Below are 72089 nucleotides of genomic sequence, written 5' to 3'. Positions count from 1 at the left end.
CACCGGAGCTCTTCTCCTCTCCTCCGCGCGGCGTCTTCTTTCCTCTTCTTCCGCCCGTCTCTCTCCTCTTCGCCGCTCTTCAGCGCGGCCTTTTCTTCAGGCTCCCGCCCGGCATCTGACGTCAGACGCCGGGGGCGGGGCCTATGACGCGGCGAGCGCCGATTGGCTCGCCGCGTCCCTCTCTGATTGGCCGCCGCTCCGGGAGCCGCGATTGGCTCCCGGAGGGCGCCAACATTCAAACCCCTCCGCAGCCTCTGGTCCGGTGCAGGGAAAAGGGTAATCCCTGCACCGGACACCCGCCGCCACGCACCCAGCGCTGGGGACAGACAAGCTGCCCCAGCTAGGGACAGCAACACAGATGTGCCCACAGGGCACATCTTTACATTTCCCCCCCCCCTTTTTCCTTTGTAGTCCCTACAAAGTTCTCCACGACGTCCATTGTCCGCGGGTCAGGGAATTCCGAGGTCCCTCCGGCGAGGTTGTGTTCAAGGGTCCAGCCCGGACAGGCTGTGACCCCACATCCTTCCACCTCCAGCTCCGGGTTCCTCTTCTTCGTCCCTCCTGACCTCCATCGGTGGATCCTCTGGTGAAGTGGCATCTCCCCACGGTCGCTCAACGTGGGCCACCAAGGGGAATCTTCCTCCACGGGGACAACAGTCACCCACTCTTGACCTCCGATATCGTCTGTGGCTTTGTCCCTGTCTTCCGGGTGTGGTATCGACCACCACCCAACAGCGGAATCCTCCGGGGCATCCGTTTCCTCCCGGGCAACAGCCACCATATGTTGCATTTCCTCGTGGGGCATCTCCAAAGGTCCTGTGTCTTCCTCTGGAACGGGTCCTCCCACGGCATCACAATCCTCTCCCCGTACGTCCGTCCATTTCGGCACTCCCGGCAGGTATTCTTGCTCCAGGACTATCTCCTCCTCTTCACGGAGGGCATTCAACTGGAAGCATGACTCCACCCGATCCTGCCAGTCACTCTCGTCGGCGCTTCCGATGCCAGAGTCGTCCTCCATCTGTTCTGGGAGGGATTCGTCGGCGGACAGCTCACCGTAGTCCGAGTCTTCCTCCGATATCTGGACTGGGGTATTATTTTCCTCCTCAGCGTACTTAGTCCTTTCCGCTGGCACCTCTGTTTCCTCAGCGTACTCCTTCGCTTCCGCTGGATCCTTTTCTTCCTCAGCGTACTCCTGCGCTTCCGCTGGCATCTCTTGGTACCCAGGACACTCCTGTTCCGCACGTCCTGGTCGTGGACGGTTCCATCGCGGGGAGATTCCGGACGTCTCAGCCACTGGGTCTTCACGCTTTTCTTCGCAGCGTGGTCTCTTCACCTCCCAGTCGTCCACCTCCGCCTCATGCGGGAAAGGATTCTGCCTTACTGGGGTCACTTTCTTGGGACAGAGCAGGTCCGCGGCATCTTCCCAGGGGCACTCACTGGCCGCATGTCCTGGTCGCCGACACTTCCAACAAGGGAGGGCCACTGCCACCTTCTCCAAGTCGGGTTCCTGGTCCACCTCCTTCACTGGGGAATCTTCACCCGTTGGTTCCGGCTCAGAGGAAATGGGCACCTGCGAACTAACTTCAAGCAAGGCCTTCCGCTCCATTTCCCTGGTTTCCTCCTCCCATCTCTGGGCGCGACCATCCGCAATCATCCGGTCTTCATCCCACGGACAATCGGGAAGCGCATGTCCTCTCGCCTCGCATAGCGCACACACAGGCTCTGCAGCCACCCGGTCCCAAAGCTGCTGACGAGACTCCGTCATCTGCTTCACCGTGGCCTCGTAGTCCGTCCTGTCTTCCGTCCATGGACATTCCAGGAGCCGATGTCGGGGATCTCCACAGTTTTCACACCAGGAATCAACCTCGTCTTGGCTCAACTCTTCGTCCCAGGGACAACTGTTGTGCTCATGCCCGTAGTTTCCGCAGAGCAAACACCAGGACTCGTTCTTCGCTTGGCCCTTCTGACGTCTTCGGCCCGCTTCCTGGACCACCTTCCTTGGGGACGTCTCTTGCCAAGTACACTCGCTGGCAAAGTGACCTGTTTGCCGACATTTCTTGCAGGGCGTCACAGCGGCTTTCTTGCGCCCCTTCTCCCGGCGCTCTTCTTTTCCACGCTGGACCGACCGCTGCACCAACTTCAGGATGTCTGCCCCAGACACCGTCACCCAGTCGCTCTGGTCCGCACACGTCCGGGGGTGAGTCTTCTCCGGAGCCGTCCGCAGGGAGGTCTTCTTGGTGGCGTTCCACATCGTGTCCGTGGTTCGGTCTCTTTGATCCTGCCGACTACGCCAAGTGTGAGAGGTGGGGGCCTGCGGTGCGTGTGGTGCCTGCTGCCATGCAGGTGTAGACTCGGTACTCACCAGGCGCCGCTCTCTCTCACCTTCAGGTACCGGAACCTTCAACGGACCTGGAAATCTTCAGTCGGATCCGGACACGGCGATTCCCCCTCGGAGCTGACCGACGACCGAGCTGAGGAGAGAATGGTTTACATTAAAGGGGGTATCGACCCTTCTTCCACTGGAACAGGGGATACCCCAGGGGTGGCCGCGACCTTCACCGGTTGGATGAATGGTCATCACCGGCACAAAGCCTCAGCCACCCAGATTTCACACACTCGCGCTTTCGCACATAGTGTGATGAAAAGGATTCTCACGTCCGTGAGCAATCCCGACTCCGGCGCTCGGGGACAGACAAGGGACAAACGTACACGGATGCTACTCACCGTCACAAGTCTTGCACTCCGATCTTCTCCACTTACAGGTCCCTGTAAGGAGGCAAAGAGAAACAGCCATGCAGGGCCTAACTCTACCCTAGTGTCACACCCTATACTAAATACAACAGCAGAGCCCTCAAACTAGCTCTGTGGGTGTGGTGCAACAAAACTATGCAAACACAGACACTTTGCCCTGCACGGTAACAACATACATCACAATATCGGAATGCAATATCACACGGTGTTGTCCCTTTAAATCCCTACCTGCCGCTGGAAGGGGGTGGGCACCGCACGGCCTACCCACCTCCTGTGCCTTCCCTTAGGTGGGCCTCAGATCTGCCTTCCTAAATACTTCGGGGTGGCCTGGGCCTAGCGCCCAGGGCCACCTGTATTCACCCCGGGGGCTCTAATTCACTGGGCCTAGCGCCCCCTAACTGCACACAGTCCGGAGGCCTGATTTCGCCCACGGGCCTAGCGCCCGCCTAACTCGCTGCCCGTTGGGTGACCTGGGCCTTGTGCCCAGGGTCACCTTATACAGGTTGAGTATCCCTTATCCAGAATGCTTGGGACCAGAGGTATTTTGGATATCGGATTTTTCCGTATTTTGGAATAATTGCATACTATAATGAGATATCATGGTTATGGGACCTAACTCTAAGCACAGAATGCATTTATATTACATATACACCTCATACACACAGCCTGAAGGTCATTTTCGCCAATATTTTTTATAACTTTGTGCATTAAAAAAAGTGTGTCTACATCCACACAATTCATTTATGTTCCATATACACCTTAGACACACAGCCTGAAGGTCATTTAATACAATATTTTTAATAACTTTGTGTATTAAACAAAGTTTGTGAACAATGAGCCATCAAAAAACAAAGGTTTCACTATCTCACTCTCGCTCAAAAAAGTCCGTATTTCGGAATATTCCGTATTTCGGAATATTTGGATATGGGATACTCAACCTGTATATACCTATTCGGCCAAAATACACTAGGGCCTAATGCCCTCTATCTGTCCCACAGGCCTAGTGCCTGGATTGTGCCCCGGGCCTAGAGCCCGCCTAACTGGTGCCCGTTGGGTGACCTGGGCCTAATGCCCAGGGTCACCTTAATGTGTCCCTACTTGGCCACGGGCCAGGAGGGCCCGACTATGTGCCCACGGGCCGAGAGGGCCCGACTGAATGCCCACAGGCCGAGAGGGCCTGACTCTGCCCACGGGCCTAATGCCCGAACACCCGGTGGTCTAGGGAGGGGCGGGTACAGGGGCACCTGAGAAGGGCCTACCTGACCCGCTGGGAGAGGCACCAGGGGGGAGCTTCGGCAGCCCTTTGCTTCCAAACCCCTGGTGACCCCTCCGGCGCTCTTCTTTAATCTTCGGCCGCTGGCCCGTCCTGGCCAGCGGCGCCGCCGCCGTCGCGCCGCGTCCAGCCGCCGCTGGACATCTTCTTTCCGAGGGCTGGAGTCTTCAGGCCTCTTCAGCGGCCACCGGAGCTCTTCTCCTCTCCTCCGCGCGGCGTCTTCTTTCCTCTTCTTCCGCCCGTCTCTCTCCTCTTCGCCGCTCTTCAGCGCGGCCTTTTCTTCAGGCTCCCGCCCGGCGTCTGACGTCAGACGCCGGGGGCGGGGCCTATGACGCGGCGAGCGCCGATTGGCTCGCCGCGTCCCTCTCTGATTGGCCGCCGCTCCGGGAGCCGCGATTGGCTCCCGGAGGGCGCCAACATTCAAACCCCTCCGCAGCCTCTGGTCCGGTGCAGGGAAAAGGGTAATCCCTGCACCGGACACCCGCCGCCACGCACCCAGCGCTGGGGACAGACAAGCTGCCCCAGCTAGGGACAGCAACACAGATGTGCCCACAGGGCACATCTTTACATTTCCCCCCCCCCTTTTTCCTTTGTAGTCCCTACAAAGTTCTCCACGACGTCCATTGTCCGCGGGTCAGGGAATTCCGAGGTCCCTCCGGCGAGGTTGTGTTCAAGGGTCCAGCCCGGACAGGCTGTGACCCCACATCCTTCCACCTCCAGCTCCGGGTTCCTCTTCTTCGTCCCTCCTGACCTCCATCGGTGGATCCTCTGGGGAAGTGGCATCTCCCCACGGTCGCTCAACGTGGGCCACCAAGGGGAATCTTCCTCCACGGGGACAACAGTCACCCACTCTTGACCTCCGATATCGTCTGTGGCTTTGTCCCTGTCTTCCGGGTGTGGTATCGACCACCACCCAACAGCGGAATCCTCCGGGGCATCCGTTTCCTCCCGGGCAACAGCCACCATATGTTGCATTTCCTCGTGGGGCATCTCCAAAGGTCCTGTGTCTTCCTCTGGAACGGGTCCTCCCACGGCATCACAATCCTCTCCCCGTACGTCCGTCCATTTCGGCACTCCCGGCAGGTATTCTTGCTCCAGGACTATCTCCTCCTCTTCACGGAGGGCATTCAACTGGAAGCATGACTCCACCCGATCCTGCCAGTCACTCTCGTCGGCGCTTCCGATGCCAGAGTCGTCCTCCATCTGTTCTGGGAGGGATTCGTCGGCGGACAGCTCACCGTAGTCCGAGTCTTCCTCCGATATCTGGACTGGGGTATTATTTTCCTCCTCAGCGTACTTAGTCCTTTCCGCTGGCACCTCTGTTTCCTCAGCGTACTCCTTCGCTTCCGCTGGATCCTTTTCTTCCTCAGCGTACTCCTGCGCTTCCGCTGGCATCTCTTGGTACCCAGGACACTCCTGTTCCGCACGTCCTGGTCGTGGACGGTTCCATCGCGGGGAGATTCCGGACGTCTCAGCCACTGGGTCTTCATGCTTTTCTTCGCAGCGTGGTCTCTTCACCTCCCAGTCGTCCACCTCCGCCTCATGCGGGAAAGGATTCTGCCTTACTGGGGTCACTTTCTTGGGACAGAGCAGGTCCGCGGCATCTTCCCAGGGGCACTCACTGGCCGCATGTCCTCGTCGCCGACACTTCCAACAAGGGAGGGCCACTGCCACCTTCTCCAAGTCGGGTTCCTGGTCCACCTCCTTCACTGGGGAATCTTCACCCGTTGGTTCCGGCTCAGAGGAAATGGGCACCTGCGAACTAACTTCAAGCAAGGCCTTCCGCTCCATTTCCCTGGTTTCCTCCTCCCATCTCTGGGCGCGACCATCCGCAATCATCCGGTCTTCATCCCACGGACAATCGGGAAGCGCATGTCCTCTCGCCTCGCATAGCGCACACACAGGCTCTGCAGCCACCCGGTCCCAAAGCTGCTGACGAGACTCCGTCATCTGCTTCACCGTGGCCTCGTAGTCCGTCCTGTCTTCCGTCCATGGACATTCCAGGAGCCGATGTCGGGGATCTCCACAGTTTTCACACCAGGAATCAACCTCGTCTTGGCTCAACTCTTCGTCCCAGGGACAACTGTTGTGCTCATGCCCGTAGTTTCCGCAGAGCAAACACCAGGACTCGTTCTTCGCTTGGCCCTTCTGACGTCTTTGGCCCGCTTCCTGGACCACCTTCCTTGGGGACGTCTCTTGCCAAGTACACTCGCTGGCAAAGTGACCTGTTTGCCGACATTTCTTGCAGGGCGTCACAGCGGCTTTCTTGCGCCCCTTCTCCCGGCGCTCTTCTTTTCCACGCTGGACCGACCGCTGCACCAACTTCAGGATGTCTGCCCCAGACACCGTCACCCAGTCGCTCTGGTCCGCACACGTCCGGGGGTGAGTCTTCTCCGGAGCCGTCCGCAGGGAGGTCTTCTTGGTGGCGTTCCACATCGTGTCCGTGGTTCGGTCTCTTTGATCCTGCCGACTACGCCAAGTGTGAGAGGTGGGGGCCTGCGGTGCGTGTGGTGCCTGCTGCCATGCAGGTGTAGACTCGGTACTCACCAGGCGCCGCTCTCTCTCACCTTCAGGTACCGGAACCTTCAACGGACCAGGAAATCTTCAGTCGGATCCGGACACGGCGATTCCCCCTCGGAGCTGACCGACGACCGAGCTGAGGAGAGAATGGTTTACATTAAAGGGGGTATCGACCCTTCTTCCACTGGAACAGGGGATACCCCAGGGGTGGCCGCGACCTTCACCGGTTGGGTGAATGGTCATCACCGGCACAAAGCCTCAGCCACCCAGATTTCACACACTCGCGCTTTCGCACGTAGTGTGATGAAAAGGATTCTCACGTCCGTGAGCAATCCCGACTCCGGCGCTCGGGGACAGACAAGGGACAAACGTACACGGATGCTACTCACCGTCACAAGTCTTGCACTCCGATCTTCTCCACTTACAGGTCCCTGTAAGGAGGCAAAGAGAAACAGCCGTGCAGGGCCTAACTCTACCCTAGTGTCACACCCTATACTAAATACAACAGCAGAGCCCTCAAACTAGCTCTGTGGGTGTGGTGCAACAAAACTATGCAAACACAGACACTTTGCCCTGCACGGTAACAACATACATCACAATATCGGAATGCAATATCACACGGTGTTGTCCCTTTAAATCCCTACCTGCCGCTGGAAGGGGGTGGGCACCGCACGGCCTACCCACCTCCTGTGCCTTCCCTTAGGTGGGCCTCAGATCTGCCTTCCTAAATACTTCGGGGTGGCCTGGGCCTAGCGCCCAGGGCCACCTGTATTCAGAATCACCAACTAACGTTCTAAATGTATACACAACCACCCCCACACCACCGTGTGTGGACTGGTGTGTATACCCCTGGGCGCTGGTTCCTACCAGGAAGATGGAGATCAAATATCAATGCGGACTGCTGCTCCTAATAAAGGATAATTGCAATCCTCACAAAAACCAAAAGAAGACACACTGACTACAGGGGTGTGACACCCTGTAGAAAATCAAGAGCGCTGTCCGCACTGATAAAGGAGACTATTTACTATACAATTAAAATATTGACAATATCAAATTGTTAACAATTTTTATTAAAAATGAATAAAATTTATTAAGTAGTACAACCTGACTGGCCTTCAATCAGCCTATATAATGCGTAATTAATATCATGATATAGACAATTCATATACAACCATTATTATGGCTATGTGTTACTGAAATTATGAGGCTTAGAATTTGATGCAACTATAATTCATAATGTCCACTTGTTGGAAGATGAAAAGGCTATAAATGGCGTTCCAAACACTGAGTGTGTTTGGAGGTCCTCAGTTCTTTAAATGTTCCAATTTGAACATGTGTGCACACATATAGCAATTTAATGAATAGTTACCATCCACGGATAGTATGGGTTCACCTCCAGGATAATGAATTAATGCTGTGACAGTCCCGAATTCAGAAACTCCCTCTGCTGGTGCTTGACCGTCAGTTGCAGAATATCTGGAGAAGATGTCAGTGGGGACTCATCCACAGTGCTCGGGCTCCCTCTGCTGGCAGTCAGCCCAAATTGCAGGTGCACTGATAGGTATCAAACCACACGACGGTGTTTCAGTCGGTGATTGGAGATGAATATCCTGGGTACCGGTCACTCAAAAACGCGTTTCTCCGCCTTCTAAGTCCTCTCAGCGGCTTCCTCAGTTTGAAATGACCGAGCTCGTCGGGCTGTGTTTATATAGCCACTCTGATTTGTAATTCCCGCGGCCGTCCGCGCATGCGCACTCCGGCGTGCGTTCCAAGCCTCATTTTCACTTGGCTTCTTAAATAGACTCCAGTGGCCATTTTGGAATTGCCTGTCAAGCCTCACTCTCATATGGAATAGGATGTTCCTACCATACAATCCAAGCCTCGTTTATGAGTCAGGAAGTTTACATCAAGCCTCTCTTTCATAAACTCTTAGATCTTAATCGTAATATATCTAAGCCTCATTTTTAGCCAAATTCGGTTGTCGTGCCTCACATGATTGCTGCAGTTAATTATTAATCTCAATTCTATCACATGTTTACATGTTTTCTTATATTTTAGCAAGAAATCATAATAAATCATGCTCATAAAAAACGCATTGTAATTTATTTCATATATATATACACATATCTCTCCCGACCACAGGTAGGAGTACTATTTTCAAAACACTTCATATTTATAGTACATCTGCCTAACCATATAAAATACATAAAATTCATAGTCTCCATCTCCATCTTTCGGTGCCACAAGGAACCGTGCACTAACTGTATATATATATAAATAATAGTATAATTTTATAGTCATATAATTCGAAACGAGAAAAAGGCTGGAGTTAAATTTTATTTAGCTCGACTGAATCGTTTAGACCCTGGGGAATCAGAGTCTTGAGGTTAAAAATCCAAAATGCCTCCTTTTTGCACAGCCTCCTAAACCTATCCCCCCCCCTATTGGTTACTGCTACCTGTTCAATAGCCATAATATTTAATTTCTCACTTAACCCCTCCCCACATTCCAATATGTGACGATAAAGGTGAGTATTCCCTACTCTTTTGTTTATCTGTCGTAGGTGCTCCATAAACCTAACGTGGAGCGCCCGGGTGGTACGCCCCACGTACTGTGCTCCACAACCGCACTGCAATACATAAATAACGTATGTGGACCTGCAGTTCAAAAATCCTTTTATATTGAATTTTTCACCTGAAACATTTGAGGAGAATTGTGTCATTTTTTTGGCTGTGTGTTTACATGTTACACAATTTATTCTACCACACTTATGAAATCCACTCGGTGGTTTAGGTAACCATGTATCAATTTGTCCCCCTTGTGTTCCTAATAATACGGGCTTCTCACATGGTCTATTGAAAAAACTAGGTGCTAGTGCAGATTTTAAACTATCCGACTTTCGGAAAATGACCTGTTCGCTGAGCTCTAGGTTGGCATTCAGTACTTCATCCAATTTTAAAAAGGAGGAGTTCTTTTTTATGATCTTTTTTATCTCATATGCACTCGTATTGTATTTTGTTACAAACCTTGTTGTCCTATCTATCTTCATTTTATTCAGATTTTTCCTGACATTGGATCCGGTAGTATCCAATAAGGTGTCCCTCTTTAGCCCTTCTACTTCCTTCAAGGCTTTGTCCAACACATATTTTGGATAGCCCTGAGTCAAAAATGCCCCATACATGGATTCCATCTGTTCTTTCGCCCCTTCATTAGAGGAGCAGTTCCTTTTTATACGAAGGAACTGGCCCTTGGGTATGTTATCTTTCCATCGCTGTAAATGACTACTTTTATAGTGTAAATACCGATTCTGGTCTACTTCCTTAATATACGTGCTGGTTACTATATTCTCATTTTCAATTTTTAGCGCTATATCCAAAAAAGTCATCTGTGTGGGGTGACAGTGTCCCGTGAATTTAATCCCAAATTTATTTTGATTAAGACTGACAATAAATGACTCCGCTGACTCTGTGCTCCCCTCCCAAACAAAAAACAAATCATCTATGAAACGGCCATAGAGGACCAGATTCGCCCCGAGACCGCCGCCCCATACATGTTGTTCCTCGAACCGCCCCATGAACAGGTTGGCGAAACTCGGAGCAAATCTGGTCCCCATGGCCGTCCCCCTCAACTGTAAATAATACCGTTTATCAAAAATAAAATAATTGTGTTGTAATATGAATCTGATACCTTCCAAAATCAACCCTCTCAATTCCTCCCCTATGTTGGGATCTCTTGCCAAATAAAATTCTACAGCTTCGATCCCTAATTGGTGTTCAATATTTGAATAAAGTGATTCTACATCACATGTGATAAAACAATAATTAGTCTGCCATTTAATAGTTTTAATTAAATTTAAGAAAAAAGTGGTGTCTTTAATGTGTGATTTAAGTTGACTAACATAACCCTGTAAAAAACTATCTATAAAAAATGATAAATTACTTGTCAGTGAGTCCACACCCGCGATGATAGGGCGTCCTGGCGGGTTCACTAACGTTTTATGCACCTTAGGCAAACAATAATATGTAGGAACCACCGGGTTCTCACAAAACAAAAAACGTTGTGTTTCCCTGGATATAGCACCTGCATCCAATGCCTTTTTTAACAAAATTTTCAGTTCTTCCTGGAACTGGGCGGTGGGGTTGTGGGTTAACCTAGAATACAGGCTGGCATCACCCAGTTGTCTATTTGCCTCTGCCAAATACATGACTGTATCCATTACCACAACCCCACCGCCCTTGTCAGCTTGTTTGATAGTCAAGGAAGAATCTCCCTTCAACGTTTTTAATGCTGATCGTTCCTGTCTATTTAGATTGTCCTTCAGCGATTGTTTGTCAGATTTATAACACATCACCCTAAACTGTTCTAAAGTAGATTTGTAAAAACTCTCAATGTATGGTCCTCTGTATGCCAACGGATAAAACTCAGACTTATTTTTGAACTTAGTAGTTTCACTCGCATCATATATTTTAATATAAGCCCCCTCATTCGAATTATTCATTGATTCCTCCGCCAGTGATTCAAGTATATTGACCATTAAATGGTCCTCTTGATCCAATATAATCGGGATCCCTTCATCACCTCTTTTCTTCATGTTTTTTATCGCGAAATATCGCTTCCTACTTAGGGTCCTAATGTATCTATTCAAATCAACGAACAATTCGAACAAGTTGGGCTTTTGGGCGGGGGCAAAATTTAGACCCTTTTCCAATAGTCTTAGCTGATCATCATTCAGTTTTTTTGAAGATAAATTAAACACCCCTTTTCCTTTTACTTCAGTTTCATGTTTTTTACTTGACCTGTTCTTTCCCCCTCTCTTTCCTCTAACTCTTGCTCTCTTTGTCTTTTCCCTGACCACCCTACTCCTTCGTACTTTTTGTATGGACGGTTTTGAAATCTGTGGCTGTCCTCCAAAAAATTATCCGTACTTACGTGAGCATTATAAGATGGTCTATTTCTAACTCCCACATCTATCCGCTCATCATTCCCTGGGTCTCTTCTATTCCATTTGGGATGTACGGCTGGGGATCTGATATTATTGGGTCGTGATAGAATACCATATCTATTCCTATTTGCCAGAAATTCACAATTCTCCTCACCCTGACTCCTATAACCCCTTGACTCTCTATGACCTGAATGGGTTCTTGCTTCCCTATACTGGTATGGCCTATAATCAAACTTTTGTGTATCCTTTTTAATGGCTCCCAGCTCTCTTTGAGAAGGCCTATATTCAAACATATTCTCCCTTTTTCTATTAAAGGTATGTATCTCACCCTTTTGGTAATCCAACTTATCCCGATTTAATTTATTATTTTTCCTGAGGACCAGGGTTTTTTCAAAATCCTCCACTTTACGATTGACTCTAAGGTCTCTATCGTTAAACCCCTTATCCTCAGAGAATGGTTTTAATAAGTCATGGGTTTTCTCAATCTCTTTTTGTATCCCATTGACTTTTTCTTCCCTATATTTGACCAACAGCTTCATCAGATTTATGGAACAGTTATCCAATATCGCAAGCCATTCATCTGAAAACTGTTTATCCTCTTTAAAAGTGGAGGTTTTTAAAATCCTCAGTCCTCTAGGAATCAAGCCTTGATCCAGGTATTTCTGCAATGATACCTGATCCCATCAATGCCTCGTTTCCTCAATACAGAGATTTTCCAATCTATTGAACAGACCGTGCATATCATCTGAATTCTCATCCCTTTCCATGGGTAATACTTCATCTGATCCCTTCAGATATACGCTACGTCTTTCTAACCGTTCAGCTATACATTTTAAAGCTGCCATATTGCACAGTTCCCAGCGTTCCTTGCTGCCCAAGATGCAATTAACTAAATAGAATCACCAACTAACGTTCTAAATGTATACACAACCACCCCCACACCACCGTGTGTGGACTGGTGTGTATACCCCTGGGCGCTGGTTCCTACCAGGAAGATGGAGATCAAATATCAATGCGGACTGCTGCTCCTAATAAAGGATAATTGCAATCCTCACAAAAACCAAAAGAAAACACACTGACTGCAGGGGTGTGACACCCTGTAGAAAATCAAGAGCGCTGTCCGCACTGATAAAGGAGACTATTTACTATACAATTAAAATATTGACAATATCAAATTGTTAACAATTTTTATTAAAAATGAATAAAATTTATTAAGTAGTACAACCTGACTGGCCTTCAATCAGCCTATATAATGCGTAATTAATATCATGATATAGACAATTCATATACAACCATTATTATGGCTATGTGTTACTGAAATTATGAGGCTTAGAATTTGATGCAACTATAATTCATAATGTCCACTTGTTGGAAGATGAAAAGGCTATAAATGGCGTTCCAAACACTGAGTGTGTTTGGAGGTCCTCAGTTCTTTAAATGTTCCAATTTGAACATGTGTGCACACATATAGCAATTTAATGAATAGTTACCATCCACGGATAGTATGGGTTCACCTCCAGGATAATGAATTAATGCTGTGACAGTCCCGAATTCAGAAACTCCCTCTGCTGGTGCTTGACCGTCAGTTGCAGAATATCTGGAGAAGATGTCAGTGGGGACTCATCCACAGTGCTCGGGCTCCCTCTGCTGGCAGTCAGCCCAAATTGCAGGTGCACTGATAGGTATCAAACCACACGACGGTGTTTCAGTCGGTGATTGGAGATGAATATCCTGGGTACCGGTCACTCAAAAACGCGTTTCTCCGCCTTCTAAGTCCTCTCAGCGGCTTCCTCAGTTTGAAATGACCGAGCTCGTCGGGCTGTGTTTATATAGCCACTCTGATTTGTAATTCCCGCGGCCGTCCGCGCATGCGCACTCCGGCGTGCGTTCCAAGCCTCATTTTCACTTGGCTTCTTAAATAGACTCCAGTGGCCATTTTGGAATTGCCTGTCAAGCCTCACTCTCATATGGAATAGGATGTTCCTACCATACAATCCAAGCCTCGTTTATGAGTCAGGAAGTTTACATCAAGCCTCTCTTTCATAAACTCTTAGATCTTAATCGTAATATATCTAAGCCTCATTTTTAGCCAAATTCGGTTGTCGTGCCTCACATGATTGCTGCAGTTAATTATTAATCTCAATTCTATCACATGTTTACATGTTTTCTTATATTTTAGCAAGAAATCATAATAAATCATGCTCATAAAAAACGCATTGTAATTTATTTCATATATATATACACATATCTCTCCCGACCACAGGTAGGAGTACTATTTTCAAAACACTTCATATTTATAGTACATCTGCCTAACCATATAAAATACATAAAATTCATAGTCTCCATCTCCATCTTTCGGTGCCACAAGGAACCGTGCACTAACTGTATATATATATAAATAATAGTATAATTTTATACTCATATAATTCGAAACGAGAAAAAGGCTGGAGTTAAATTTTATTTAGCTCGACTGAATCGTTTAGACCCTGGGGAATCAGAGTCTTGAGGTTAAAAATCCAAAATGCCTCCTTTTTGCACAGCCTCCTAAACCTATCCCCCCCCCTATTGGTTACTGCTACCTGTTCAATAGCCATAATATTTAATTTCTCACTTAACCCCTCCCCACATTCCAATATGTGACGATAAAGGTGAGTATTCCCTACTCTTTTGTTTATCTGTTGTAGGTGCTCCATAAACCTAACGTGGAGCGCCCGGGTGGTACGCCCCACGTACTGTGCTCCACAACCGCACTGCAATACATAAATAACGTATGTGGACCTGCAGTTCAAAAATCCTTTTATATTGAATTTTTCACCTGAAACATTTGAGGAGAATTGTGTCATTTTTTTGGCTGTGTGTTTACATGTTACACAATTTATTCTACCACACTTATGAAATCCACTCGGTGGTTTAGGTAACCATGTATCAATTTGTCCCCCTTGTGTTCCTAATAATACGGGCTTCTCACATGGTCTATTGAAAAAACTAGGTGCTAGTGCAGATTTTAAACTATCCGACTTTCGGAAAATGACCTGTTCGCTGAGCTCTAGGTTGGCATTCAGTACTTCATCCAATTTTAAAAAGGAGGAGTTCTTTTTTATGATCTTTTTTATCTCATATGCACTCGTATAGTATTTTGTTACAAACCTTGTTGTCCTATCTATCTTCATTTTATTCAGATTTTTCCTGACATTGGATCCGGTAGTATCCAATAAGGTGTCCCCTTTGAAAAAACCCTGGTCCTCAGGAAAAATAATAAATTAAATCGGGATAAGTTGGATTACCAAAAGGGTGAGATACATACCTTTAATAGAAAAAGGGAGAATATGTTTGAATATAGGCCTTCTCAAAGAGAGCTGGGAGCCATTAAAAAGGATACACAAAAGTTTGATTATAGGCCATACCAGTATAGGGAAGCAAGAACCCATTCAGGTCATAGAGAGTCAAGGGGTTATAGGAGTCAGGGTGAGGAGAATTGTGAATTTCTGGCAAATAGGAATAGATATGGTATTCTATCACGACCCAATAATATCAGATCCCCAGCCGTACATCCCAAATGGAATAGAAGAGACCCAGGGAATGATGAGCGGATAGATGTGGGAGTTAGAAATAGACCATCTTATAATGCTCACGTAAGTACGGATAATTTTTTGGAGGACAGCCACAGATTTCAAAACCGTCCATACAAAAAGTACGAAGGAGTAGGGTGGTCAGGGAAAAGACAAAGAGAGCAAGAGTTAGAGGAAAGAGAGGGGGAAAGAACAGGTCAAGTAAAAAACATGAAACTGAAGTAAAAGGAAAAGGGGTGTTTAATTTATCTTCAAAAAAACTGAATGATGATCAGCTAAGACTATTGGAAAAGGGTCTAAATTTTGCCCCCGCCCAAAAGCCCAACTTGTTCGAATTGTTCGTTGATTTGAATAGATACATTAGGACCCTAAGTAGGAAGCGATATTTCGCGATAAAAAACATGAAGAAAAGAGGTGATGAAGGGATCCCGATTATATTGGATCAAGAGGACCATTTAATGGTCAATATACTTGAATCACTGGCGGAGGAATCAATGAATAATTCGAATGAGGGGGCTTATATTAAAATATATGATGCGAGTGAAACTACTAAGTTCAAAAATAAGTCTGAGTTTTATCCGTTGGCATACAGAGGACCATACATTGAGAGTTTTTACAAATCTACTTTAGAACAGTTTAGGGTGATGTGTTATAAATCTGACAAACAATCGCTGAAGGACAATCTAAATAGACAGGAACGATCAGCATTAAAAACGTTGAAGGGAGATTCTTCCTTGACTATCAAACAAGCTGACAAGGGCGGTGGGGTTGTGGTAATGGATACAGTCATGTATTTGGCAGAGGCAAATAGACAACTGGGTGATGCCAGCCTGTATTCTAGGTTAACCCACAACCCCACCGCCCAGTTCCAGGAAGAACTGAAAATTTTGTTAAAAAAGGCATTGGATGCAGGTGCTATATCCAGGGAAACACAACGTTTTTTGTTTTGTGAGAACCCGGTGGTTCCTACATATTATTGTTTGCCTAAGGTGCATAAAACGTTAGTGAACCCGCCAGGACGCCCTATCATCGCGGGTGTGGACTCACTGACAAGTAATTTATCATTTTTTATAGATAGTTTTTTACAGGGTTATGTTAGTCAACTTAAATCACACATTAAAGACACCACTTTTTTCTTAAATTTAATTAAAACTATTAAATGGCAGACTAATTATTGTTTTATCACATGTGATGTAGAATCACTTTATTCAAATATTGAACACCAATTAGGGATCGAAGCTGTAGAATTTTATTTGGCAAGAGATCCCAACATAGGGGAGGAATTGAGAGGGTTGATTTTGGAAGGTATCAGATTCATATTACAACACAATTATTTTAATTTTGATAAACGGTATTATTTACAGTTGAGGGGGACGGCCATGGGGACCAGATTTGCTCCGAGTTTCGCCAACCTGTTCATGGGGCGGTTCGAGGAACAACATGTATGGGGCGGCGGTCTCGGGGCGAATCTGGTCCTCTATGGCCATTTCATAGATGATTTGTTTTTTGTTTGGGAGGGGAGCACAGAGTCAGCGGAGTCATTTATTGTCAGTCTTAATCAAAATAAATTTTGGATTAAATTCACGGGACACTGTCACCCCACACAGATGACTTTTTTGGATATAGCGCTAAAAATTGAAAATGAGAATATAGTAACCAGCACGTATATTAAGGAAGTAGACCAGAATCGGTATTTACACTATAAAAGTAGTCATTTACAGCGATGGAAAGATAACATACCCAAGGGCCAGTTCCTTCGTATAAAAAGGAACTGCTCCTCTAATGAAGGGGCGAAAGAACAGATGGAATCCATGTATGGGGCATTTTTGACTCAGGGCTATCCAAAATATGTGTTGGACAAAGCCTTGAAGGAAGTAGAAGGGCTAAAGAGGGACACCTTATTGGATACTACCGGATCCAATGTCAGGAAAAATCTGAATAAAATGAAGATAGATAGGACAACAAGGTTTGTAACAAAATACAATACGAGTGCATATGAGATAAAAAAGATCATAAAAAAGAACTCCTCCTTTTTAAAATTGGATGAAGTACTGAATGCCAACCTAGAGCTCAGCGAACAGGTCATTTTCCGAAAGTCGGATAGTTTAAAATCTGCACTAGCACCTAGTTTTTTCAATAGACCATGTGAGAAGCCCGTATTATTAGGAACACAAGGGGGACAAATTGATACATGGTTACCTAAACCACCGAGTGGATTTCATAAGTGTGGTAGAATAAATTGTGTAACATGTAAACACACAGCCAAAAAAATGACACAATTCTCCTCAAATGTTTCAGGTGAAAAATTCAATATAAAAGGATTTTTGAACTGCAGGTCCACATACGTTATTTATGTATTGCAGTGCGGTTGTGGAGCACAGTACGTGGGGCGTACCACCCGGGCGCTCCACGTTAGGTTTATGGAGCACCTACGACAGATAAACAAAAGAGTAGGGAATACTCACCTTTATCGTCACATATTGGAATGTGGGGAGGGGTTAAGTGAGAAATTAAATATTATGGCTATTGAACAGGTAGCAGTAACCAATAGGGGGGGGGATAGGTTTAGGAGGCTGTGCAAAAAGGAGGCATTTTGGATTTTTAACCTCAAGACTCTGATTCCCCAGGGTCTAAACGATTCAGTCGAGCTAAATAAAATTTAACTCCAGCCTTTTTCTCGTTTCGAATTATATGAGTATAAAATTATACTATTATTTATATATATATACAGTTAGTGCACGGTTCCTTGTGGCACCGAAAGATGGAGATGGAGACTATGAATTTTATGTATTTTATATGGTTAGGCAGATGTACTATAAATATGAAGTGTTTTGAAAATAGTACTCCTACCTGTGGTCGGGAGAGATATGTGTATATATATATGAAATAAATTACAATGCGTTTTTTATGAGCATGATTTATTATGATTTCTTGCTAAAATATAAGAAAACATGTAAACATGTGATAGAATTGAGATTAATAATTAACTGCAGCAATCATGTGAGGCACGACAACCGAATTTGGCTAAAAATGAGGCTTAGATATATTACGATTAAGATCTAAGAGTTTATGAAAGAGAGGCTTGATGTAAACTTCCTGACTCATAAACGAGGCTTGGATTGTATGGTAGGAACATCCTATTCCATATGAGAGTGAGGCTTGACAGGCAATTCCAAAATGGCCACTGGAGTCTATTTAAGAAGCCAAGTGAAAATGAGGCTTGGAACGCACGCCGGAGTGCGCATGCGCGGACGGCCGCGGGAATTACAAATCAGAGTGGCTATATAAACACAGCCCGACGAGCTCGGTCATTTCAAACTGAGGAAGCCGCTGAGAGGACTTAGAAGGCGGAGAAACGCGTTTTTGAGTGACCGGTACCCAGGATATTCATCTCCAATCACCGACTGAAACACCGTCGTGTGGTTTGATACCTATCAGTGCACCTGCAATTTGGGCTGACTGCCAGCAGAGGGAGCCCGAGCACTGTGGATGAGTCCCCACTGACATCTTCTCCAGATATTCTGCAACTGACGGTCAAGCACCAGCAGAGGGAGTTTCTGAATTCGGGACTGTCACAGCATTAATTCATTATCCTGGAGGTGAACCCATACTATCCGTGGATGGTAACTATTCATTAAATTGCTATATGTGTGCACACATGTTCAAATTGGAACATTTAAAGAACTGAGGACCTCCAAACACACTCAGTGTTTGGAACGCCATTTATAGCCTTTTCATCTTCCAACAAGTGGACATTATGAATTATAGTTGCATCAAATTCTAAGCCTCATAATTTCAGTAACACATAGCCATAATAATGGTTGTATATGAATTGTCTATATCATGATATTAATTACGCATTATATAGGCTGATTGAAGGCCAGTCAGGTTGTACTACTTAATAAATTTTATTCATTTTTAATAAAAATTGTTAACAATTTGATATTGTCAATATTTTAATTGTATAGTAAATAGTCTCCTTTATCAGTGCGGACAGCGCTCTTGATTTTCTACAGGGTGTCACACCCCTGTAGTCAGTGTGTTTTCCACCTGTATTCACCCCGGGGGCTCTAATTCACTGGGCCTAGCGCCCCCTAACTGCACACAGGCCGGAGGCCTGATTTCGCCCACGGGCCTAGCGCCCGCCTAACTCGCTGCCCGTTGGGTGACCTGGGCCTTGTGCCCAGGGTCACCTTATATATACCTATTCGGCCAAAATACACTAGGGCCTAATGCCCTCTATCTGTCCCACAGGTCTAGTGCCTGGATTGTGCCCCGGGCCTAGTGCCCGCCTAACTGGTGCCCGTTGGGTGACCTGGGCCTAATGCCCAGGGTCACCTTAATGTGTCCCTACTTGGCCACGGGCCAGGAGGGCCCGACTATGTGCCCACGGGCCGAGAGGGCCCGACTGAATGCCCACAGGCCGAGAGGGCCTGACTCTGCCCACGGGCCTAATGCCCGAACACCCGGTGGTCTAGGGAGGGGCGGGTACAGGGGCACCTGAGAAGGGCCTACCTGACCCGCTGGGAGAGGCACCAGGGGGGAGCTTTGGCAGCCCTTTGCTTCCCACCCCTGGTGACCCCTCCGGCGCTCTTCTTTAATCTTCGGCCGCTGGCCCGTCCTGGCCAGCGGCGCCGCCGTCGTCATGCCACGTCCAGCCGCCGCTGGACATCTTCTTTCCGAGGGCTGGAGTCTTCAGGCCTCTTCAGCGGCCACCGGAGCTCTTCTCCTCTCCTCCGCGCGGCGTCTTCTTTCCTCTTCTTCCGCCCGTCTCTCTCCTCTTCGCCGCTCTTCAGCGCGGCCTTTTCTTCAGGCTCCCGCCCGGCGTCTGACGTCAGACGCCGGGGGCGGGGCCTATGACGCGGCGAGCGCCGACTGGCTCGCCGCGTCCCTCTCTGATTGGCCGCCGCTCCGGGAGCCGCGATTGGCTCCCGGAGGGCGCCAACATTCAAACCCCTCCGCAGCCTCTGGTCCGGTGCAGGGAAAAGGGTAATCCCTGCACCGGACACCCGCCGCCACGCACCCAGCGCTGGGGACAGACAAGCTGCCCCAGCGCTGTCCCCAGCTAGGGACAGCAACACAGATGTGCCCACAGGGCACATCTTTACAGCACTCTGGCAGCAAAAGTGTGCACTGTACTTAAAATATGTACTCCTGCTATAACTGCTCCCCAGTCTCCCCCACAATTAAGCTGTGTGAGCAGTGAGCACTCAGCACAGTCAGATAATGATATACAGTATTACATATGATGCAGCACACTGGGCTGAGCACAGATATGGTATGTGACTGTGTCACACTGTGTATCGTTTTTTTTCAGGCAGAGAACGGATTAATTAAACTGGTGGTCACTGGTCACACTATCAGCAGCAAGTAGTACTCCTCCTAATAATATGCTCCCCAAAATTAGTAAATCAAGTGTCTCTCTCTAGTACTCTAGTCTAAACGGAGAGGACGCCAGCCACGTCCTCTCCCTATCAATCTCAATGCACGTGTGAAAATGGCGGCGACGCGCGGCTCCTTATATAGAATCCGAGTCTCGCGATAGAATCCGAGCCTCGCGAGAATCCGACAGCGGGATGATGACGTTCGGGCGCGCTCGGGTTAACCGAGCAAGGCGGGAAGATCCGAGTCGCTCGGCCCCGTGTAAAAAAACCTGAAGTTCGGGCGGGTTCGGATTCCGAGGAACTGAACCCGCTCATCACTACTTACCACTGCCCCGCTCCTGCTTCCTGACCGCTTCTTCTGCTGTTGCTGCTGCTCCGTCCATCCGTCCGTCTGGCCGCACACCCGCTCGCTCCTCTCTATGGGAGAGACGTCATGACGTCTTTCCCATAGCAGCGCCGCACAGGCACTAGTGTCTGTCCCTGGAGCCGGCTGCAGCGGACGCCCACACAGCCCACGGCGTCTGCTGCAGCCGCGAGCTGCTGACTCGAGTATAAGCCGAGGGGGGCTTTTTCAGCATAGAAAAATGTGCTGAAAAAGTCGGCTTATACTCGAGTATATACGGTACATGAAAGAGGGACTATATTGATGTAGGAGCAGGAAACGTATTAGGTTAATGGTCTTTGGCAGTTCTGCCAGATCTCTGATGTATGGCTCGTGGGTACTGCCGGGGAAATTGGCATTTAGGTACAGAATATGGAGGGAGGCACCACATATTACCATTACGCTCCAGGAATGAAAATGTTTTCTGTTATGATATATTTGCTCCGTCCGGTTGGGTGGAACTAGGGCAATATGGGTGCCATCCACAAACCCTATAACGTGTGGGAAGCGGGAAATCCCAGCCGCAACAGCCACGGTGGTTTGGAAGGATCCTGAAGTACATACGTGTAACACAGACAATACCTGCGTGGGAGGTGGGATTGCTGGGGGAGTGTTATCTTTGCTTTCCGGTCACTCCCCACAAGTTTTAGAGTTTCCAGGGTGACGCAAAGTGGTAGCTTAAAATTACGCAACACCTCATCATCGGGCATTCCATAGGAAGATTGGCTCCCATGCCAGCCTACGCTGGCATCATTGGTGTTCAGGATGAGAAAGGGGGGATTTTGAAATTCATACAAATAGAATGATGCCCATCAGAACCGGTGAGAGAAAAAAAAGCACACACCAATAAGTAAGTACCAATATAGGCACAAAATGGTGGCACCTATTGTCTGAATGTAGTACACTGACATTACCGGAGATAATTATACCATATTGTTGAAGCTGGCTAACAGAAAAGATGTGAAAGAAGTAAGAAAAGAAAAGTCTACCACATACGTTAGGTATGACAGCAAAAAAAAAAAACAACAAAAAAAAAACACAACAAAAAAACCCTAAAAAACCAAGAGGAAACACATTTAAGCACAAATCAAAAATATTTACAATATGTAAAAAAGTATCTTATGCTGCAACAATATTGCTAATTTTACACACACACACACACACACACACACACACACACACACACACACACACACAGAGCCGGCCCTGGGCATAGGCAAACTTGGAATGCCTAGGGGAACAAGCAGCGTCTGCTGATTAGAATGATATGCAGCATGCCTATATTCTGTGTGTGACTGCGGCTCTATCTGCATACAAAATGCATTACTAATGTGCAGCATTATGTGTAAGGGACATTATGTGTATAAGGGCATTAATAATGTGTGTCATATATGTAAGGGGAATTACTGTGTGGTATTATGTGTATAAAGGCATTACTAATGTGTGGCATTGGGTGTATAAGGTGTACTACTTTGTGGCGTAATGTATAGAAAGGGCACTACTGTGCGGTCTAATGTGAATAAAGAGCAATATGGTGTGGTATAATGTGAATAAGGAGCAATATGGTGTGGTGTAATGTGAATAAAGAGCAATATGGTGTGGTGTAATGTGAATAAGGAGTGGTGTGGTGTAGTGTGAATAAAGAGCAATATGGTGTGGTATAATGTGAATAAAGAGCAATATGGTGTGGTGTAATGTGAATAAGGAGCAATATGGTGTGGTGTAATGTGAATAAGGGGCAATATGGTAAGGTGTAATGTGAATAAAGAGCAATATGGTGTGGTGTAATGTGAATAAAGAGCAATATGGTGTGGTGTAATGTGAATAAGGGGCAATATGGTAATGTGTAATGTGAATAAAGAGCAATATGGTGTGGTGTAATGTGAATAAGGAGCAATATGGTAAGGTGTAATGTGAATAAAGAGCAATATGATGTGGTGTAATGAGAATAAGGAGCAATATGGTGTGGTGTAATGTGAATAATAAGCAATATGGTGTGGTGTAATGTGAATAATAAGCAATATGGTGTGGTGTAATGTGAATAAGGAGCAATATGGTGTGGTGTAATATGAATAAGGAGCATTATGGTGTGGTCTAATGTGATTAAAGAGCAATATTGTGTGGTGTAATGTGAATAAGGAGCAATATGGTGTGGTGTAATGTGAATAAGGAGCAATATGGTGTGGTGTAATGTGAATAAAGAGCAATATGGTGTGGTGTAATGTGAATAATAAGCAATATGGTGTGGTGTAATGTGAATAAAGAGCAATATGGTGTGGTGTAATGTGAATAAAGAGCAATATGGTGTGGTGTAATGTGAATAAAGAGCAATATGGTGTGGTGTAATGTGAATAAAGAGCAATATGGTGTGGTGTAATAAGAATAAAGAGCAATATGGTGTGGTGTAATGTGAATAAGGAGTGGTGTGGTGTAATGTGAATAAGGAGCAATATGGTGTGGTGTAATGAGAATAAAGAGCAATATGGTGTGGTGTAATGTGAATAAGGAGCAATATGGTATGGTGTAATGTGAATAAGGAGCAATATGGTGTGGTGTAATGTGAATAAAGAGCAATAGGGTGTGGTGTAATGAGAATAAGGAGTAATATGGTGTGGTGTAATGTGAATAAGGAGCAATATGGTGTGGTGTAATGTGAATAAAGAGCAATATGGTGTGGTGTAATGTGAATAATAAGCAATATGGTGTGGTGTAATGTGAATAAAGAGCAATATGGTGTGGTGTAGTGTGAATAAAGAGCAATATGGTGTGGTGTAATGTGAATAAGGAGCAATATGGTGTGGTGTAATGTGAATAAAGAGCAATATGGTGTGGTGTAGTGTGAATAAAGAGCAATATGGTATGGTGTAGTGTGAATAAGGGGCACTATTGCATGATATAATGTGAATAAAGTTGCAGTATTCAGTGGCGTAATTTCAACTGAGGGTACTATTGTGTGGCCATGCCCCTTCCCAGCAAGAACACGCCTCGGTTTGGGCTGTGTGTCGAATGTGCGCACTGTTCCTATTTAAAATATATGCGGTAGGAGCACCAAAATGAGGACTGCTATGGGTGACGGGTGATGGTGTTGGGAAAGGGGTGCAGGGTCAGAGGCGGGAGTGTCTGTGCTAGAGGGCACCAGCCAAAATCTTGCCTAGGGCATCATATTGGTTAAGGCCGGCTCTACATTCACACACACCTTAGAAAAAAAAGGGCAAGGGAATATATCACTAAGGGCGGGATGTACTAAAGCAGAAAATGCAACCAAAACTCAGAAATCTATTCTTTTCTGAGTGTTGGCCACATTTCCATAAGTACCAAGCTGCAGAATGAGATACATTCCAAGCTTGGTGAGTAATGCCATCTTTACGTGGCGCTACCCAAAAGAAACCTATAAGCTTCTTTGCACATTTCCCCGAGAAGGATCCAATCGGATCTCTCCCGCACCCTCCGTGGATCGCGGGTCACTCTGCACATGCGCAAATAGGACTCCTGGGCCATAAACCCGGACGTCCTTCTATCACAAAGGACAACTTTTATCTGGAGAGGTATCTACTGGGGGCATTACTACTGGGGGGGGTCATCTATTGGGGGCAAAGTCCTAGGGGGCATTACTACTGGGGGCAAGCTACTGGAGGACATTATTACTGGGGGACATCTACTGGGGGCAAGCTACTGGGGGACATTATTACTGGGGGCCAACTACAAAGGTGCTAACTACTGGGGGCATACTACAGGAGGGCATTACTACTGGCGGCTTAACTACAGGGGCATTACTACTTGGGGGCTAAACTACAGGGGCATTACTACTTGGGGGCTAAACTACAGGGGCATTACTACTTGGGGGCTAAACTACAGGGGGGCCAAACTACTGGGGGCATAACTACAGGGGCCAAACTACTGGGGGCATCACTACTGGAGGCTAAACTACAATGGGGCAAACTACAGGGGGGCATTACCACTGGTGGCTAAACTATAAGGAGGGCATAACTACAGGGGCTAAACTACAATGGGGCAAACTACAGGGGGGCATTACCACTGGTGGCTAAACTAGTGGGGGCATTACCACTGGGAGGCTAAACTAAAGGGGGGAGGTAAACTACTGGGGTCATAACTGCAGGGGCATTACCACTGGGGGCATAATGACTGGGGGCATTACTACAGGCAACATTACTACTGGGGGCAATACGGGCATTGCATAAGGGACACCACTACTATGGGGTCTATATAAGGGGCACTACCAGTACAATGCACATTGCATAATGAGCGCTACAACTGTGGGCATTGTATAAGAAGCGCCACCTCACATGCACCGAAGCCGCACGCAAATGTACTTGCCCCTTCCATGGTGCCCCCCCTATCATTTTCTTCTGGATCCGCCCCTGATTACCATCACCTGTGCTGTACCCTAATACTGACCCAGTGCTCATACCTATGTCATACCTCCCAACATGACCTCTCCAGGAGGACACAATGCTCTGCTCCTGCTCTTCCCTCTTACTGTATGATTACCATCACCTGTGCTGTACCCTAATACTGACCCAGTGCTCATACCTATGTCATACCTCCCAACATGACCTCTCCAGTAGGACACAATGCTCTGCTTCTAGACTTCCCTCTTACTGTGTGATTACCATCACCTGTGCTGTACCCCAATACTGACCCAGTGCTCATACCTATGTCATACCTCCCAACATGACCTCTCCAGAAGGACACAATGCTCTGCTCCTGCTCTTCCCTCTTACTGTATGAATACCATCACCTGTGCTGTACCCTAATACTGACCCAGTGCTCATACCTATGTCATACCACCCAACATGACCTCTCCAGTAGGACACAATGCTCTGCTCCTGCTCTTCCCTTTTACTGTATGATTACCATCACCTGTGCTGTACCCTAATACTGACCCAATGCTCATACCTATGTCATACCTCCCAACATGACCCTCTCCAGGAGGACACAATGCTCTGTTCCTGCTCTTCCCTCTTACTGTATGATTACCATCACCTGTGCTGTTCCCTAATACTCACCCAGTGCTCATACCTATGTCATACCTCTGTTATGCACACCAGTGCCTGCAGGAATGTACTGGTGTTTGAACTGTTATGCACACCAGTGCCTGCAGGAATGTACTGGTGTCTGAACTGTTATGCACACCAGTGCCTGCAGGAATGTACTGGTGTCTGAACAGAGAGGGATGCAAAACAAATGAACTCACAGACAGACTGGGAAATATGACATTACGTACACAGAAGGTGATAGGGTAACAAAACAAACACAAAGTGAACAGAGAAGCCCAGAGGCTAAGAAACTGGGTGTCCCCCTAGTATTAGAAATGCTCAGATGGAAAAAGCAAGATGTTGTGTTTTAATACGTAGAGAACCCGAAATGCTGTTGCTAAGGGCAACAGCAAAACCCTAAAGGGTTACCAACGGGTGTGGCAGTAAACTCCTTGGTCAGAGATGGAATAATAGACACAAGGAGAGTCTCCACAATCCTAATCCTCACTTGCAGGGCACAGGTTCAGCTTACTGCCACTAAACTGACACATGGATGCCCTGCACAGTGAGAGAGGATTAAGCAGGCAGGTCTGAAAGTACAGCCACAAACCTGCTGGGTTCACAGAATAGCAAAAGAACCTCAGCAGGCTAAACGACTGACTCCAGTCTTACTGCTAGGTCTGGATTGGCAGAGTGTAGTACCAAATCCCCAGGCCTATTTGCAGTAAGCAACAACAAATACAAAGCTACACAGTACTGGCTAACTTTCAGGAACTGACTAACCAACAAAGATTCAGCAGCATCTGCTTAACCTGAGAAGAGGGCTTATAAAGCAGGTGCTGTCCACGCCCCACTCAGACCTCACAGACTGTGAGCACAAAAACCAGCACCGGATCCCCTGCCGTGCACAGAGCCTGTAACCAGTGCACGGCAAAAGACCCGAACCGGAGTATCAGCTGCGCTCAGGTTACTCCGCTAGCACTTGTCTCCCGGTTGCCATGACGACGTGGCAGCACAGGGCAGGAGACCCTAACAGTACCCCCCCTCTAACGAGGGGTCAAAGAACCCCTACCACCGGGTTTATCGGGGAACTGCGAGAAGAAAGAGCGTATCAGTCTGGGGGCATGAAGATCACAACTGCGCACCCACGACCGCTCCTCCGGGCCATACCCCTTCCAGTGCACCAAAAATGACAGCCGACTCTGAACCATCTTGGAGTCAAGAATCCTTTCAACAACAAACTCCCTCTTGCCACGTATCAGAAGAGGGGAAGGTCTTCCACTGGAAGAAGGATTACTAATCGCCCGTTTTAAAAGGGAACAATGAAATGTTTTATTGATACCCAAAGAATGGGGCAGATCTAACTGAAATGCCACCGGATTGATAACCCTGGTGATCTTATAAGGGCCGATGAACCGGGGGCCTAACTTATGAGATGGCTGTCTCAACTTCAAATTCTTGGTAGACAACCAGACGAAGTCTCCTAATTTGAAGCTGCAGGGTCTTTTCCGCTTATCAAAAACCCTTTTGGTCACTAATGACACAGACACAAGGGCTTTCTTCACTTTCCTCCAAATACCTCTAAGGACCGAAACCACAGAGGAACCACCAGGCGTGGAGTCCAGGGGGTCAAAAGAATTGGCCTTAGGATGATGCCCATACACACAAAGGAAGGGAGAGATCCCTGTAGCAGAGTGAGCCGCGTTGTTATAGGCAAACTCCGCCATGGACAGATGAGCAACCCAGTCAGTCTGACACTTGGAGACATAACACCTGAGGAACTGCTCCAAGGACTGGTTCACCCTTTCAGTCTGCCCATTAGACTGTGGATGGTAGCCTGACGACAAGCTGACAGAAATCTGGAGATCAGGACAAAATGCCCTCCAGAATTTGGCCACAAACTGGGATCCGCGGTCAGAGACCACATCAAGTGGCAACCCGTGGAGACGCACAACATGCAGCATAAATAATTCAGACAGGCGTCTGGCCGATGGCAGCCCAACCAGTGGAACGAAGTGCGCCATCTTCGAAAACCTGTCAACGACAACCCAGATGGCTGTCATCCCTGAGGATTTGGGCAAGTCCACCACAAAATCCATTGAAATGTGGGTCCATGGCTTAGATGGAATAGAGAGTGGATGTAATGGGCCAACAGGAACCCCTCTAGGAGTCTTATTTCGGGCACAGATGTCACATGCCCGAACCCACTGATCCACATCTTTAGCCACCGAGGAGCCTGCTCCTGTGCTCTAAGGACTAATGACAAGAGGTCCTGGGTAATGCCCACTTTAATACATGATGGGGACACAATGGGCAACGGCTCCTCTGTGGTCTCCTGGATGGGAGCAAAACTCCGCGAGAGCGCATCAGCCTTGATGTTTTTTGACCCAGGGCGATATGTTATCAAAAAATTAAAGCGAGCAAAAAACAAAGCCCATCGTGCCTGCCTGGCATTGAGACGCTTCGCTGACTCTAAATATGCCAAATTCTTATGGTCGGTGAGAATTGAGACCACAAACTTAGCCCCCTCAAGCCAGTGTCTCCACTCCTCGAGTGCATCCTTAATAGCCAACAATTCCCGGTTACCCACGTCATAATTCATCTCGGCAGGCGAAAATTTACGGGAAAAGTAAGCACAGGGATGAAGGCGATTATCAGACACTCCCATCTGAGAGAGCACTGCCCCAATACCCATCTCAGAGGCATCCACCTCCACCACAAAAGGACGCTCTGGATCTGGGTGTCGCAGCACCTTGGCCGAGACAAATGCCCTTTTGAGACGGGCAAAAGCCGCTTTGGCCTCACGAGACCAGTGAGCAACATCCGCCCCTTTCTTAGTGAGTGCCACCAAGGGCGCCACTATAGACGAAAATCCAGCGATAAATCGTCTATAAAAATTTGCAAAGCCCAGGAAACGCTGAAGCGCCTTCAAACTAGTGGGCTGCACCCAATCAAGGACTGCCTGTACCTTGGAACCCTCCATTTGGAAACCTTCTGGGGAGATAATATATCCTAGAAATGCGATTTGCTGAACTTCAAATTCGCACTTCTCCAGCTTCGCCCCAAGCCGGTGGTCTCTGAGTTTCTGGAGGACTAAGCGTACATGCTTCCGATGTTCCTCCAGGGAATGGGAGAAGATTAGGATGTCATCTAAGTATACAACTAAGTATCTATCCAAATATTCCCTGAGCACATCGTTCATGAAATCCTGGAAGACTCCCGGGGCATTACAGAGCCCAAAAGGCATCACCAAATATTCATAATGCCCTGAGTGGGTATTAAAGGCAGTCTTCCATTCATCCCTCTCTCTTATTCGGATTAGATTGTACGCACTGCGTAGGTCAATCTTAGAAAAAATGGTGGCAGTACGAAGCTGGTCAAACAAGACCGAAATGAGAGGCAGTGGGTATGAGTTTTTAATCGTGATACGGTTCAATTCCCTGAAGTCGATGCAGGGTCGCAATGAACCGTCCTTTTTACCCACGAAGAAGAACCCCGACCCAACTGGAGACTGTGAAGGTCTGATAAATCCCTTAGCCAAGTTCTCCTGAATGTACTCTGTCATAGCCTGAGTCTCAGGACGTGACAGGGAGTACAACCTGCTCTTGGGAAGCTTAGCATTCGGCAACAAATCAATGGCACAGTCATAGGGGCGATGGGGAGGTAGTACCTCTGCAACTTTTTTGGAGAACACGTCCGCAAAATCTGCATAACACCGTGGCAATCCTGGCAAACTTATCTGCGAGAGCCTGACTGGAAGGCTCAAGCAACTCCTGAAACAATCAGTACCCCAACTAAGAATCTCCCCAGAGACCCAGTCAAATTGAGGATTGTGGGCCCTTAACCAGGGTAACCCCAACACCAATGGGGCAAAAGTACAGACAGTCACATAAAAGGACAATTTTTCAGAGTGTGTGGCTCCAATAAACAAAGAAATCTGGCTAGTGCAAGAGGTAATTTTACCCTGGGATAATGGTTCCCCGTTTAACCCACAAATCTCAATTTCCGACGCCAAGGGTACTAAGGGAACAGAGTGTTTCAGGGCGAATTGGCGGTCCATAAAAACCCCGTCGGCCCCACTGTCCACAAAGGCCTCAGTCTTGACAGTTTGACCGAGGATCTTCAAGGTCACCGGAATGATAAAAGTCTTCTTGGGAAATTCTGACTTCTGGCCTGACAGGATATTTCCCATCACCCTCAGGCCCTGAAGTTTTCCGGCTTTTCTGGGCATGATACTACTACATGACCCTTATTCCCACAGTACAAACACAACCCCTGCTGTCTCCTTCGCGTCTTCTCACGCGAGGAGAGGTGGGTAGCCCCAATCTGCATAGGCTCCTCGGAAAATTCCTCAGAGTCTGAGGTTCCCTTGGGAAAGAAGGAAACCTCGGTCTCCCTTTCAAGCCTACGCTCTCTCAGCCGTCTATCCACCCGGATGGATGACTGCATGAGCTGATCCAAGCTATCAGGCAAGGGATATTGTACCAGTTGGTCTTTTATCTGGTTAGAAAGACCTCTTCGGTACTGGTGTCTCAGGGCTGGGTCATTCTACTGGGTATCATGGGCCAACCTCCGAAACTCCGTACAGTAAACCTCAACTGGCCTTCGCCCTTGCTTAAGGATCGAAATCTGAGCCTTGGCTGAGGCCGTCTTGTCAGGGTCATCATACAACATGCCCAGTGCCGTAAAAAAAGCATCAACACTTTTAAGCGACGGACAGTCAGGCTGCAACTCATATGCCCAGACCTGTGGGTCTCCTTGTAGCAAGGAAATCACTATGCCCACCCGCTGAATCTCCGACCCAGAAGACTGAGGCCTAAGCTGGAAATATAGCTTGCAGCTCTCCTTGAAACAAAAGAACTGCGAGCGATCTCCAGAAAAACGATCCGGAAGATTTACTTTCGGCTCCTTAACCCCTGAAGGTGCTGCTGCTGCGGGAGCTCCGCCAGCGGCCTGGGAGGTGTGCATTTTAATGGACAAATCATTAAATTGTCGAGTCAGGACCTGCACCTGATCGACCACCTGTTGCAACGTATTTTGAGGGGTATGCTCCATATTCCCACAAAATTTCAACAGGAGTATTGGGCTGCTGAATATGTTATGCACACCAGTGCCTGCAGGAATGTACTGGTGTTTGAACTGTTATGCACACCAGTGCCTGCAGGAATGTACTGGTGTCTGAACTGTTATGCACACCAGTGCCTGCAGGAATGTACTGGTGTCTGAACAGAGAGGGATGCAAAACAAATGAACTCACAGACAGACTGGGAAATATGACATTACGTACACAGAAGGTGATAGGGTAACAAAACAAACACAAAGTGAACAGAGAAGCCCAGAGGCTAAGAAACTGGGTGTCTCCCTAGTATTAGAAATGCTCAGATGGAAAAAGCAAGATGTTGTGTTTTAATACGTAGAGAACCCGAAATGCTGTTGCTAAGGGCAACAGCAAAACCCTAAAGGGTTACCAACGGGTGTGGCAGTAAACTCCTTGGTCAGAGATGGAATAATAGACACAAGGAGAGTCTCCACAATCCTAATCCTCACTTGCAGGGCACAGGTTCAGCTTACTGCCACTAAACGGACACATGGATGCCCTGCACAGTGAGAGAGGATTAAGCAGGCAGGTCTGAAAGTACAGCCACAAACCTGCTGGGTTCACAGAATAGCAAAAGAACCTCAGCAGGCTAAACGACTGACTCCAGTCTTACTGCTAGGTCTGAATTGGCAGAGTGTAGTACCAAATCCCCAGGCCTATTTGCAGTAAGCAACAACAAATACAAAGCTACACAGTACTGGCTAACTTTCAGGAACTGACTAACCAACAAAGATTCAGCAGCATCTGCTTAACCTGAGAAGAGGGCTTATAAAGCAGGTGCTGTCCACGCCCCACTCAGACCTCACAGACTGTGAGCACAAAAACCAGCACCGGATCCCCTGCCGTGCACAGAGCCTGTAACCACTGCGCAGCAAAAGACCCGAACCGGAGTATCAGCTGCGCTCAGGTTACTCCGCTAGCACTTGTCTCCCGGTTGCCATGACGACGTGGCAGCACAGGGCAGGAGACCCTAACAACCTCCCAACATGACCCCTTCCAGGAGGACACAATGCTCTGCTCCTACACTTCCCTCTTACTGTATGATTACCATCAACTGTGCTGTACCCTAATACTGACCCAGTGCTCATACCTATGTCATACCTCCCAACATGACCCTCTCCAGGAGGACACAATGCTCTGCTCCTACACTTCCCTCTTACTGTATGATTACCATCACCTGTGCTGTACCCTAATACTGACCCAGTGCTCATACCTATGTCATACCTCCCAACATGACCTCTCCAGGAGGACACAATGCTCTGCTCCTGCTCTTCCGTCTTACTGTATGATTACCATCGCCTGTGCTGTACCCTAATATTGACCCAGTGCTCATACCTATGTCATACCTCCCAACATGACCCTCTCCATGAGGGAGAAAATGCTCTGTTCCTGGACTTTCCTGGTAATGTATGATTGCCATCACCTGTGGTGAAACACCTTTCTTATCAATTACCCAGCTCATCACAGGTGATGGCAATCATACATTACCAGGAAAGTCCAGGAACAGAGCATTTTCTCCCTCATGGAGAGGGTCAGGTAGGCAAGTATGACCTATGTCATACCTCCCAACATGACCTCTCCAGGAGGACACAATGCTCTCCTCCTGGACTTCGCTCTTAATGTATGATTGCCGGCACCTGTGCTAAAACACCTTTCTTATCCATTAACCTGTTCAACACAGGTGCCGGCAATCATACAATAAGAGAAAAGTCCAGAAGCAGAGCATTGTGTCCTCTTGGAGAGGGTCATGTTGGGAGGTATACCCCAGGAATATTAGGGTTGCAGCCAAAGTACATCTATGGCCAGGGATCATGGATGCAGTTATCTTTTTCTGGGATGTTTCCGTAGACAACAGTAGAAATCTGTAGTTTGCTAATATACACGTGAATGGTATTTTAGCTGACGTGTGAAAGGGATTTAATAAGAAATACCTACAATCAAAATCCCGACGATCAAAATACCGACAACAATTGACCGATGGTCAAAATTCCGACAAGGTCAAAATACCGACGAGGTCAAAATACCGACATTTAAAATGTTGACAGGTCAAAAAGCGACACAAGTTTTTTTTATTGTTTTTTGGTGTGTATGTTGACATAGGTCGACATGGACACCGTACAAGTGTACCGCGTCCCCTCGCAAAGCTCGCTGCGCTTGCCATGCTGCGTGCAAGGTGCCTCGCTGCGCTCTCACACTGTTATGTTCCCCCTCCAGGTCCACTGGGATAGTAAAAAATGAACAAGTCGGTTTCAATGAAAAAATCATGAAAAAACTCATGTCGACTTTTTGACCTGTCGGCAATTTAAATATTGGTATTTTGACTTTGTATTGTAAATGTCGGTATTTTGACCATGTCGGGATTTTAATTGTAGGTAAATTGTCTGCATCCGTGTGAAAGGCCTGTGCCCAGTGTGCTATAGGGGTCACCGTGTGTGTGTATTTCTATTCTCGTTTCTGCTACATCAAACGCACATACCCAGAAAATACACAAAGGCATTCAGGTAACAAATGTTCTAGTCCTTGTAGCAATAGTGTGTATAAATATGGTTTACGTTACACATTAGGTAATCTTAGTACAATGCTTACCTACAGCACAAGTTATCGTTCACATAACACCTGGCTGCAGAAAGGGGCGTGTGGGCACCTGAGAAACAGAACCCCTGCAACGTGCAGCGGTCTAAGAAGCCACGTGACCTATCACCTGCATGCAGAATTATCAACGCTGCATGTGCGTTTGCAATCACTAGTTCATTGTTCCCAGTGCTGCTGTTGTCATTAGCAACCAGCTCTGCGCAGCTCAGCTGCTGCTCCAGTACAGTCTCTAAGCGGCTAAAAATTTGTTGCGTTTTTTTTGCTGCTTAAGGTGGCAGTGTCTGCGATGGAAACGCCCTTATCACACCCCTGTCACGCCCTCTGACGCAACTTTTGCACGCACTAAAAGTTTTCACACCCCTGACACACCCTTCTTGTGTAATGCACTTTTTCAGATCGTGCGATTGCTCTAGTGTTTGCAGTGTACTCCTTGAGACGTATATTATGTCTGGCGCATGCGCAAAGTGATTCTGCTTCCCGTGCGCACATTGCAGATCATCACTACTGGCATGCGTAATCACAATAACGACCAAATCAGAATCAGGCGCTGGGCTGGGCGGCCTGTTAGAGAATTGAGCAGCTGCAGACAACGTGTCTGCTTTAGGACTGAATCTAAATCATTGATGGTCTATGACCGATGTTGAATACTTTTACCATCGATGGGGGAGAACCAGGTGGTTTCCAGCCATCGATAGTTCAGTGCTACCGAATTATTATTATTTTTCCCTCAAAGTGTCGGGGCATGGAGCTTAGCCCCACCCCCTGACACATGCAAAGCAACGCCCCTGGGCTATGATTGGCCTGTTGCAGAGGTGACCATCAATGGTTTTACCCATACAGATGGTTTTACACCATCGAGGTTATCCATCAATGCTACCATTGATGGATAACCCACGATGGCCATACCTAGGCGGCTGTATTTACGGAAGGGGATTCAGATTGCCTATGTCGCGGAGTGTGCTGCCTTGCCTGTCCCCCACGTCCTCCTCTGCAATTCATCCCGGCCAATCAGAGTTAGACTTCACTGCCAGGGTACTGCATAGGCCAACCATAGAGTACAGCATACTTACCTACTGTACTATGTAGGACTCCTCTACGGGAGAAGCATACTGCAGGCAACTTTTGGGGGCAGGGCCAGGCTAATATGTCATTAGGTCCCGCCCCCGTAGCGGCAAACTGCCACAATTCACGGGTTGTCGAGGAAGGGTCGGGGCTTAATTATACAATTTCATCAATGTAGGTAAGTGTGCCTTTTGGCCTCTAACAGCCTTCTCTACGGCCCTGCTGTCTCAGTTGCCACTTACAGTATTTGGGGTCCAGGATGGTTCTCCACTTTTCCATGCACTTCTCCCAGGTCACATGTTATACTAAAGTTATGCACCCTCGCCCACGAGTGCCGCAAATCGGCATTTCTAATTGGACCTTGCATTTCTCGGGTGCACACATTCGTGTGACGTGTGCGAATTTCATGAAACAAACTTTTGAAAACTCGCTCCCAATTGGGTAAACCCCATAAACTTTCTTACGCTGGAAATCAGATTATTATTTTTTAACATGTAATTTGTTTTGTTTTTAATCTGGGTTGGCGACGAGTCGCACAAAACTCAGGAATTGCACTCGCACTGTGTACACAAATGTAAATGAGGAAATTCGGCCGTATACTGCTGCATCTATGAGAACGCACCGCATCCATCCATCCACGGCTTGGGGAAGTAGCCGCCATCAGATACTATCACTATCACCGCACATTTGCACCAGCCGTACACCTGTTGCAAGAAATCCGTCCAAAATCAGCCGGATCTCACAACTCACTATACACCACAATTCTGCCTACACGCCCGGAGAATCCCCGTACCACTCAGCCAGTGTACGAAGGCCTCGCTACCCGTGCTGTGGAGACATATTGCAGGCCCCAATGAGGGGGTATGACCACAACCATTCAGCAAAATATTCACTACATACACAGTCCTACAAATGTGTTGGCTTTAAGAAGTAAATTTACGCCCCCATATAATCCCTGCAAGTATTTCAGTTGATGATGCAGATTGTTGCATCTAGATGCATTTTATACACCAGATTTACTAATCCTAAAGTGCCTGCAATGGAGAGGACAGTTTCTAGGCGCTCCTTTGCTTATATGGAAACATTCCCTGGCCTTTCCCTTCCTACTACTGAAGAGATCCGGTCTCTAGGTCGACACTGTCTAGGTCGACCACTATCGGTCAACAGTAAGTAGGCCGACATGGTTTCTAGGTCGATAGGGACTCTAGGCCGACATGACAAAAGGCCGACATGAGTTTTTCATATTTTTTTTTCAATTTTTTTTTACTTTTTCATACTTTACGACCCACGTGGACTACAATTGGGAACGGTATCCATAGCCTGAATCATGGTGAGCGAACACGGTGCACTACTTGGGTTTCCCGGTCACTCTGCGTAGAAAGCGACAACAAAAAAAATGTAAAAAAAATTAATGTCGACCTTTTTTCATGTCGACCTAGTACATATCAACCTAGAGTCCCTGTCAACCTAGAAACTGTGTCGACCTACTTACTGTCGACCAACAGTGGTCGACCTAAGTCTATTCTATCTAACATACCACACCCCTACTGAATAAGATCTCTTGTGCCCGCTGCACTATGGGGGTAATTCTGAGTTGATCGCAGCAGTAAGTTTGTTAGCAGTTGGGCAAAACCATGTGCACTGCAGGTGGGGCATATGTAACATGTGCAGAGAGAGTTAGATTTGGGTGGGTTATATTGTTTCTGTGCAATTTAGATTTCAGTTTGAACACACCCCACCCAAATCTATCTCTCTCTGCACATATTACATCTGCCTCCCCTGCAGTGCACATGGGTGGTCATTCCGAGTTGTTCGTTCGCTAGCAGATTTTAACAGCATTGCACACGCTAGGCCGCCGCCCTCAGGGAGTGTATTTTACCTTAGCAGAATTGCGAACGAAAGATTAGCAGAATTGCGAATAGAAATTTCTTAGCAGTTTCTGAGTAGCTCGAGACTTACTCCTACACTGCGATCAGCTCAGGCCGTTTCGTTCCTGGTTTGACGTCACAAACACGCCCTGCGTTCGGCCAGCCACTTCCCCCGTTTCTCCAGACACTCCTGCGTTTTATCCTGGCACGCCTGCGTTTTTCCGCACACTCCCAGAAAAGGCCAGTTTCCGCCCAGAAACACCCACTTCCTGTCAATCACACTCTGATCACTTCAACAATGGAAATTCTTTGGTTGGACGTGAGTAAATCTACTAAGTTTTGTGCTAAAATACTTAGCGCATGCGCATTTTCGCCTTAATCGGTCCGTTGCGAAAATCAGCAACTAGCGAACAACTTGGAATGACCCCCATGGTTTTGACCAACTGCTAATAAATTTGCTGCTGCGATCAACTCAGAATTAGGCCCAATAATTCTTCAACCTTTTCTTTGGATAATCTGACACCTTGTGGCCATTTGTGAGCATTACAGCAAGAGTTCTCTGCCTAATGGGGGTCATTCCGAGTTGTTCGCTCGCTAGCTGATTTTAGCAGCATTGCACATGCTAGGCCGCCGCCCTCTGGGAGTGTATCTTAGCTTAGCAGAATTGCAAACGAAAGATTAGCAGAATTGCGAATAGAAATTTCTTAGCAGTTTCTGAGTAGCTCCAGACTTACTCCTACACTGCGATGAGCTCAGCCCGTTTCGTTCCTGGTTTGACGTCACAAACACGCACTGCGTTCGCCCAGCCACTCCCCCGTTTCTCCAGACACTCCTGCGTTTTATCCTGGCACGCTTGCGTTTTTCCGCACACTCCCAGAAAACGGTAATTTTCCGCCCAGAAACACCCACTTCCTGTCAATCACACTACGATCACTTCAACGATGAAAATTCTTCGTTCGGATGTAAGTAAATCTACTAAGTTTTGTGCTAAAATACGTACCATGGCCCTCATTCCGAGTTGATCGGTCGCAATGCGAATGTAGCAGAGTTACACACGCTAAGCCGCCGCCTACTGGGAGTGAATCTTAGCTTCTTAAAAGTGCGACCGAAGTAATCGCAATATTGCGATCACAAACCTCGTAGCAGTTTTGGAGTAGCTTCAGACTTACTCTGCCTGTGCGATCAGTTCAGTGCTTGTCGTTCCTGGTTGACGTCACAAACACACCCAGCGTTCGCCCAGGCACTCCCACCGTTTCTCCGGCCACTCCTGCGTTTTTTCCGGAAACGGTAGCGTTTTCAGCCACACGCCCCTAAAACGCCGTGTTTCCGCCCAGTAACACCCATTTCCTGTCAATCACATTACGATCGCCGGAGCGATGAAAAAGCCGTGAGTAAAATTACTTTCTACATAGCAAAGTTACTTGGCGCAGTCGCAGTGCGAACATTGCGCATGCGTACTAAGCGGATTTTCATTGCGATGCGATGAAAAATACCGAGCGAACAACTCGGAATGAGGGCCCATGTGCATGCGCATTTTTGCCTTAATCGCTCTGTTGCGAAAATCGGCAACGAGCGAACAACTCGGAATGACCCCCAATGTTTTAACAGCAGCTGAGGTTAGTACCTGCATTCAGGGCTGCCATCAGAAACTGTGGGGCCCAGGACAGACAAAATAGGCAGCCCCCCCCCCCACACACACTGCCTAATGTCCACTATCTAAAGCCCCAAACACATTACCCGATCCCCGCCGGCACCGATATTGCTGGCAAGTTCATACACAGTTGCCGATGTGGCCGGGACATGCAGCGACGGCGGGAGGGGGGAAGCGCGGGGAATGACGGCCATGCTGCGCTGTCATTAACGAGGACCTCCCTCGTCGGTACATGTTCGGACGAGGGAGGGGGTCGTTAATGATGCGCGGGAGCACGCATCGTTACCAATACTGAGTGTACACACTAGACGAGATTGTGAATGATCTCACTCAGATCGGCCCTTCTGAGCGAGATCTTTCACTTTCTCGTCTAGTGTGTAATGTAATGGCCTTTATTGTGATCTGCTTAACATTTCCTTATACTTACCTTCTTCTTTTACTGTTATTTCTGTCCTCTCCTCAGCAATGCAATCTGCACTCACTTGGATCTCTAGGGGGCGATATTCCCTTGTGACGTCACATATATGCAGGAATGATTCACAGAGGGCTAGTAGGGTAGGGTAGGCTTGTTTTTAAGTCATCCCTGTGTGTTTGCCTGCTGCTGTTGTTGTGCAGCCTGGTGCATAGGCAAACACAGGGGGGGGGGTTCCAGTTCAGTTGACCAGAAACCCCCTCCTCTTGGGAAGTGGCTCAAATTATGACATCAATATGACATCAATAGCAATGGTATATAATATGATTACTAGAGCTGCCGCCACATCATGCAGTTTAAGGGACAGAGCATAGTTCCTACAGATGCCCAGCGGTAGCAGCTTCTTCTACCAAATTGCGGTGTGTGTGGAATTGGATGTGAGTCCTCAATCAGTGACCTGGACCAGGGAGTAGCTACCAGGAAGAAGGGACAGGATCCTTACCATGAGGTGGGAGAATGTGTGCTTAGAAAGTGCAGTACTGGTTCTATTATATTTGTATATTTACTTATTATATTTAACCGTTTCCTGGCTACTTATTTATTATTTAAATATGTTTGATACAGTCGATACCTTAGACCACAGGGTCTCAAACTCGGTTCTCAGGACCCCACACAGTGCATGTTTTGCAGGTAACCCAGCAGGTGCACAGGTGTATTAATTACTCACTGACACATTTTAAAAGGTCCACAGGTGGAGCTAATTATTTCACTTGCGATTCTGTGAGGAGACCTGCAAAACATGCACTGTGTGGGGTCCTGAGGACCGAGTTTGAGAACCTGTGCCTTAGACCATTTATAGCAGAGGTTCTCAAACTTGGTCCTCAGGACCCCACACAGTGCATGTTTTGCAGGTAACCCAGCAGGTGCACAGGTGTATTAATTACTCACTGACACATTTTAAAAGGTCCACAGGTGGAGCTAATTATTTCACTTGCGATTCTGTGAGGAGACCTGCAAAACATGCACTGTGTGGGCCCCCGAGGACCGAGTTTGAGAACCTCTGATTTATAGTGTTAAATATTAATGCTGTATTCCATGTTCTGCAGAGTTGGAGATTGTGGATTGCATTTGGAAACCCCCCTTTAGAAATCCTGCATTTGCCACTGTGGTGCAGCTCTTCAGGGATTGGCTGTAGGAGCCAGGAGAGGGCTACCCTTTCTGTCCAAGTCCGGACCTCTGGCTAAAACCATACTTGAGCAAAACAAGTAACAAAAAAAGATGGTTAAATACTAAGCGCAATGTCATACAGAGTGTAAACATATTCTCGTTGGGAATGTCTCTGAAGTGTCTCTTGTTCATTGCTCCTTCAAAACTTTACCAGAGTATGACCATTTTTCAAGTCTTCTCTTACGTCTTACCCATTATATCCCACCTCCTCCTACTCACCCATTCGTCACAATTCCAATTCATCCAAAATGGCGTCCTGAGGCTCATCTTCCTTCCTCACACATCTGCTGCGCCACTCTGAAATCCCTTCACCAGCTCCCAACGGCCTCTACTGTACAATTTCAGTCTTATTTCGTTTATCGCCCATCTGGTGTTTTGAGGTTTCATGTGGATAACCGATGATTCAAGAAACCAAAGTGAAGATTGCGTTTGGATTTCTACCAGGGCATCCACCATCAGGGCCGGTTCTTGCCCTTGTGGCACCCCGGGCAAAAGCTAAGGGCGTGGCTTAATGCAGGGGCGTGGTCAGTCACGCCCCCATTTGTAGCGCAGCTGAAAGGAAAAAAAAAAAAAAAAAAGTATACTTACTATATACTTACTCCTGATTCCAGACCTGAAGACCTCCGCCGGCGCCGCTCTTCTCCTCGGATCTATGGGAGAGACGTCAGTCATGACGTCTCTCCCATAGCACAGCATAGGCACTAGAGGTCACTTATGACCCCTAGCGTCTGTGCGACAATGCTGGGCGGTGCGCGATGACGTCATCGTGCACCGCACAGCCAAGGTTCTCTCCATGAAGGGAAACTAGACGTTTAGTGTCGGATTCCCTTCACAGCGTGGGGGACCAGCGCCACGAAGGGAAACTAGACGCGTAGCATCTGGTTCCCTTCTCACAGCGGGGGGGGGGGGGGGGGGGCACACTGCACAGTGGCGGATCTTGCCATGGTGCAGCGCCCTCCAGAAGGTGGCGCCCCAGGCAAATGTCCTGCTTGCCCGTCGCAAGATCCGCTACTGTCCACCATCACCCACATAATCTGCAAGATCTCCTTTTCTGTGTCTTACATTTTTGGTATCCTATACCGGGGCGTAGAGAGCCACGCTGTGTTCAAGTAATGGATGGGGGTGTGGCCTAAAAATAGGGTGTGTACACGCCTCCTAAAAATGGTAGACATTTTTTTAATAATTGTGGGGCCCTTCTGTGCTCAACAGGCAGTAGCGGCTCTTGCCACGGGCAAGCAGGCTTTTTGCCCGGGGCACCGCTACCTGAGGGCGCCACCGTGGCAAGAGCCGCTGCTAATCCTCCCTCCGCCCTCCCGGGCTGCACCGAGCGCCATGTGCACCCGCTGCAGCCAGCGTCGCTGACTGACGTCTCTCCCATAGAGAGGAGCCGGTGCCCGGAGACAGCAGCAGCAGCGGTCCGGAAGCAGGAGCGAGACTGGTAAGTATTTTGTTTTTTCTTTTAGGGTTTTAAAGTGTCGCTACTACAGGGGCACTACTACAGGGGGCACTACTACAAGGGGCACAGTTACTGGGGGCAGATATACTGGGGGTATTGCTACAGGGGGAACAGCTACTGGGGGCAAATCAACTGGGGACACAGCTACAAGGTGCACTGCTACAGGGGGCACAGCTACAGGGGGACCAGCTACTGGTGGCAAATTAACTGGGGGCACAACTACTGGGGGCAAATCTACAGGAGACCCCAAGTACAAGGGGCACAAATCAACTTGGGGCAAATCTGGGGGCACAGATACTGGGGGCATAACTGTGGCCACGACCCTCCCTTATGAAGCCACGCCCCTATTTTTCACAAACTGTTTTGCCATGGGAGGGCGCCAGTGGAAACTTTTGCACTGGGCGCCGCAAGGTGTAGAACCGGCCCTGTCAACAGGGGGCGCCATTCTAATGCAGGGAAGCAGGCAGGGGTGCGGGGGAGGGCACCCGCTTCCTACCTTTCTTGTGGGAAGTTTGTTACTGCAAAGCCTCTGCCGGTATTTACTGAATCTCTGCTACGTCCTCCGATGAATATGTATTCACCCAGGTCTCTGGGAAAATGGCGGAGCGGGCATTTTCCAAGTGATTACCTTTCTGCGCATGCACGAAACGATGGGGAAATGTCTGCCGCGCCATTTACTTAGTGATTTCTCAGCGGTGCTGCTGCCGACACGGGACTCTGTTGGGTAAGTATTGAAAAAAATGGGTGCAGGTGTGCGGTGTGGGCCCCTGGGGGATGCACCCATTATAATTATGCCAGTGGCTGGTGCGTATGTTAACTCTGCCAAACCACCAACCGTTCACACGTTTCCAACATTGGTGGTCATTCCGAGTTGATCGCTAGCTGCATTTGTTCACAGCGCAGCGATCAGGCTAAAAAAGGCAGCTATGCGTATGCGGCGCAGTGCGCAAGCGCGAAGTACGGGCACAACGACCGATGCAGTTTTGCACATGGCCTAGCGATGCATTTCAGTCGCACTGGTGGCCGCAGTGTGATTGACATGAAGTGGGCGTTTCTGGGTGGCAACTGACCGTTTTCAGGGAATGTTCGGAAAAACGCAGGCGTGCCAGGGAAAACACAGGCGTGGCTGGGTGAACGCTGGGCGGGGGTTTGACGTCAAATCCGGAACTGAATAGTTTGAAGTGATCGCAAGCGCTGAGTAAGTTTTGAGCTACTCTGAAACTACACAAAATTTTTTAGCAGGCGCTCTGCGATACAACCGGTCGCACTTCTGCTAAGCTAAAATACACTCCCAGTGGGCGGCGGCATAGCGTTTGCACGGCTGCTAAAAACTGCTAGCGAGCGATCAACTCGGAATGACCCCCATTAACCACAAGGAAACACGTTAGGTTAGGCAGATACTTTTACCCAGGATGCTAGGTGGAAACCATTGGGACTTGTGTGTCTACAAGCTACCTGTATTTTTGGGACTTTGTTATCCAATGTCATCTGTCCAGGAAAACTTCAGGAGCCGCACTGCAGAAAGAAGGATATCTCTGCATATGGAACGCCACCTGGCTACTCTCCGGTAAACATCAACCTTTGCTACGGTGATGGGTGGCTATAAGGTGGAAGTCTGCTGCAGTTCTGGTGTAGTCGGGGCACTTACCTCTCTGCCCCTCGCTCTCCCTTTCAGGCTGACGATAAACACCACCCGGCGGTCTTGAAACACAGTTCGGATGCGGATGGTAACCCTGCAGGAAAATACACGCTAAACCTGGATGCCCTCCATTGGGATCAGTGGATGGTCATCATTGGAACTTTAGGCCTCAGATTTGGTTAGACCTCAGGAGGGTTGCCCGGGCTCAGGTATTGCAGGGGGCATGGCCTAATCACGCAGGAGCTTTTCCTCACTCCCACTGCGTCATCGAACTGACCGCCGCTCTCTCATGTTGTCTGATATAAGCCAGGGCCCGAGGGCGGGGTGATGATGCTGCAAGCCGTGATTGGCTCGCCACACCAATCTTGGATTAATGCTGAGACGATTCCTGATTGGCCTTTTCCAAACTGCCATCCCGTGATTGGCAGGCCCTGAATCCTTGCAGATCCAGGCATTCTCCACATGGGGCAATGCCGGCGGGAAGCTGCTGCCACTGCACCCGCGGCCGCTGGTGGGTACTGCCACACTGGCTGGCGGGTACTGGATCCTCCAGGACCCAATCCCAGAGCCATGCTTGCTGTGCTGCTGTAGAGTATATAATCTTAATCTTTTGTTTTTATTAAGTATTACTACTATTAAAAATGATTGAAAGAAGGAAATGAATCTGAACAGAGTATATGTCTGTAAATCCCACATTTAGAACATATCCTATGGTGGGTATGTGAATAATAAATAGTTACATGCATTTAGAGAAGAAAAGGAATTATCTTTTTTGGGAAAACTGGAAACCACATTTGAGATTAGTTATTAAATGGTCATATCTGTATATACTTTGCTATTAGTTTCTCAGGGCTTTACTCTGACAAATGCCTTCACCAGCCATATACTAATATCCTATGGTCATTGTCACCAGCCATATACTAATATCCTATGGTCATTGTCACCAGCCATATACTAATATCCTATGGCCATTGTCACCAGCCATATACTAATATCCTATGGCCATTGTCACCAGCCATATACTAATATCCTATGGTCATTGTCACCAGCCATATACTAATATCCTATGGTCATTGTCACCAGCCATATACTAATATCCCATGGTCATTGTCACCAGCCATATACTAATATCCTATGGTCATTGTCACCAGCCATACACTAATATCCTATGGTCATTGTCACCAGCCATACACTAATATCCTATGGTCATTGTCACCAGCCATATACTAATATCCTATGGTCATTGTCACCAGCCATATACTAATATCCTATGGTCATTGTCACCAGCCATATACTAATATCCTATGGCCATTGTCACCAGCCATATACTAATATCCTATGGCCATTGTCACCAGCCATATACTAATATCCTATGGCCATTGTCACCAGCCATATACTAATATCCTATGGCCATTGTCACCAGCCATATACTAATATCCTATGGCCATTGTCACCAGCCATATACTAATATCATATGGTCATTGTCACCAGCCATATACTAATATCCTATGGTCATTGTCACCAGCTATATACTAATATCCTATGGCCATTGTCACCAGCCGTATACTAATATCCTATGGTCATTGTCACCAGCCATATATCCTATGGTCATTGTCACCAGCTGTATACTAATATCCTATGGTCATTGTCACCAGCTGTATACTAATATCCTATGGCCATTGTCACCAGCCATATACTAATATCATATGGTCATTGTCACCATCCATATACTAATATCCTATGGTCATTGTCACCAGCTGTATACTAATATCCTATGGCCATTGTCACCAGCCATATACTAATATCCTATGGTCATTGTCACCAGCCATACACTAATATCCTATGGTCATTGTCACCAGCCATACACTAATATCCTATGGCCATTGTCACTAGCCACATACTAATATCCTATGGTCATTGTCAGCAGCCATATACTAATATCCTATGACCATTGTCACCAGCCATATACTAATATCCTATGGTCATTGTCACCAGCCATATACTAATATCCTATTGTCATTGTCACCAGCTGTATACTAATATCCTATGGCCATTGTCACCAGCCATATACTAATATCCTATGGTCATTGTCACCAGCCATATACTAATAACCTATGGTCATTGTCACCAGCCATATACTAATATACTATGGCCATTGTCACCAGCCATATACTAATATCCTATGGTCATTGTCACCAGCCATATACTAATATCCTATGGTCATTGTCACCAGCCGTATACTAATATCCTATGGTCATTGTCACCAGCCGTATACTAAGATCCTATGGTCATTGTCACCAGCTGTATACTAATATCCTATGGCCATTGTCACCAGCCATATACTAATATCCTATGGCCATTGTCACCAGCCATATACTAATATCCTATGGCCATTGTCACCAGCCATATACTAATATCCTATGGCCATTGTCACCAGCCATACACTAATATCCTATGGCCATTGTCACCAGCCATATACTAATATCCTATGGCCATTGTCACCAGCCATATACTAATATCCTATGGCCATTGTCACCAGCCATATACTAATATCCTATGGCCATTGTCACCAGCCATATACTAATATCCTATAGCCATTGTCACCAGTCGTATTCTAATATCCTATGGCCATTGGGGGTCATTCCGAGTTGATCGCTCGCTAGCAACTTTTTGCAGCGCTGCAATCAGGTTAAATCTCGGCAAAACTGCTCATGTGTATGCACCGCAATGCGCAGGCACATCGTACGTGTACAAAGAGGATCGGTGCTGAGCGATGGATTTAACAAAGAATTCTTTCGCACAGCCTATTGCAAGGTGATTGACAGAAAGAGGGCGTTTGTGGGTGTCAACTGACCGTTTTCTGGGAGTGTTTGGAAAAACGCAGGCATGTCCAAGCGTTTGCAGGGCGGGTGTCTGACGTCAATTCCGGGACCAAAAAGACTGAAGTGATCAAAGCAGCAGAGTAAGTCCAGAGCTACTCAGAAACTACAAAAAACTTTTTTGTGCCGTCGGCTGCACACGCGTTCGCACACTTGCAAAGCAAAAATACACTCCCCCATAGGCGGCGACTATCTGATCGCAGCACAGCAAAAAGTTGCTTCGGAATGACCCCCATTGTCACCAGCCATATACTAATATCCTATGGCCACTGTCACCAGCCATATACTAATATCCTATGGCCATTGTCACCAGCCATATACTAATATCCTATGGTCATTGTCACCAGCTGTATACTAATATCCTATGGTCATTGTCACCATCCGTATACTAATATCCTATGGCAATTGTCACCAGCCGTATACTAATATCCTATAGTCATTGTCACCAGCTGTATACTAATATCCTATGGTCATTGTCACCATCCGTATACTAATATCCTATGGCCATTGTCACCAGCCATATACTGATATCCTATGGCCATTGTCACCAGCCATATACTATTATCCTATGGCCATTGTCACCAGCCATATACTAATATCCTATGTTCATTGTCACCAGCCATATACTAATATCCTATGGCCATTGTCACCATCCATATACTAATATCCTATGGCCATTGTCACCACCCGTATACTAATATCCTATGGTCATTGTCACCAGCCATATACTAATATCCTATGGCCAATGTCACCAGCCATACAATACACACACACACTCAGTATATACATAGAAAATCTGTCATAACATATTGTCACACTTGGATTTTTGTTTTTTATAAAATGTGCTTTATTTAAACATTGTGAAATTTCCACATAAGGGACAATACAAAGTCTATGTACAATACATTATAACATAATTTGGTGGGCAAATGATTAAGGGCCTTCCCTAATTACCTATACAATAACCACTTTATGGGTATTTCATCTGGCACTTCTATAGAGGTCCCGTGGAGAAGTTACCTACTGCAACCAATCAGGTTCTTGCTATCATTTTATAGAATGTGCTAGATGAATAATAGCCACAAGTTGATTGGTTGCTATGGGCAACTCCTCCACTTGTGCTCTTCATGAGACATCTTCCTCCTAGTATTAATTCTATAGTCTCTTCATTTTATGAAACAAACACCTGACATTCTTGTGGAAAATATGCATTAATAATTCAGGGGTAAAAATAACATTACTTGGGATTCGGGAACTTATATTAAACATCCATTAGTGCAAAAACAAATATTTTGATACAAACAACGAGGATGTGCTGTACAAGGGGTAACATTTCCGCTGAGTGCAGCTGTTAACGAGTAATGATGGTGCGCCTCGTTAGCTGCCTTATTACCTGTCATTTATATGATGATGTGGTAATCTACAGAAGGGGGGTAAATAATGAATTTCCCATGCAACAATTCAGACACTTAAGTTTCATTTTGCACAATATCTTGTAGGATGATGGTTGTAAAAAAAAAAAAGTTATATATCGCAATCAATCGGAAGTATTGTGTTAAAGCAGTGCGCCATGGTACATACAGTAGGGCAAAAAGTTACTGTAATCCATAGCCACCAATCACAATGTAACCTTTAGAAATATTACATAACTTTTTATTGTCACCAAAGTCTTCATACATGATGTTGTCCACTCAGCCAGTCCACCATAATCCAACCATCAAGCTGTAGTCTTCTCAAGAGGACCAGTGGAAGAAGGTGGAATGGTTAAAGGTAAAACTCTTGGTCCAGGCTGTACGGTATGTTGCTACAGTAGCTATCAAACCTCAGGAAGCTTAGAGTCACCATGTTTCTACAATAACCAGATGAGGTTTCCAGAAACCAGGAGCTGCCCTGGAAATACAAGACTTCCAGATCTACCACTACACAGAGAAGTCCTAGCTGAAAGCTGGGCACCATACAGTATAGAGTACATACATGACTTTAGCATACTTAATGTATTTAAAAACAAATACAAATATGTTACAATGATGTTGGATTGTGAGTTCTCTCTAACGGCCGGGAGGATTGAGATATGTGATTTATTAAGTTCTTAAGGAAGAGTCCTCTCAGTTGCTCTGAGGCTACTTTGTAGAAGTCCATAATTTGCCTTTGTATCCCAAAGAATCTTTTCTCTTGTCACTCCGCATTTGGGGTGGTGTCAGGCATCAATGCCGGAGATATTTACAACGTGGCTGGAGGTCACTTTCCTACAAAAAGATAATGAAATGGTATAAGGCTGGAGAAGAGGGTGGATGACTTGGGTTGGGTTTGACTTGTAGCATGAGCCTAGTGCTCGGTAGCAGAAGTCAGTTATCAATTAGGACACTTACTTAATGTCAGTCTCCTCCAGCTTGGCCCTTGGGGACGACCTGCCCAGCACCTTGGTGATGAAGTACATGAGAAACCCACGACGCCTGGTTCTGTAACAGTTCAAGTCCACGGCCAACAGGGTGACCAAGAATATCAGTAGAACTATCCCAGCGATCAGTCCGGCTCCTACGCCCTGCGGGGGATCTGGAGTGACACATGGGAATCAGATGTGAATCCTTATTGGGGCAAAGTCCCCAAAACAATGGGAGATTTGTCTTTACATTGCTTCTTGGGAATTGCTGTTGTAGAGCCAAATTCACCAACATTGGAAACAATTTGGTGCTATCATGGATTGTTTGAAGTTAACACATTGGGGGTAATTCCAAGTTGATCGCAGCAGGAAAATATTTAGCAGTTGGGCAAAAACCATGTGCACTGCAGGGGAGGCAGATATAACATGTGCAGAGAGAGTTAGATTTGGGTGTGGTGTGTTCAATCTGCAATCTAATTTGCAGTGTAAAAATAAAGCAGCCAGTTACCCTGCACAGAAATAAAATAATCCACCCAAATCTAACTCTTTCTGCACATGATATATCTGCCTCCCCTGCAGTGCACATGGTTTTGCCCAACTGCTAAAAAATTTCCTGCTGCGATCAACTTGGAATTACCCCCATTGACGGTAACACTTTGCCTATAATTGCCTCTAATCGTGCATTGATGGGTGTTTTACCCTTAGGACCTTATTAGAAAATATTGGGGCAGATGCACTTAGCCTTGGAGAGAGATAAAACATCAACCAATCAGCTCTCAACTGTCAATTTCCAAACACAGCCTGTAATATGGCAGTAAGGAGCTGATTGTCTGGTACTTTATCTCTCTACTTTTTATCAATCTCCAAGGCTTAGTACATTTCTATATTTTATATGAGAGAAGTAATTAGGGACTTCTATTGGAAACTCTTACATACAAGAAGGAACTCCGTGAATTTCAGGTCAATTAAATATTTCATATAAGGAAAGCAACCGGCTTATAGCTCTTGTTTATCTAGCACAGTCTTTGAAATGACAGCTAGAAGCTTACTTTGGGCAAGTCTTAGTAAATAGTTCATACATTCACAGTTAACATAGGAGATTTGCTAATTTCACAGGGTCGTGCTATGCTTTCTGGCTAGTAAATCCCTAGGCCACTTACTGATGACTTGCAGTACCAATGTCGTGTTGTGTTCCCCCAATCTGTTACTGGCGTGGCAGGTGTATTCTCCCTCGTCCGACGTCTCCAGATCAGTGATTGAGAGTTCCAGGCTGTTGGAACTTAGGACGTATTTCTGTCCATCTAGAGTTACCGGCTCCTCACCTCTGTGGAACAATCGCAAAGGAGATTGTTAAAGACAGTGGGAAGTGATTGAGAATATATATTTTTTTCTCCTGCATGTTATTATATATCAGAAAATGAACCTGTGAGAATACAGCAAGGTAACAGTGATGGAGGACGGAGTATATCAGGACTTCAATAAAACATAAAATAATTTTGTACTGTAGCCAGGGCAGCCACAGGGGGTGGGGGGGGGAGGGGACTGTGGGGACTGGTGTCCCGGGCCCTTACAGAGAGGAGGTCCCACGCCTAGCTCCTACTACCAATACCTGTAGAACTGCACCAGGCTGTGAAACAACAGCAGGTTGATGCAGAGTGAAGACTTCTTAAAACAAGCCTTCAACTGTGCATCAGCTCTCTGAACTGATACTGTAAGTCCTCAATACTCCACCTATATGTAATATCACAATATATGACATCACATAGGTGTGGAGTGATGCTGTAGAATCTTATTTTGGAGGGGGAGGGGCCCTGTCTCTTTTGTTAGTCCCGTCATTTCTGATGACTGTAGCTAACTCTGAACTATTTCCATTTGCATACATTTATAGTAACAAATGTATAGTTTATTTTTTAAATTCTGTTTAATGAGGCGCCAATGACTACTATGTACATATGACACTTAGCGAGTGGGCATACCACTGGCCCCAAGTTAGTAACCGGAACTTTGATGACCTCATACTTTCTAGGACAGCCTCCCTCTCCCTATTACAAAAAAACTTAGATTTATTTATTGACCCATCTACACACACTTGGGTTCATTCTTGTTGTGAGCCAGTATACTTATGAATTGCGGGAGGAATTCCACACAAGCATGGAGAGAATATACAAACTCCACACAGTCACGACTATGACAAATGGAATATTACTTTTTCCAGGTGATTTGCGGTTCTGGATGTCCGGTCACGAAGCAGATGAAGGAGGCATTGGATTTTGAGGTCAGATTAACCAAAGGATTCTGGAAACGCACAACTGGAGCGGCTGAAATGGCAAAAAAAAAGAAAGAAAAGAAAATTATAATTAGAGCTCTCTGCTGAAATACCGCTTGGCGAGTCTTTAGACTCAGCCGATAATCTTGTCACGGAGTCCCTTATACACTGGGGCCAAAAGCTAAAGCCAGTAATACCAGATAAAATGCAACACCCGATTACAATAAATCTGGCTCCAGATAGTAGCACATACTGTAAGAGAATATAGGACCTCACCATTGACGGTGACTGAGACGTTCTTGTAAGCAATCTCATTCCTATCTCTGATATATGCCTGACAGAAGTACATGCCAGCATCCGACAACTGAATCTTAGATATGGTTAGTGTCCCGTCTTTTGTGGCAGAGAGGTGACCTATAGGAGAGATAACAGAGAAAGGAGACAGAGTAATCATTAACCATTCATTTACAGTAAAAAAAAATTTGGCACAGTTTATGCAAAGGTCATTTTTATAACAATTAGTTTTTTATACATTAAACTATGTAAGTCATATTGCACTAAGATCCTTTTTTGTGTATATATGTAGTTATTTATGAGTCTTGAGGATGTTCAGCTTTGGAAAATAAAATCCAGTTTGCAAAGGAACAGCGCCCCCAGATGCAGATCCTTGCATTTAATTTCCAACAAAGCCCCTCAGAATAACAAGAGGGGTGGCCTAAGCAGTTACCAGGGGCAAAGCCTGTGCTTGAACAAGAGCATTCTGCTGATATAAGTCCTGTGTTGGAGAGATTAGTTGCTGAGCCTATATTTGAGACTGACCTGGTAGGTTTGTGATAGCGATCTCATGGCGGAACCAGGTGACCTGGGGAGGTGGGATCCCTTCCACTGCGCAGGGCAGTTGAGCGACTGAATCTGCTGTAAATTCTTTCCGAGTCTCTTTATCTTTCACAAATTGAGGCTTCTCTGTAGGAAAAAAAGAAGACGTTGCATTGATATGGTGTGCAATTTGGCCGGGGATAGAATATGTGACACATTTAAAAATCTACATATAGGTGCCAATGCTGAACTGGGAGCAAGTTGCGTGTAATTATAACTGAATGCATCCTGTTCGTTACGCCAAGTATACATGCCAGAGGAGCAGATGCGTCGGACTACAGCAGGAGGTGTGGCTTCAAAATCAGTACACAATGCATGTATCACATCACAGTACGTGGCTGGACAGTGCATTCACATGTGATAAAGTACAGGAAGCGCCATGAACATTATAAGTGGCGCACACACAGCAATAATAAACATATAGAAAGCCTCCACCTTAACAAGCTGACTAGGAAACATATTTTATTACTGCAAAACCAAACGCTCATTGCACAGCAATCCTGTACATATAAATATGTTTTGTGATAAGGTACTCCCTTATTAGAATTCTGGGTAGTTATTTATTACCACCTGTAGGTGGCACTGTTGCTATTTCTGCCTATGAAGATGTTTTACTAGTGATACAAAGCTTTGGGACACGCAGAGGCAGAACTCTGGGAGGCAACGGAGTCATCTGCCGCCGGGCTCCTGCTCTGAAGGGGAGCTCTTCTCCCCCCATTCTGTGACACCATTGAAATAAGTTAATTGATGGCTGACGCTATCTTTTCACTATATGAAGTTACTTTGCTGACAATTACACATAACTTCATTTAGTTACAATTCTCATGCTTCCTGTACTGGAGCAAATAGTTCCATCAGTAAAGTGTCTGCTGTCAGTGGGTTCTAATCCTGGGTATGACTGCTAAGAAATGTGTGATTTAAAATAAAAGACAATGAAATGTATAAATACAGTATATAAAAGAATTCAGAACACCACACACACACACACACACACACACACACACACACACACACACACACACACACACACACACACACACACGCACACACACGCACACACACACACACACACACACACACACACACACACACACCTAAATATAAGGATGGGGGAGGGGGCAACTGGTATGAACTTGCCTCCGGGCAACTGTGACGAACTTACGCCACTGGGGACACATGCACATGTTCTAATGAAATGCATTACTGTGTTTAGTGTAACAAATATGGGACTTGGACTCAGGGTCATAACTAGGGCTGTCCGACAGGTGCAGATGGGATTCAGGGCCATAACTAGGGGTGTCCGACAGGTGCAGATGCCAAAGGGGCAAATTCTCATAGCTGACAGCTTTCTGGCTGCCCCCTGCAGGAGGAGGCATTCAAGTCAGGAGATGCGTGGGGGCCTGGTCTGGCCAAGTGTGGGCACGGCCCCCAGGCAGGATGGTGTGATTGTGTCCTCATGACCCCACCTCTGCTATAAAACTCTATTACTGGCATTGTGCAGCAAGGGTCAGGGCTATGATGATGCGATTTGGCCTGAATTGTGTCATCGGCCACCCAGACCACCCAGTTCACTTGGAAGTGGGCGGCTGTGGGTGGGCAGTCTCAAAGAGACTTGCCCAATGTTCTAGTCAACTGGGCGCGCCACCTGAGATATGGGAGTCTCCCAGACGTTCCTGCAGACTAAGAAAAGTATGGCGATACTGTAGCTGCCTCTGTGGAACCTGTATTTGACCATAGATGAAACAGCATAGACTGTAGAGCCACCCGATACTCAGGTTCCTTGTACCAGAACCCTCTTCTGTAATATCCTGATGTCAAATGTACTGGGGCAGGTGGCAAGTCCCTGGAGACCCGCCATCTCAAGAGGTCCTCTGTCCAGTTCTGCTTGGATCCCAGCAGTACCACGTTCCATCATGGACTCAACCACTTTAACTTCTCACAATATGGGACATTGGGCTTAATTTATGTTTGTATGCAGCCGGCGATTATCATGCAATGGAGAGTTTATCGGCAAACTGCGCATATGTTGCAATCGCATGTTCATGCACGAAGGGGCGCTGCAATCTCGCTCGCAAGGAGGATTTCATGGAGAAGTGATTGACAGTAAGTGACCATTTGGAGGTGTTAATGCAGTGTTCAATGTAATAAATTGAGGGAAGTTATGAGGTATACCAAACGCATCCTACCTTTGCAGGTATACGGTATGTGTACAGAGTAATCTCAGCCGTATATATCAGGAGAACTTACTGATGACTCTCAGCTTGAGCTCTGCGGTTGAGGTCTCTCCGGACGAAGTCTCCGCCTGACATTTAATGATGGGCTCAAGCTCGACCTTGGATGCCGTTACTGTGAGACCGTTCGTTACCTCATCGATTTCTTTTATCTCATAAAGACTTTCCTCGTTACTGATTACCTCATCGTCAGAAGTGAGCCACTTCAATGTGGTTTCAACGTTGGCTATAGGAATAACATTAGAAAGGAAGAACCACATCAAAGACGTGTATATTACATTGTCCACAAGGAAATCTCCTGCTCAGACCTGAGCTACAGTCTACAGAGAAAGGGGCCAGTCGCAGACTGCGCCGACCGTCGTACCCTTACCTTTACATAAAAAGTACTTGCTTTCCCCTAAGTATATCGCTCCATCGGCAGGGATGATCTGCAGGCTTGGTTTTGAACAATACGCTAGAAGGAGAAAGACATTTTAAAAAAGGGCGTTAGACAATGTTATGCTTCTGAGGACACTGATAATGGGAAATAATGTTCTTCATGACACTTCATCATACAACGCAATGCACTAAGCTGAGGAAAGGCAGAAAATCTGAATGCGCTGAAACATAGCCTGATAGCAAGAAGAGAGAATCTAAAACATTTTTCTGCTGAGAGATTCGCAAAGCAGCCAAGATTTCCTGTAATCTGTAATATCACTGCCCATCCTGCGGTCACTATTACACGTGTGCTGGTCCTGTGATCTGTGTGTAATATCACTGCCCATCCTGCCATCACTATTACACGTGTGCTGGTCCTGTGATCTGTGTGTAATATCACTGCCCATCCTGCGGTCACTATTACATATGTGCTGGTCCTGTGATCTGTGTGTAATATCACTGCCCATCCTGCAGTCACTATTACACGTGTGCTGGTCCTGTGATCTGTGTGTAATATCTCTGCCCATCCTGCAGTCACTATTACACGTGTGCTGGTCCTGTGATCTGTGTGTAATATCACTGCCCATCCTGCAGTCACTATTACATGTGTGCTGGTCCTGTGATCTGTGTGTAATATCTCTGCCCATCCTGCAGTCACTATTACATGTGTGTTGGTCCTGTGATCTGTGTGTAGTATTACTGCCCATCCTGCAGTCACTATTACACGTGTGCTGGTCCTATGATCTGTGTGTAATATCACTGCCCATCCTGCCATCACTATTACACGTGTGCTGGTCCTGTGATCTGTGTGTAATATCACTGCCCATCCTGCGGTCACTATTACATGTGTGCTGGTCCTGTGATCTGTGTGTAGTATCACTGCCCATCCTGCCATCACTATTACATGTGTGCTGGTCCTGTGATCTGTGTGTAATATCACTGCCCATCCTGCCATCACTATTACATGTGTGCTGGTCCTGTGATCTGTGTGTAATATCGCTGCCCATCCTGCGGTCACTATTACAAGTGTGCTGGTCCTGTGATCTGTGTGTAGTATCACTGCCCATCCTGCCATCACTATTACATGTGTGCTGGTCCTGTGATCTGTGTGTAATATCACTGCCCATCCTGCCATCACTATTACATGTGTGCTGGTCCTGTGATCTGTGTGTAATATCGCTGCCCATCCTGCAGTCACTATTACATGTGTGCTGGTCCTGTGATCTGTGTGTAGTATCACTGCCCATCCTGCCATCACTATTACATGTGTGCTGGTCCTGTGATCTGTGTGTAATATCACTGCCCATCCTGCCATCACTATTACATGTGTGCTGGTCCTGTGATCTGTGTGTAATATCACTGCCCATCCTGCAGTCACTATTACACGTGTGCTGGTCCTGTGATCTGTGTGTAATATCACTGCCCATCCTGCGGTCACTATTACACGTGTGCTGGTCCTGTGATCTGTGTGTAATGTCACTGCCCATCCTGCGGTCACTATTACACGTGTGCTGGTCCTGTGATCTGTGTATAATATCGCTGCCCATCCTGCGGTCACTTTTACACGTGTGCTGGTCCTGTGATCTGTGTGTAATATCTCTGCCCATCCTGCCATCACTATTACACGTGTGCTGGTCCTGTGATCTGTGTGTAATATCACTGCCCATCCTGCAGTCACTATTACACGTGTGCTGGTCCTGTGATCTGTGTGTAATATCACTGCCCATCCTGCGGTCACTATTACACGTGTGCTGGTCCTGTGATCTGTGTGTAATATCACTGCCCATCCTGCAGTCACTATTACACGTGTGCTGGTCCTGTGATCTGTGTGTAATATCTCTGCCCATCCTGCGGTCACTATTACACATGTGCTGGTCCTCTGATCTGTGTATAATATCACTGCCCATCCTGCAGTCACTATTACATATGTGCTGGTCCTGTGATCTGTGTGTAGTATCACTGCCCATCCTGCAGTCACAATTACACGTGTGCTGGTCCTGTGATCTGTGTGTAGTATCACTGCCCATCCTGCGGTCACTATTACACGTGTGCTGGTCCTGTGATCTGTGTGTAATATCACTGCCCATCCTGCGGTCACTATTACACGTGTGCTGGTCCTGTGATCTGTGTATAATATCACTGCCCATCCTGCAGTCACTATTACATATGTGCTGGTCCTGTGATCTGTGTGTAATATCACTGCCCATCCTGCAGTCACTATTACATATGTGCTGGTCCTGTGATCTGTGTGTAATATCACTGCCCATCCTGCAGTCACTATTACACGTGTGCTGGTCCTGTGATCTGTGTGTAATATCACTGCCCATCCTGCAGTCACTATTACACGTGTGCTGGTCCTGTGATCTGTGTATAATATCACTGCCCATCCTGCAGTCACTATTACATATGTGCTGGTCCTGTGATCTGTGTGTAATATCACTGCCCATCCTGCAGTCACTATTACATATGTGCTGGTCCTGTGATCTGTGTGTAGTATCACTGCCCATCCTGCAGTCACAATTACACGTGTGCTGGTCCTGTGATCTGTGTGTAATATCACTGCCCATCCTGCGGTCACTATTACACGTGTGCTGGTCCTATGATCTGTGTGTAATATCACTGCCCATCCTGCGGTCACTATTACACGTGTGCTGGTCCTGTGATCTGTGTGTAATATCACTGCCCATCCTGCGGTCACTATTACACGTGTGCTGGTCCTGTGATCTGTGTGTAATATCACTGCCCATCCTGCTGTCACTATTACATGTGTGCTGGTCCTGTGATCTGTGTGTAATATCACTGCCCATCCTGCGGTCACTATTACATGTGTGCTGGTCCTGTGATCTGTGTGTAATATCACTGCCCATCCTGCGGTCACTATTACACGTGTGCTGGTCATATGATCTGTGTGTAATATCGCTGCCCATCCTGCGGTCACTATTACACGTGTGCTGGTCCTATGATCTGTGTGTAGTATCTCTGCCCATCCTGCGGTCACTATTACACGTGTGCTGGTCCTATGATCTGTGTGTAGTATCTCTGCCCATCCTGCCATCACTATTACACGTGTGCTGGTCCTGTGATCTGTGTGTAATATCACTGCCCATCCTGCAGTCACTATTACACATGTGCTGGTCCTGTGATCTGTGTGTAGTATCACTGCCCATCCTGCGGTCACTATTACACGTGTGCTGGTCCTGTGATCTGTGTGTAGTATCACTGCCCATCCTGCCATCACTATTACACGTGTGCTGGTCCTGTGATCTGTGTGTAATATCACTGCCCATCCTGCAGTCACTATTACATGTGTGTTGGTCCTGTGATCTGTGTGTAGTATCTCTGCCCATCCTGCAGTCACTATTACACGTGTACTGGTCCTGTGATCTGTGTGTAATATCACTGCCCATCCTGCGGTCACTATTACATATGTGCTGGTCCTGTGATCTGTGTGTAATATCACTGCCCATCCTGCAGTCACTATTACACATGTGCTGGTCCTGTGATCTATGTATAATATCACTGCCCATCCTCCGGTCACTATTACACGTGTGCTGGTCCTGTGATCTGTGTGTAATATCACTGCCCATCCTGCGGTCACTATTACACGTGTACTGGTCCTGTGATCTTTGTGTAATATCTCTGCCCATCCTGCGGTCACTATTACACATGTGCTGGTCCTCTGATCTGTGTATAATATCACTGCCCATCCTGCAGTCACTATTACATATGTGCTGGTCCTGTGATCTGTGTGTAGTATTACTGCCCATCCTGCAGTCACTATTATACGTGTGCTGGTCCTGTGATCTGTGTGTAGTATCTCTGCCCATCCTGCAGTCACTATTACATATGTGCTGGTCCTGTGATCTGTGTGTAGTATCACTGCCCATTCTGCAGTCACTATTATACGTGTGCTGGTCCTGTGATCTGTGTGTAGTATCTCTGCCCATCCTGCAGTCACTATTACACGTGTGCTGGTCCTGTGATCTGTGTGTTATATCACTGCCCATCCTGCAGTCACTATTACACGTGTGCTGGTCCTGTGATCTGTGTGTAGTATCACTGCCCATCCTGCAGTCACTATTACACGTGTGCTGGTCCTGTGATCTGTGTGTAATATCACTGCCCATCCTGCAGTCACTATTACACGTGTGCTGGTCCTGTGATCTGTGTGTAATATCACTGCCCATCCTGCGGTCACTATTACACGTGTACTGGTCCTGTGATCTGTGTGTAATATCACTGCCCATCCTGCGGTCACTATTACACATGTGCTGGTCCTGTGATCTATGTATAATATCACTGCCCATCCTGCAGTCACTATTACATATGTGCTGGTCCTGTGATCTGTGTGTAGTATCACTGCCCATCCTGCAGTCACAATTACATGTGTGCTGGTCCTGTGATCTGTGTGTAATATCACTGCCCATCTTGCAGTCACTATTACACGTGTGCTGGTCCTGTGATCTGTGTGTAGTATCACTGCCCATCCTGCAGTCACTATTACACGTGTGCTGGTCCTGTGATCTGTGTGTAGTATCACTGCCCATCCTGCTGTCACTATTACATGTGTGCTGGTCCTGTGATCTGTGTGTAATATCACTGCCAATCCTGCAGTCACTATTACATGTGTGCTGGTCCTGTGATCTGTGTGTAATATCACTGCCCATCCTGCAGTCACTATTACACGTGTGCTGGTCCTGTGATCTGTGTGTAGTATCACTGCCCATCCTGCAGTCACTATGATACGTGTGCTGGTCCTGTGATCTGTGTGTAGTATCACTGCCCATCCTGCGGTCACTATTACACGTGTGCTAGTCCTGTGATCTGTGTGTAATATCACTGCCCATCCTGCGGTCACTATTACACGTGTGCTAGTCCTGTGATCTGTGTGTAATATCACTGCCCATCCTGCCATCACTATTACACGTGTGCTGGTCCTGTGATCTGTGTGTAATATCACTGCCCATCCTGCGGTCACTATTACACGTGTGCTGGTCCTGTGATCTGTGTGTAGTATCACTGCCCATCCTGCGGTCACTATTACACGTGTGCTAGTCCTGTGAACTGTGTGTAATATCACTGCCCATCCTGCCATCACTATTACACGTGTGCTGGTCCTGTGATCTGTGTGTAATATCACTGCCCATCCTGCGGTCACTATTACACGTGTGCTGGTCCTGTGATCTGTGTGTAATATCACTGCCCATCCTGCGGTCACTATTACACGTGTGCTGGTCCTGTGATCTGTGTGTAATATCACTGCCCAATCTGCAGTCACTATTACACGTGTGCTGGTCCTGTGATCTGTGTGTAGTATCACTGCCCATCCTGCAGTCACTATTACACGTGTGCTGGTCCTGTGATCTGTGTGTAATATCACTGCCCATCCTGCAGTCACTATTACACGTGTGCTGGTCCTGTGATCTGTGTGTAATATCACTGCCCATCCTGCAGTCACTATTACACGTGTGCTGGTCCTGTGATCTGTGTGTAGTATCACTGCCCATCCTGCGGTCACTATTACATGTGTGCTGGTCCTGTGATCTGTGTGTAATATCACTGCCCATCCTGCGGTCACTATTACACGTGTGCTGGTCCTCTGATCTGTGTGTAGTATCACTGCCCATCCTGCGGTCACTATTACATGTGTGCTGGTCCTGTGATCTGTGTGTAATATCACTGCCCATCCTGCGGTCACTATTACACGTGTGCTGGTCCTGTGATCTGTGTGTAATATCACTGCCCATCCTGCGGTCACTTTTACACGTGTACTGGTCCTGTGATCTGTGTGTAATATCACTGCTCATCCTGCGGTCACTATTACACGTGTGCTGGTCCTGTGATCTGTGTGTAGTATCACTGCCCATCCTGCGGTCACTATTACACATGTGTGCTGGTCCTGTGATCTGTGTGTAATATCACTGCCCATCCTGCAGTCACTATTACACATGTGCTGGTCCTGTGATCTGTGTGTAATATCACTGCCCATCCTGCAGTCACTATTACACGTGTGCTGGTCCTGTGATCTGTGTGTAGTATCACTGCCCATCCTGCAGTCACTATTACACGTGTGCTGGTCCTGTGATCTGTGTGTAGTATCTCTGCCCATCCTGCAGTCACTATTACATATGTGCTGGTCCTGTGATCTGTGTGTAATATCACTGCCCATCCTGCGGTCACTATTACCTATGTGCTGGTCCTGTGATCTGTGTGTAATATCACTGCCCATACTGCTGTCACTATTACACGTGTGCTGGTCCTGTGATCTGTGTGTAGTATCTCTGCCCATCCTGTGGTCACTATTACATATGTGCTGGTCCTGTGATCTGTGTGTAGTATCACTGCACATCCTGCGGTCACTATTACACGTGTGCTGGTCCTGTGATCTGTGTGTAATATCACTGCCCATCCTGCTGTCACTATTACACGTGTGCTGGTCCTGTGATCTGTGTGTAATATCACTGCCCATCCTGCTGTCACTATTACACGTGTGCTGGTCCTGTGATCTGTGTGTAATATCACTGCACATCCTGCAGTCACTATTACACGTGTGCTGGTCCTGTGATCTGTGTGTAATATCACTGCCCATCCTGCGGTCACTATTACACGTGTGCTGGTCCTGTGATCTGTGTGTAATATCACTGCACATCCTGCAGTCACTATTACACGTGTGCTGGTCCTGTGATCTGTGTGTAATATCACTGCCCATCCTGCGGTCACTATTACATGTGTGCTGGTCCTGTGATCTGTGTGTAATATCACTGCCCATCCTGCGGTCACTATTACACGTGTGCTGGTCCTGTGATCTGTGTGTAATATCACTGCCCATCCTGCGGTCACTATTACACGTGTACTGGTCCTGTGATCTGTGTGTAATATCACTGCCCATCCTGCGGTCACTATTACACGTGTGCTGGTCCTGTGATCTGTGTGTAGTATCACTGCCCATCCTGCGGTCACTATTACACATGTGTGCTGGTCCTGTGATCTGTGTGTAATATCACTGCCCATCCTGCAGTCACTATTACACGTGTGCTGGTCCTGTGATCTGTGTGTAATATCACTGCCCATCCTGCAGTCACTATTACACGTGTGCTGGTCCTGTGATCTGTGTGTAGTATCACTGCCCATCCTGCAGTCACTATTACACGTGTGCTGGTCCTGTGATCTGTGTGTAGTATCTCTGCCCATCCTGCAGTCACTATTACATATGTGCTGGTCCTGTGATCTGTGTGTAATATCACTGCCCATCCTGCGGTCACTATTACCTATGTGCTGGTCCTGTGATCTGTGTGTAATATCACTGCCCATACTGCTGTCACTATTACACGTGTGCTGGTCCTGTGATCTGTGTGTAGTATCTCTGCCCATCCTGTGGTCACTATTACATATGTGCTGGTCCTGTGATCTGTGTGTAGTATCACTGCACATCCTGCGGTCACTATTACACGTGTGCTGGTCCTGTGATCTGTGTGTAATATCACTGCCCATCCTGCTGTCACTATTACACGTGTGCTGGTCCTGTGATCTGTGTGTAATATCACTGCCCATCCTGCTGTCACTATTACACGTGTGCTGGTCCTGTGATCTGTGTGTAATATCACTGCACATCCTGCAGTCACTATTACACGTGTGCTGGTCCTGTGATCTGTGTGTAATATCACTGCCCATCCTGCAGTCACTATTACACGTGTGCTGGTCCTGTGATCTGTGTGTAATATCACTGCCCATCCTGCGGTCACTATTACACGTGTGCTGGTCCTGTGATCTGTGTGTAGTATCACTGCCCATCCTGTGGTCACTATTACACGTGTGCTGGTCCTGTGATCTGTGTGTAGTATCACTGCCCATCCTGCGGTCACTATTACCTATGTGCTGGTCCTGTGATCTGTGTGTAATATCACTGCCCATCCTGCGGTCACTATTACATGTGTGCTGGTCCTGTGATCTTTGTGTAATATCACTGCCCATCCTGCGGTCACTATTACACGTGTGCTGGTCCTGTGATCTGTGTGTAATATCACTGCCCATCCTGCTGTCACTATTACATGTGTGCTGGTCCTGTGATCTGTGTGTAATATCACTGCCCATCCTGCGGTCACTATTACATGTGTGCTGGTCCTGTGATCTGTGTGTAATATCACTGCCCATCCTGCGGTCACAATTACACGTGTGCTGGTCCTGTGATCTGTGTGTAATATCACTGCCCATCCTGCGGTCACTATTACACGTGTACTGGTCCTGTGATCTGTGTGTAATATCTCTGCCCATCCTGCGGTCACTATTACACATGTGCTGGTCCTCTGATCTGTGTATAATATCACTGCCCATCCTGCGGTCACTATTACACGTGTGCTGGCCCTGTGATCTGTGTGTAATATCACTGCCCATCCTGCAGTCACTATTACACGTGTGCTGGTCCTGTGATCTGTGTGTAATATCACTGCCCATCCTGCGGTCACTATTACACGTGTGCTGGTCCTGTGATCTGTGTGTAATATCACTGCCCATCCTGCAGTCACTATTACATATGTGCTGGTCCTGTGATCTGTGTGTAGTATCACTGCCCATCCTGCAGTCACTATTATACGTGTGCTGGTCCTGTGATCTGTGTGTAATATCACTGCCCATCCTGCAGTCACTATTACACGTGTGCTGGTCCTGTGATCTGTGTGTAATATCACTGCCCATCCTGCGGTCACTATTACACATGTGCTGGTCCTATGATCTGTGTGTAATATCACTGCCCATCCTGCGGTCACTATTACACGTGTGCTGGTCCTGTGATCTGTGTGTAATATCACTGCCCATCCTGCGGTCACTATTACATATGTGCTGGTCCTGTGATCTGTGTGTAATATCACTGCCCATCCTGCGGTCACTATTACACGTGTGCTGGTCCTATGATCTGTGTGTAATATCACTGCCCATCCTGCGGTCACTATTACACGTGTGCTGGTCCTGTGATCTGTGTGTAGTATCACTGCCCATCCTGCAGTCACTATTATACGTGTGCTGGTCCTGTGATCTGTGTGTAATATCACTGCCCATCCTGCAGTCACTATTACACGTGTGCTGGTCATATGATCTGTGTGTAGTATATCTGCCCATCCTGCGGTCACTATTACATGTGTGCTGGTCATATGATCTGTGTGTAATATCACTGCCCATCCTGCGGTCACTATTACACGTGTGCTGGTCATATGATCTGTGTGTAATATCACTGCCCATCCTGCGGTCACTATTACACATGTGCTGGTCCTCTGATCTGTGTATAATATCACTGCCCATCCTGCAGTCACTATTACACGTGTGCTGGTCCTGTGATCTGTGTGTAGTATCACTGCCCATCCTGCAGTCACTATTACACGTGTGCTGGTCCTGTGATCTGTGTGTAATATCACTGCCCATCCTGCGGTCACTATTACACGTGTGCTGGTCCTGTGATCTGTGTGTAATATCACTGCCAATCCTGCCGTCACTATTACATGTGTGCTGGTCCTGTGATCTGTGTGTAATATCACTGCCCATCCTGCTATCACTATTACACGTGTGCTGGTCCTGTGATCTGTGTGTAATATCACTGCCCATCCTGCCGTCACTATTACACGTGTGCTGGTCCTGTGATCTGTGTGTAATATCACTGCCCATCCTGCTATCACTATTACACGTGTGCTGGTCCTGTGATCTGTGTGTAATATCACTGCCCATCCTGCTATCACTATTACACGTGTGCTGGTCCTGTGATCTGTGTGTAATATCACTGCCCATCCTGCCGTCACTATTACACGTGTGCTGGTCCTGTGATCTGTGTGTAGTATCACTGCCCATCCTGCAGTCACTATTACACATGTGCTGGTCCTCTGATCTGTGTGTAGTATCACTGCCCATCCTGCAGTCACTATTACACATGTGCTGGTACTGTGATCTGTGTGTAATATCACTGCCCATCCTGCAGTCACTATTACACGTGTGCTGGTCCTGTGATCTGTGTGTAATATCACTGCCAATCCTGCCGTCACTATTACATGTGTATCATCATGTGGTCCACGACTGTTACACGTGTGCATGTCCTCTAGTTATGGACATAGTAATGGTTAGCATTACTCGATCACAGCACTGAGGTCTTGGGTTCGATTCCCACCATGGCACTAACTGTGTGGAGTTTGTATATTCTCCCTGTGCTTGCGTGGGTTTCCTGCCACAATCCAAAAATATACTGGACAACAATTAACCCTAGCGTGAATGTGTGTGTGTGTACATGTGGTAGGGAATATAGATTGTAAGCTCCACTGGGACAGGGGCTGATGTGAATGGTGAAATATTCTCTGTACAGCGCTGCGGAATATGTGTGCGATGTAGAAGCGGCCCATAGCATCCAGTCATATTCTAGCTCGCATTCTATAGCATGTACTGGATAAATATACGTAAACTGGTTGGTTGCTTTGGGTAACTTCTCCTCTTGTCCTGTATTGAAGGTTTGATCTCCCCGTAACTGTGACCTAATGTGAGCTGCACTTCTACGTCCGTAACGGAATGTGTTCTGCCTGTAAGATGTCACTGACTGCAGAGCATCGCGCCTGCGTAACATGCTGTCCTTTAGAAATAAACTGTATAAGAAGTATGTTGAGATGTGGGGCTCGGTTCTCTACAAATCTGAACCCACCGAATCTGGGTATCTGAACTGAACCAAATCCCGATCCGGATCTCCCGTGGAGAACCAATCCGAGCCGAATTCCAGTTCGGATCTTCACGTGGTTCGGAATTTGGATTTTAAATCTGAATTTGGGTTTTTGATTGCAAAACTACATGATTTTTATACATTTTCAAGATATTTAAAAACCCGAGATTCAGATTTTAAATCCGAATTCCAAAACAAAACACTTGAGGCTGATTCTTCTAAGCCAAAACCAAACTACGGCCATGAAATTAGAACCATTGTATTTTCCTTTAGTAATCATTGCCAGAGTATTAAAAATGTCTCATTATAATTCCGATTTTTTTGTTTTTTAATATTTTCCATTTGTAAGAATTCCCTGTAAAACTCAAACATATTATGTCATATATGTAATAAGAGACCAGACTAAGGGGCCCATTTATCACCATCCGCATCCAGGATGCAGATGACAGGTGATAAAATCGCCCAAACTCGCACTGCGATAATTGATTACATCACAGGGATGTATCAATGATTGCATGCAGGGACAGAGCTTGCGGTCGACCCGTCGCGACTACCCCTGCGCAGCGCGCCCCCCCCCCCCCCAAGCAGGATAATATACTCACCTGTCCAGGGAGCTGGTCCGCGCTGCTTCAGGAGGCTGCTGGGCGCTGGGTCCTTCTCCTGCGCTGTGACCCCAGGTGCTGTAAAGTGCGCTGCCGTTTTGCAACGTCACTTTACTACACCATGGTCACAGCGCAGCACATGGGGGACCCAGCGACCGGCAGCGCTCCAGCAGCAGCGTACACCGGCTCCCTGGACAGGTGAGTATGGATATTTTCTTTCACTTTTTATTTTTTATTTTTACACTGCGATCAGCTTGTGCGTCCATCGGATACACAGAGCTAATCACTGGAGCCTGGTCCCCGCTCAGCTTTCTCTGCCAGGGGCAGAGAAACCTGGGCAAAATGGTGCTTATCGCAGTGCTGCCCTGTGAGCTCGCCAGCCTGAGCTGGTGTTATTATCCGGTAGCGGCTCTTGCCACGGGCAAGCAGGACTTTTGACCGGGGCGCCGGTACTAACTAGGATGGCGGTGGCGGTGGCGGTGGTTATGAAAAGGTCCTCTCCGCGAAGGGAATCTAGACGCGCAGTGAGGTAGCATCTAGTTTCCCTTCGCGGAGAGGACCTTTCTGTGCGGTGCTATGGGAGAGACGTCATGACGTCCCTCCCATAGATCAGAGGAGCGGCGCTCGCGGCGGAGACGGAGTGCAGTGATTGGGAAGCAGGAGTGGTGCTGGTAAGTATTTTAATTTTTTTTTTACTAGGGGCACAGCTACTGGTGGGCACAGTAAGGGGGGCACAACTAATTGGGGCACAAAGGAAACTTTCGCCCTGGGCGCTGCAAGGTCTAGAACCGGGCACACTGCGGTATCTTTTCATATATTTTTTTAGTAAATCTGGTCAGATCGCATTTCCCATTGTAAGTATGGGGAATGCGATGTGGGTTACTAAAAAAAATGATTTAAAGTGTTTGGAGCAGTTTTTCATGAAAACGTCTCCAAATGCCCTTTATACATTCAGGTGATACTAAAATAATGTGAAAAGGGTGTGAGAACAAAAAACAGAAAACACCCCTTTTCACATTATTTTAGTAAAAATAATGTTAATAAATAGACCTCTAAACCCGATGAGCGCTCCATGGGGGTCATTCAAGTTGATCGTAGCTGTGCTAAATTTAGCACAGCTACGATCATTCACACTGACATGCGGGGGGGGGGGTCCGCCACGCATGTCAGTCCGGCCACCCCTTGCAGAAGTGCAAAGGCATCGCACAGAGGCTTCAAGAGTAGCTCCCGACCAGTGCAGCTTTAGCGTGCTGGCCGGGAGCTACTCATCGCTCCCCGGCCCGCAGCGGCTGCGTGTGACGTCACGCAGCCGCTACGGCCCGCCCCCCGTTCGGTCCGGCCACGACTGCGTTGGCCGGACCGCTCCCACAAAACGGCAGCCAAACTCCCCCGTTCCACCCCCTCCCGCCCAGCGATCGCCTCTGCCTGTCAATCGATCGCAGCCCTGCTACGGCCTTCGGCCATCTGGCATGCGCCGGCGCACTATGGCACCGATGCATGCGCAGAAGGGACCCGTTCGCTCGGCTGTGACAAAAAGCAGCGAGCGAACGGGTCAGAATGACCCCCCATGTGACAACACTGAGAGGCTTCAGTCTAAACATCAGTCACAATACATCCAATCTGATTCAGCCAATGCCGCCAAGAGTAAATGCATGCACATAGGGGGGTATTCAATTGATGTTGGATCCGACATTACAGTATTCAATTATGTCGGATTTGGCCATTCTCAACAATGTTAATCCGCCTTTTTTTAAAGTCGTATTGACGTTGTCGGAAACGGGGCTAAAACCTGTCGGATTTAATCCGACAAAATACACGTGGATCTGCGGCTAATCTGCCAATCCACGTGTTTGTCGACAAGTCGGAATTGCCGACCTGTCAGAAAAGCGGCAGCCCAATTGAATAGGTTGGAACACTATCCGACTTAAAAAAGTCAGAATCTGCCAACTTTCCGACAAGACGGCAGTTCAGACTTGAATTGAATAACCCACATAGAGGTAATGTAAGTCCAAATGTAGAATGGTTACCCTTGGTTACAGTATATTGGTGGGATTGGTTGCTATGGGTTACAGCACATTAGTATAATCAGTCTATGGCTTTTGAACATTAGTGGGGTCAGTGTTACAGCATTTAAGTGGTTTCTACAGGTAACAAAGCATTAGTGTGATCGGTTGCTATCGGTTACAACACATTAGTGTGATCAGTTGCTACAGGTTGCAGCACATTCGTGTGATCAGTTGCAATGGATTACAGCACATTAGTAAGATTGGTTGCTATGGGTTACAGCATGTTAGTGTTTGAGCAGTTGCTACAGGTTACAGACGATAAGTGTGAGCAGTTTCTTTGGGTTACAGCATATTAGAGTGAGCATTTGCTATAGGTTACAGCACATTAGAAGGATCGGTCGCTATGGGTTACAGCATGTTAGTGTTTGAACAGTTGCTACAGGTTAGAGTCCATTACTACGAGCAGTTTCTTTGGGTTACAGCACATTAGTAAGATTGGTTGCTATGTGTTACAACACAATAGTATTTGAACAGTTGCTACAGGTTACAGCCCATAAGTGTGAGCAGTTTCTTGGGGTTACAGCACATTAGAGCGAGTATTTGCTACAGGTTACAGCACATTAGAAGGATCGGTTGCTATGGGTTACAGCACATTAGAGTGAGTATTTGCTACAGGTTATAGCACATTAGTAAGATCGGTTGCTATGGGTTACAACACATTAGTGTTTGAACAGTTGCTAGTACAGGTTAGAGTCCATTACTATGAGCAGTTTCTTTGGGTTGCAGCACATTAGGAAGATCGGTTGCTATGGGTTACAACACATTAGAGTGAGTATTTGCTACAGGTTACAGCACATTAGAATGAATATTTGCTACAGGTTACAGCACATTAGAAGGCTTGGTTGATATGGGTTACAACACATTAGAGTGAGTATTTGCTACAGGTTACAGCACATTAGTAAGATTGGTTGCTATGGGTAACAACATGTTAGTATTTGAACAGTTGCTACAGGTTACAGCCCATAAGTGTGATCAGTTGCTTCGTGTTACAGCACATTAGAGTGAGTATTTGCTACAGGTTACAGCGCATTAGAAGGATTGGTTGCTATGGGTTACAACACGTTAGTATTTGAACAGTTGCTACAGGTTACAGCCCATTAGTGTGATCAGTTGCTTCGGGTTACAGCACATTTGAGTCATGTGCAATATGTTATTAATGAAACCTTTAGAACCTATTACACCAGGTAAATCCATATATCTGATACACATTATGTGGGCATCACAGTGCAGATAGGAGCCTGTGGTGTATCTCCCAGTATTTGGGCACGCTGCTCTATATACCTGTGATACATCCTAAGGTGACTAACACTACAGCAAACCATGCAGACTATCGCATCCATGCACGCATTACACATAGAACCCTATCACATTCTGCACATGTTACATATTCAGGGCAAATAATTCCAAATGTAAAGTAGGACAGATTGAGTCTTCCATATCCAAAATTCCGAAATAGAGAATATTCCGAAATCCCATCCCCAAGATCTCTCATTATGGTATGCAAATATTCCAGAGACACCACCTGTAATAATAATAATACTCTCAGCCAATGAGAGGTGTGCTCACCTGAGCGTGCCAGCAGGAGTAATAAGACCACAGAGCATCTCAGTGGTGGCATCGTGTTCATGGATGTTCCTGGGGACTGGCTGTGTGTGGTGCATCAGCTCATCCCAATGGGATTTATACCCAGCTGTCCTGAACCCTGCCCTCTGTCCCCCCACCGGGGCCTCCAGCCCCCTCCTCACCCCACATCACGTCCATCTCCCCTCTCACCTCACTACCATGTCATCCTGAAGTCTGTCAGGCGCCAGGAGCTAGGACAGGGGACTTCAGAATCCATAGGGGAGAGGAAAGGGGGGGAGGGTGGGGGAGCAATTGGGAGAGGAGACGTGTGTCTGTCCTGTGGAGGAAGGAAGAGGGCTTACACCGCCTCCAACTTCAAATAACTCCATCTGAAGCACAGGGCAACGGGAGCAGATGTCACATATACTGTATAACAGGGGTATTCCTATTCAGCTGCTTAACTACTAAAGTGCCTATTATATATATATAGAGAGAGAGAGAGAGAGAGAGCGGGGCCGGTTCTAGGACTTTTTGCGCCCCGGGCGGCAATAGGGGCGTGGCTTCATTACGTGGTCAGTTACGCCCCCTGTACAGTAGTAGCGCCGCTGAAATGGTGTGAGGTGCGCAATGACGTCATCGCGCACCTCACAGCAAAGGTCCTCTCCACGAAGGGAAACTAGACGCAACGCGTCTAGTTCCCTTCACAGCGGCCAGCAGCAGCGGGACAGAGCGGGCAGTGGGGGGCACAGCAGCAGCGGATCTTGCCATGGTGCGGCGCCCTCCGGAAGGCAAGATCCGCTACTGAGAGAGAGAGAGAGATATGGGTGTGGTATTGAAGGTAGATAGTAACTAGGTCGACAGTGTCTAGGTCGTCAGGGTCTCTAGGTTGACAGGGTCTTTAGGTCGACATGGTCTAGGTTGACAGGTTAAAAGGTCGACATTAATTTTTTCTGTTTTTTTTGGTGTCGTTTTCTTCGTAGAGTTACTGGGAACCCCAATTAGTGCACCGTGTCCCCTCGCATGGCTCGCGAGCTTCGGGCAAGGTGCCTCGCTCTGCTACCGCTGCGCTCGGCACAGATTACCGTTCCAATCATAGTCCACGTGGATCGTTAAGTATGAAAAGGTTAAAAAAAAAGAAAAAATCGTGAAAAACTCATGTCGACCTTTTGACCTACGACCTAGAACACGTCGACCTAGAAACCCTGTAGACCTAGTTTCTGTCGACCAATAGTGGTCGGTCCTAGATAGTTTCGACCTAGTTACTGTCAACCTAGAGACCGGATCCCTATATATTATATATATATGGGTGCCGCCGGCAGCATACCGACGCCGGGATCCTGACGGGGAGGGGTGAGTGCAGCACCCTGCGGTCGCCACTGGTTCTATTACCACTCTATGGGTGTCATGGACACCCACGAGTGGAAATATTCCCTGTTGGTCGGCATGCCGACCATCGAGATACTGAGCCGGCGGGATGGTGGAGAAGGTCATGTGACTGTCGGTCAGCAGACCGGCGGTCACATGAATACCACCCATATATACAATGTAACTCCAAGTCAATCACACTTCTGTGAAATCAAACTGTCCACTTAGGTAGCAACACTGATTGACAATCAATTTCACATGCTGTTGTGCAAATAGAATAGACAACAGGTGGAAATTATAGGCAATTAGCAAGACACCTCCAATAAAGGAGTTGTTCTGCAGGTGGTGATCACAGACCACTTCTCAGCTCCTATGCTTTCTGGCTGATGTTTTGGTCACTTTTGAAAGCTGGCGGTGCTTTCACTCTAGTGGTAGCATGAGACGGAGTCTACATCCCACACAAGTGGCTCAGGTAGTGCAGCTCATCCAGGATGGCACATCAATGCGAGCTGTGGCAAGAAGGTTTGATGTGTCTGTCAGCGTAGTGTCCAGAGCATGGAGGCGCTACCAGGAGACAGGCCAGTACATCAGGAGAAGTGGAGGAGGCCGTAGGAGGGCAACAACCCAGCAGCAGGACTGCTACCTCTGCCTTTGTGCAAGGAGGAACAGGAGGAGCACTGCCAGAGCCCTGCAAAATGACCACCAGCAAGCCACAAATGTGCATGTGTCTACTTAAACGATCAGAAACAGACTCCATGAGGGTGGTATGAGGGCCTGACGTCCACAGGGGGGGGGGGGGGGGGGGGGTTGTGCTTACAGCCCAACACAATGCAGGACGTTTGGCATTTGCCAGAAAACACCAAGATTGGCAAATTCGCCACTGGCACCCTGTGATCTTCTCATATGAAAGCAGGTTCTCACTGAGCACATGTGACAGACGTGACAGAGTCTGGAGACGCCAAGGAGAACGTTCTGCTGCCTACAACATCCTCCAGCATGACCGGTTTGGCAGTGGATCAGTAATGGTGTGGGGTGGCATTTCTTTGGGGGGCCGCACAGCCCTCCATGTGCTCGCCAGAGGAAGCCTGACTGCCATTAGGTACCGAGATGAGACCCTCAGACCCCTTGTAAGACCATATGCTGGTTGGCCCTGGGTTCCTCCTAATGCAAGACAATGCTAGACCTCATGTGGCTGGAGTGTGTCAGCAGTTCCTGCAAGACGAAGGAATTGATGCTATGAACTGGTCCGCCCGTTCCCCAGACCTGAATCCAATTGAGCACATCTGGGACATCATGTCTCGCTCCATCCACCAACGCCACGTTGCACCACAGCCTGTCCAGGAGTTGGCGGATGCTTTAGTCCAGGTCTGGGAGGAGATCCCTTAGGAGACCATCCGCCACCTCATCAGGAGCATGCCCAGGCGTTGTAGGGAGGTCATACAGGCACGTGGAGGCCACACACACTACAGAGCCTCATTTTGACTTGTTTTAAGGACATTACATCAAAGTTGGATCAGCCTGTAGTGCAGTGGTTCTCAAACTCAGTCCTCAGGACCCCACACAGTGCATGTTTTGCAGGTAACCCAGCAAGTGCACAGGTGTATTAATTACTCACTGACACATTTTAAAAGGTCCACAGGTGGAGCTAATTATTTCACTTGCGATTCTGTGAGGAGACCTGCAAAACATACACCGTGTGGGGTCCTGAGGACCTTGTTTGAGAACCTGTTCTGTAGTGTGTTTTTCCACTTGCATTTTGAGGGTGACTCCAAATCCAGACCTCCATGAGTTAATAAATTTGATTTCCATTGATAATTTTTGTGTGATTTTGTTGTCAGCACATTCAACTATGTAAAGAACAAAGTATTTAATAAGAATATTTCATTCATTCAGATCTAGGATGTGTTATTTTAGTGTCCCCTTTATTTTTTTGAGCAGTG

General features: G+C 47.1%; 1 protein-coding gene across 1 annotated transcript; it reads right to left on the bottom strand.

The window, feature by feature from the left end:
- Positions 1-46525: 46525 nt before the first annotated feature.
- On the bottom strand, positions 46526-68911 carry LOC134965806 (neural cell adhesion molecule 1-like). The gene is made up of 9 exons (XM_063942172.1): positions 68788-68911; positions 53826-53909; positions 53472-53681; positions 51168-51311; positions 50625-50762; positions 50289-50400; positions 49243-49406; positions 48072-48255; positions 46526-47948 (listed from the first exon to the last, which is right to left on the bottom strand). The coding sequence occupies exons 1-9, from the start codon at positions 68846-68848 to the stop codon at positions 47900-47902; spliced, it is 1146 nt and encodes a 381-aa protein (XP_063798242.1). The 5' UTR covers positions 68849-68911; the 3' UTR covers positions 46526-47899.
- Positions 68912-72089: the final 3178 nt, after the last annotated feature.

This window comes from Pseudophryne corroboree, chromosome 10, assembly GCF_028390025.1.
Source record: "Pseudophryne corroboree isolate aPseCor3 chromosome 10, aPseCor3.hap2, whole genome shotgun sequence".
In the NCBI taxonomy this organism is placed as follows: domain Eukaryota; kingdom Metazoa; phylum Chordata; class Amphibia; order Anura; family Myobatrachidae; genus Pseudophryne; species Pseudophryne corroboree.
This window is presented reverse-complemented; position numbering and strand designations above follow the sequence as displayed.

Coding starts and splice junctions, on each gene's coding strand:
- LOC134965806 (XM_063942172.1), bottom strand. CDS start 68,848: ATGAACACGATGCCACCACTGAGATGCTCTGTGGTCTTATTACTCCTG. Junction 50,763..51,167: donor CGCTATCACAAACCTACCAG/GTCAGTCTCAAA, acceptor TCTCTCCTATAG/GTCACCTCTCTGCCACAAAA. Junction 50,401..50,624: donor CGTCTCAGTCACCGTCAATG/GTGAGGTCCTAT, acceptor TTGCCATTTCAG/CCGCTCCAGTTGTGCGTTTC.